The following is a 72,089-nucleotide window of genomic DNA, read 5'->3' on the forward strand; positions in this document are numbered from 1 at the left end:
TTCACAAAATTGGCACTATAGCAGAGAAGGTCCACCTCCTGGGATCCCAGCAATTGCAATTCCTAACACTTTCTGTCAAGTCTGATGGGACAGGCAGATGTAAGAAGGAGAGATGGTTCCTCAGATAACCCACCACCCCATGCCATGAAAGGCTTTGTAGGTCAAAACCAGCAGTGAGCAAAAATGTCATAATAGACTACGGAATATGAAGGCCTCTTTCTCTATGTGAAAAAATTAAATTGCTACCTAATGTTTCCTTTACATCCTGCTTGCTAAAGGTAATTGCAAAGATGATGGAAATCATGCTTTCCATGCTTGTGACTAAAACCATCTTTTAATTTTACTCTTCAGAATGTAAAGGGAAAAGAATGCATAGCATTTTCAATATGAAACCCCCCCCCCTTATTTTTAAGGGCAGATGGTATTGTGACACCTGGTGGCAACATTAATTTGCCAATTTTGCAAATTGGTTGAAGAGAAAATCTCATTTGAGTCATTAAGTTTAAAAGACTTCCTTACTTCTCTATTGATGAAAGTTCTTTATTTGAAATTATGCCTGGCTTTTCTGAGAAATTTAAAATAAAATACAATTTCATTTATTCAATAATGAAATGAAGAGAATCTAAAATGAGATTTAATGTTAATTAAATTTGTACTGCTAAAGGAGATATCAAAAACTGTGCCACTGAGTTTCAAAGGGAAATAGAATTGATCTGATTAACAAACTACTTAACATGGAAACATACAGCTTTTATCTGGGGAGGAGTAGGGAAACAGGTATATTCATTTATAAAAAAGGAAAATGCCTTCAAATTGATACTTTAGAAGAACTTTTCTATCTAGCCACTACCTACCCATCCACCCACCCACCTACCTGGCTAGCTAGAAATGAATACTGAAATGCTTCATTTGAGGACTACCGGATCTGATTAAAATATGTTGACTTTCTATTTTTTCCTTCCTTCACTAATAAAGAACAGCATCCAATTTGTATGTCACTCTGATGTAACAGTTTAAACCAGAGAAAACGAGGAGTTTGAAAAATAAAAGAACCTTCCAAAGAAAAATGAAGTGCTATCACTGAAATCTTTATTTATCTGGAAAGAAAGGACTAAAACATTACCTCAGAATTCAAGATTACAACTTCAGTGGGGCATAATGTTAAACCATTCTAGTGGTGAAACATCAGAAGACATAATCCTTTTTCAAAGACCTTTTGTTATTTTAATGTCTGACAAATTATACTTTTAAAAAAAGAGTGAGAGAAACAGAAAGCGGGAGAAGGAAAACACTTACATTTAAGAGGTTTCTTTCACTTCAGAAAAGATATTTCCCTGTTTAAGTTTTAATTCTACTCTACCAATGGTATCTACTAGGCTGGATATGTATTAACATAAAAGTGGAGTTATTTACTTTCAATAGGATTCAATACAAAGTTACCACCAAAGATTTTTTGCATCAAGTTGTTATGGCAACTCCACTTCTGAAAAGCACTTAAAATTTAGCAAAGGCTTTTGTTTTGTCCATGATAATTGATAGTTGGTCCTTAGACTTAAGTTGTTTCTTTAAAAACTGTATCCATAAACATTGTTGATATTTGTCTGTGAGAGAAAAAGACATTAAAGTGCACTAGAATTTTGCATTTTTTTTAATTAAAAATAATAAGATGGAATTAATGTACATGAGCCACTCTTACATAACATTGGAATATAAACTTCATTTGATTATTTTTGAAATTAAAAATACAATTTATAAAATAAAAGTTGAAGTAGTTTTATCTGAGTGAATCTTAAATGCAAGCAAAATGGGCTTGATTTGAAAAGTGGTTATTTATGTATAAATCACATGTGGAAGCCAACCATTCAAAGCAACCCTGGGCAGGATGAAGATTAAAAATGTAAAAAAAAAAAAGGATTGGAAGAAAAGTTAAAAAAAAAAAAAGATTGCCAATTAGGAGCAGCAAGAAAACATAACAAAACTAGCATCCATTAAGCTGACACTATCTATTAGCCTAATGTCTGCCTAAGATCGAATGTCATCAACCAATGTGATCAAACATAATTTCTGGACAAGCAGGAGTTCATCCAGATTTAGCAAAAGAGGGTGAAAAGTGAGATTAATCTATCATATATATCGAAATGTCTATTCCAGTGTTTCTCAAACTTGGGAAATTTCAGATATGTGGACCTCAGTTCCCAGAATTTCCCAGCTAGCATTGACTTCTAAACTAATAATTGAACTATATAGTAACATTACAGAACATTACAAATATTATAAGAATGGACCCACAAATGTCTTTTTTCAGACACTATTTCATTGAAGAGAGGAATTAAACAGTTAAACAGTAGTTTACTAGCTCCTTCTTATGTAACTTTTATATAACAATATTGTAGTGGCCATGAAGTCACTTTTCTCCCTATTTAGTGAGTAGAAAATTTCAATACTAATGTACGTATGCTAATGGCTTGGGTCTTATTTCCTGCCCTGAGTTTGTCCTTAGAAATTGTTGGCCAAAGTAGCTGCTGAGTGTGAAAGAGAAAAACAGAGGATAAAATATAATAAAACAAAGGTAGTTTGGGCAGAAGTAATATTAAAGAAAGATGGGCAATTAATGCCCAACAAATACAGCAATGACTTTCTTTTAAGCATCATCTTTTATAAGTTCCTTTTATGGAAAGTCCTTTTTAAGTAGTGTTTTAGCAACCACTGAAGATACAATCAGTATTATTCTGAAATTTCACCATTCCAACAATTGATAGCTCATGCAGTTAGAATACTTCAAGGCAACTTTATAACCCTTATGTTGTATGAGGATACAGGTAAGGTTACCTTCTATCACCATTAGAATACATCTGGTATTGTTGGGACACTATCTGTATACTACTAAAGCTATAATTAACGATGTAGCTTGAATTTGTACCCTTGCAGCCTCTCAAATTCCTATTAATTCTTGGACCAGAGAAAGCTACATTAGATATCAGAAAAAGAATATTATGAAGAGATCCTGTATACACTTTTAATTGCTCTTAATAATTTTTACAGCATTTTTCCTGTCTCATATAGATGGGCATTTAACACTAGTATTAAATCTCAGTACTGAAGAGGGGGCTAGTAATATCCTACAAACTTCCTCTCCGAAGTGTCTTGAAGGTAAATTTTTAATATTTACTACTGTAAATGTGTAAATTTTTGTGTGCACTGAACCAGCAGTAATGTCGGGAGCAACCCACCCCTGTATTCTTTCAAAGATCATTCTTCCAAAATGCCTACTAAAATTGCTGAATTCTATTCATTTGTTAGAAAATTCTGGGTTGGAAGTAAATTTAGGCTTGGTTAGCTAAATTAAGCACTGAAGGTTAGTTAAATTAGATGCAGATGGTTGGTTCTTTTTGAACATTTGCAGGATTCTCCCTAATGAGTTCATTTTCATTCATATATATATGTATGTATGTGTATGTATATATCCCATTGGCAATAATAAACCTCAATGGAGTAGCATCATGTTGATAGCATAACAAATATTTCATTGAAGGGCTCAACCAAATCAAGTTAAGGAAACTGTACCACCGTCATTTTCATCAAGGTTTTAGATATGAGTTAGAGCAGGAATGCACAACTTCTGCCAGCTTGAACGTAATATCAGGTTTTGCACAGGTTAAAGGTCACATTCCAAAACATTTCCAGCAAAATAATCAAGAATAGCTAACGGGCATTGCATACTTTTTTGAAAGTAATTTTTATGACAATAAATAATACACTATCAATTATGTTTATTTTCAGTCTGAGATCAGAAAACAAAATAGATAAATGTACATTGAAGGTAATGACAGTTTTTGGACATGGAATGTTAATGGTGTATTGATGCAGAATGATATGATTCATCTTGAAAAGGTGGAGTTTTAGGCAAGTCTCCTTGTAAACTCTGTTGCATGGTTTCTGAAGTCACTTTTATATCATCAGATAGTTAGGACTGCAGAAAAAACAACAACAACCAATTGCAAATAGCCTGTCTTCCACTGAGGACCTGTATACTACAAGAGCCAGAAAAGAGGGCTGAGAAAGTATCTAGAAAGTATCTATGTCACATACTGGACATAAATTGTTTCAATTCCTTGCCCTCCGGATGCTGCTATAGAGAATTGCATGCCAAAACAACTAGACAGAGTTTTCCCCCCTCAAGCCATCACTAAGTGCTAAACACTTAATTCCCACAGCACTGTCTTATGCCTAAGGATGTAGTAAGGATGAAGCCCATGTAGTAGGGAGTGGTGGGTTCCAGATCCCGTTGCAACTGGTACATGCATGCATACTGTGCATGCATACTTACCTCTTGCGACCCCTCCGCGACGCTCCAGCTGCTCGGTGGAGCGTCGCACAGGCGCCGTGCACCTGCGTGTAAGCACTGAAGAGCTCAAATACAGGTAAGGAGCTCGGGCGGATACGTGGGCCCTCCAGAGCACCATACCAGAATGGTACCCAGTACTCCGGGCAGGAACTGTACGCCGGTACTGAGGCATACTGCCTGCAACCCACCACTGTAGTAGGGCTGTATTGCTGTTAGTGTCAGCCTCTTCTTTGCTTGCTTGCTATCGGCTGCCAGAGCAACAGGGAGGGTGGGGGCTTGTGGTATTGGGGGGGGAATTACTAGGTACTGGAGGAGTTATCATGAAGGGAGTTTTGTTCTCACCATCTTGTGTGCATGCTGATGGCTCATGTTTAGAGCCGAGGTGGCGCAGTGGTTAAATGCAGCACTGCAGGCTACTTCAGCTGTTATCTGCAGTTCGGCTGTTCAAATCTCACCGGCTCAAGGTTGACTCAGCCTTCCATCCTTCCGAGGTGGGTAAAATGAGGACCCGGATTGTTGGGGGTGATATGCTGACTCTGTAAACCGCTTAGAGGGCTGAAAGCCCTACGAAGCGGTATATAAGTCTAACTGCTATTGCTATTGTTTGGGCTTGGTCAAGGTGAACCGTCTCTGCATACCAGCTGAATGAGGCCCACTTAAAGATGCACCCCACATGACACCTTTGGGAGTTGCAGAATGGACATTGGGTTGGGGTAACTGGGAAGAGGGTCTTGGGCAAACGTTTGATATGTACACGTTTGTACTTTTTGCTTCAGATCTTGCTTCACTTTAGCTGTTTTCATTTCATGTCCAGTAAAAATACCTTTATCTCTACTCAAATTTAGTTGGGGCTTTTCTTTCTTGGATACTGAATGAAGCACGCCTGACAGTTAGCCTTATCTTTTTTTTTTAACCTCTCCTATTGGTATCTTATGACTTATCACTTTGTTGTTTGTATCTTATGACTTATTATTGCATTTTATGATCTATTCTAAAGAATATTCTGTTCTATATTCTAGTCCACTTCTTCAAAGTGCTGGAAGAAGCTTGAGCAGAGTGAAGTAGATCAACAAATTATCTGCCTTTGAAGACGTCTTGAAACAAGATTGAAATGAAACATCTCTTCATGCCTTGTTACCAGGGACGTGCAGTCAGGGGAGGCAGGGCCTCACCACTGTCATCATGAAAAGAAAATGTAAAAGGAAAAAGGCTGAGGTAGTTGCTGCCAGAGTCACAGTGGATGACTCTGCTTAGTGCTTAACTGTTTAAAAAAGCCTCTAAAAAAGTGCCCTTTACAGGAGGAGGCGGGAGAACCACGTGCCTCATTTAGTCTATCTTTAGGATCACTCGAGCAGAGTTAAGCAAGGGTTAAAAGCCAAAAAATTCCTTATGTAGATGAGGCACGTGGTTCTCTCGCCTCCTCCTCTAGAGGGCACTTTTTAAAGAGGCTTTTTTAAAGAGTTAAGCAGAGTCATCCATTGGAGACTCTGGCAGCTAACCCAGCCTGACCTCAGCAGCTCTTGCCTTTTTCCTTTTACATTTTCATCATGGCAGACAAGAGCAGAGTTGAAATCCTCTGTGAAACAGCTGGAAAAGGTATGTGGGTCAGAAGGAGGGGGAGGAATTCAAAATTAATGTAATTTGTAAGTAATTGTATTATTGTAAGTAATTTGTGTGTGTGTGTGTGTTTTACCTGCCTCTGCTGGCGCGCGGACTGGCACTTTTTTTTAATGTTTCAGAACCATTCCCATAAATAAACGCATTTATTGGGCAGTAGGAAATCCCTCAGCTGGGAAGTGTCTGAGTTGAATTTGCAACCCAAAACTGTTAAAGCGAGGAGGCTGACTATTCAGCAGGCATGTTTATAATCATTTTCCGTTTCCTGTCTAAGGGGAACCACTTTAAGTGTGGGGTGTCTTCATTAATATAATCTGCCCCTTTCTCCTTCTGATGCTGTTTTGTAAGTAATTGTATTATTGTAAGTAATTTGTGTATGGGTTCTTCCTTGGTGTGGTAGAGCCCTTCCGAAAGCCCTGCCGCTGTGTCCGACATAGATGCAGGACGCCTCTATGTCAGACACAGCAGCGGGGCATCCAAATGCCCTGCTGCTGTGTTCAACATAAGGCGGCTTTTGCCCGCTTGCCTCACCAGCCATAAACCTCACCGCACGTCACTGCTTGTTACAGTCCTTGTACTTTTTTCATTTGGACCAACACATTTGTTCAAGCAATAAGACATTATTTAAAATAATTTTCCAGTAGTTCATATTTTATCTGTATAATTCTACCTTCTGTAGTTCTAGTACCCATCCACTTTTTCATAGTGGGGCCCTGTTCTTTTAAATACTTCATTAGATCTAAGGCATGTCAAACTGGTGGCCTGCAGGCCAGATGCATCACACGCAGGCCACACCCACCTCAGTTCTGCAAAGGCAAAAAATGCCATGATACATCACATGACACGATCAAGTTTGACACCTGTGATCTAAAGCCTGAAAACATGATCACATAATGTGCACAGCAGACTTCATTTTGACTTGTCAGTGTCAGTGGTCAAAGGAGATAATTTCCCCTGGACTCAACTAAACCATGCCAATGTGGTAAAATAAATAGGAACATTCTGTGAAAGTACCTGTATTTTAATATAGGTACTTTTAATACTGAGCAATCAAAGATTAAGAAGAAACTTCAGAATTGTCTACCTGTTTTCCCTTGTGGCAGATAATAACTGTTAATTGATTTGCTTATAAAGTTTATTTAAAGAGATATTAAACTGTATCATTTTTCATGGAGGTGTGAACATTGCTAAGCTTCTTAAATCTTCATCAGATAGGTTCTTTAGGATGCTAATATGTGTTAATATGAAATTTAAAAATAGGTTTGTAGTGGTATTACCTATACAATACTAATACGGCAAGAGTTGGAGGTGTGTGCGTGTGTGCATGTGTGTGTGTATGTTTGTGCATGTATCTAAATACATCGATGGACAGATTCCTTCAAGCATATTTATAAGCCTTAGTATATTCTATTGTGTAATCCTCACAACAGTGCATAGTTAATATTTACCATCTTTGTAGGTGAATTTTACTAAATCTATCTTTTGCTAGCAAAATCTTGAGATTTTTGGATGTAGAATATTTTTTAATCATTATTTTTAAGACAAATTTATTTTTGTGGCTGTACTGTGTATGTTATTTAACTCCTAATACAATTCTCTTGCTTTCTGCTGCTTCTTTCAAAATTCCCTTTGATCTTACTGTTATATATTGCCTATAAAATGCACCTTGCATAATAGGGCTATTCAATCAGAGATCAATAGATCAAATAAAATATGCTTTTTGTAATCTAAAAAGACGTAATTTTTTTAAATGTATGATCTGTACCTTACAAATGCTATCTTTAAACAAAGGATGGACAGTTTTTTTTTAAAAAAAAATACATACATCTTCAATGAAACAAGTACAATTGAAGAAATATTTAAACATTCATAACTTATTTTGTTATGTTTTAAGTGACTGTACTTCACATGGAGGTGAATAATAAAATACTCCAATATGAGCCAAACTTAACATACTGTAACTGCATGTGAACCAAATATCTATATATTAAGGATTCTTAAAATCATATATTGCTAAATTTATTGAGCAAAATAATACACAACCTAACTAGTTTAGCAGCTGAACACATTTTTCTACAAATACAAACAAAAAACACTGTAGATAAGAAAAAATCAGATTTATTTTAGATCAATACAAGGGATCATTTCATTCTGTATCCAGCATGGCAAAATGCTTAATTAGATGCTCTGCAAACTCCACCAGAGTATGAAAGCAATTGTCTTCTTATTATATGAGATTGCCTAACAAATAGGCATGAATTATGATGAACAGTGTTGTATGTCTGAGTTGCTGCAAACTGTGAGACACCAGTACTAAGAATCTAAAGCTCTTTCTCCCTTCCCAACCGTTAGCAGATTTGTTCTTAGCGCAAGTGTTTCTGCTGGAGAAAATATGCCGAGCTCAGATACATATATATTTCCCCACTACACTGTAATTTAACTAATTCAAATGAAGAAGATAATACACTACCACTGAGATGGAAGGACAGAAACATTATTTTATTCAATGTTTAGAGATGAGCAAAAAATAATATGTCATGCCCTTAACAACTTGTCCATAAATAGGTATGACATTATGGTAGTACTTGGATTTAGATTTCATGCAATCATATATTAGTGCCATTTATTCATGAATTATGTTCCTAAATGACAAATTGCAAGGGAAGTATGTACATCCCTCAAATACTACTGACGATCTCAAGGATATTTTTAAGATTTATCTCCAAATGAAGAACACTTTCATATATACGTATGACTTTTGCTTATTAGGTTTTATGTAGTTATATGGAGTCTTTGGTACTGGATAGGACGCCAATGACTACTTGAAAGTGCACCCATCTTTTCTTATAGCAAGAACGTCATGATATAGGGCAAACTGTGATCCATTAACCAGGAAATGAAGGTGTACTCTTTGAATTAGTTATTTTGCCAGTTTTTCATTTCTCTGACTTTTTTTAGTACCTTTTGTACTATATTTGGCAGAATATGAATGTCTAGACAAGGACCGCCATTTTAATTTTTGTGCAGAACTAAAGAAGTATTGCTTTTGTGCATGTGTGTGTATAATTTCCTGATGTGCTGATGTTCTAGTGTTCTAAAAAATCTTATTAGCATGGGGTTTAAAAGCAGTTTTAATACCTGTCACACATTTCATCAAGTTTTCTTATGGTAGCCTTAACATTTGATTGCAGTTGACATCCCAACTGCTGTCATTCATTGACTGAAACATGATAAAGAATGTTACTGTTGTATACATTCTGCATGCAACTTCCCTATTGATCAAATGCAGGATTTTTAAACCCAAATTTTAAATTGCAATAAAAGACTTGGTATCCAATAGAATCAAAGATCTAATATCCACTTACGTTGATTTCTAGTTGTAGGAAAACTACATCACAGCGTTACACAACTAGTCAGGATTAATCATGTAGGTCATCTTTCCCATTTGATTGTTTCCCTGCTCAAAATCAGTAATTGTGAAAAGATGCATACAACTACATCCACATGATTTTGGCATCCAAATTCAGAGCACAGTTTAGGAGGACCATATTGTAAAATGTTATCTGCTCAGCAACTTAACCGATATCTTCCCATGATAAAGATATAGACAAGGCACTGGCAGACAAAATAATTATTTTAAGATATTGAAGAAAATAAATGGGTTTGTCTTATGTACAGGAAATTATTATCACTTCTGTCTACAATTTTAATGAACTGTTTGACAAAACCAGCGGAAAGTAAAGAAATAGAAATTTTTATTTTGACATGGATTGCAATAAATGTTAGTGATGTGCAGAAATATATTTGACTACTCAAATGTAAAGTATTGGCTAAAATGCCCCTTTTATTGTTGACATTCTGGTTACAGCTGAATTAAGGCTTCAGAAATTACTTCCTATCATCACTGAAAAATGTTGGAAAGTGTCACAGAGAAGAAAAAAACCTGAAACTTTGAATGCTGTTTTGCCAGTTCAACCACACCAGTAAAAAAAATTGTTTGGAATGCTGGAAGCCTAGGATTCACACCAGCAATTTATGATTTATCAATGAAAGGTTCCCATTACTTGTTAAGGAAACTAACATCAAGTCAAATCATGCCAATTTTTATAATTAATGGTATTAAAATATTAGGTATTAAGTATTCAGATAGGCATCCAATGGACTCTAAAAACTGCCATTGTCCTTCACACATATATCAAATATATACATATAGAGTTGTATGTGTGTATAATTGTATTGATATCAATCAAATTTATATGGAAAATTACTCTGGGTAATGTACAGCAAGCCAATAAAACAGTAAACAATTACCTAAAAGCATTAGAAAATAATTATTAAAAGGGCATTAAAAACTATAAAAGCAGAAGTAAAATAAGATAACAACAAAGCCACCACACAAGTTCTCCTGTCCTCTGAAGTCCTCAGGCCTGCTAGCATTACCAGGTCTTGAGGAAGCTTTGAAAGTTCAGGAATGTTGAGGCCAACCTCAACTGTTGGGAGAGAAGATTCCACAATGTGGGTACCACAAAAGAAAAAGATTGCCACCTAGGTCCCAGCAAATGTAGCTCTTTAGATGATTACATTTATAATGTATCTATTCTGTTGGGCCTGGTGAGATAGACAGATGAAATTGGGAAGAGGCAATCCCTCAAATAAACTAATTTCATACCATGTAGGGCTTTAAAGGTGATAATCTGTAATGGAATGTATGAATGACTTTGGGGAAATAAATGCTATTTAGAAAACAACCAGATTAGAGACATGACCAATCTTTTAATGTTCGGAAAAAGAAACTTAAGAAATACCTACCCTAAAGGATCAAGCAATTAAAACTGGAAGCATTGTGCATTTAGACTTGCAAGATGGATGTAAGCCTTTCAGGGCAAATTAGACAGAAATACGAATGAACTAATTCTACTTTATTATAAGGCTATATTAATAGAATATTAAGGGGGTGCAATGGTTCAGCAGTTAAAGACGCTGATCTTGTCAGCTGGAAACCTAGCTTCCTGGATTCGAGATCCGAGCGCTGTGGGATGGAGTGAGCTCCCATTACTTGCTCCAGCTCTTAACCAGCTAGCAGTTCAAAAACATGAAAATGAAAGTAGATACTTTGGTGGGAAGGTAACAGTGTTCCGTGTGCCTTGACGTACAGTCGTACTGGTCACAGAGAAGGAGATACTTTTTCAGGTTTACTGATGAGGACTATTTTTTTAATATGTGGGAGATGACTATCTCCCTAATTGTCCCTAGGTGATGATGCAACTCTCTCATGAGTTGCATTTAGTCCTAACGTTCTCATCATTAATGGATTCAGTTTTCATGCAAGACTTTTGTTAATTAATATTAATACTAATTTTGTTTTCAACTCTTCAGCTTATACCTTTAGTTTTTATTAAAAATATATATCTTGAATATTTGCTAGAAAAGCAGGATGAGGTATAAACTGACTAAATAAATTCCATCATTAAATTGAATAAGATTTATCTACAATTTCTCTGTCATATTTTTCTTTTCAAAGAAGAAAATAAGGCAACTCATTTGGGAAGCAAGGAAAAATAATCATTATTTCCTCTAGACATACATTTTCCTTAGGCTATATTGTATTGTCAGCTATGAACTAATGAAAATATTCGTTAATGTTTCAAGAAAACTGAAATTGCCCCACTGCATGCATGCTTTGTTAGTTAGTTTGTTGATTTGTTTATTCTGCCATCCATTTCATTGTCCGACTAGGAATGCCAAATCAACACAAAGCTGTTATTTCTTTATTCAAAGTTTGAAAGAGAACAAAAAGCATTGTCCTCATTTTGATTTAGCTTCTAACATTATTCGTCATCATCCTGTAAACAATTCAGAATTACAGGAATGCTTTCTGCACTTACTCTGATGCTCAGCTGAATAAAACAAATTAGGACAAAAAAACTTAGTTCTAAAGTAGAAACAGCATTTATGTATAGCCATCTTGTTCTTCAGCAATGTTGATGTTTCTGAATTGTCATTACTCAAAGGAAAGGTATATTAAGTACTGCTTTAGGTTAAGTATTTTTCCATTGGCATTCATCATAGAACTTCACTGACAGAGTCTACTGAAATAAAGAAAGGGACGAGACAAGACTGCCCATTATCACCAAAGACTGCCCATTATCACCATTACTTTTTGTCTTAACGTTAGAAGTTTTAAATAGAAAGGTCAGAGAAGGAAAAGAAATAAAAGGAATGAAAATCAAAAAGGAAGAATATAAACTACAAGCATTTGCAGATGACTTGGTCTTCATTCTAGAGGATCCATTAGAAACGGCACCTAAATTGATACAAAGAATAGAAAAATATGGAAAAGTAGCAGGATTAAAAATAAATAAATACAAAATGAAGATCTTGACAACAAGACAAAAAGAAGAGTTGGCGGAAACCTTCGAGATGAAAGTTACGAACAAGGTTAAATATTTGGGGATATATTTAACAGCAAGATGCAGCACTCTTAAAGACAATAATGACTATAAACTTAAATAACAGATCGCGATGGAACTGAAAAAATGGGAAAATCTACAACTTTCGATGATAGGGAGAATATCTACAATTAAAATGAATATTCTACCTAGAATTTTATATCTGTTCCAGACGATTCCAATTAGACTAGGGAAGGAATATTTTGATGACTTAAATAAAATAGTGTTGAAGTAGATATGACAGGGAGGGAAAGCAAGAATAAAACTAAAATTGTTACAAGATGCAAGAACAAGAGGAGGATTTTGGCCTTCATTTTCGAATGTTTTTTGCCCGAAAAATGTTTTTCCTAGTGAAAAACAACCCAACATGCAAATCGGATGTTCGGGAACAAACTTCCGGGTTGCCCGTCGGGCCATTTTTCGCTCTCCAGAGACTTCCAGACACTTTCAGGGAAACCTCCTGAGGGTAAAAAAAATGGCCCGATGGACAACCCAGAAGTCAGAAAACGGGCCTGCAAGGGGGGCCATTTTCACCCTCCTCAGGCTCCTAGAAAGCCTCAGGAGCCTGGGGAGGGCAAAAAACGGGTCCACTGTGCCATCGCGTGCTGAAAGCGGGGAGGGGGCAGGGGCGGGTCGCACACGCATGCACAGGGGGCATCACATGACCTGCGTGAGGGGAGGATACATGCTCATCCGATCCCCCCGCACTCCCCCCACTTTTGGCACACGATTGCAAAAAAGTTAGCATCACTGCCATAAACCTTGAAATTACTATTTATTCATAAAATATTTTAACCCAAGTTCTCAAAAACAATCAGTTATTGTTAGATTAAAAGTTCTTATTTTTGAATATATCATTTTACTTAATAAGAACCAAGAGCCTTGCTTTCTCAGTGGCAGCCCCTGACTTTTCAAGCAATTTTCCACCCAAAAAACAGTTGGCCCTGCAGGGCTTTAGAAGGCAATTAAGACCTGGGTGTTTGTCCAAGCACTTGGTTCAGAATAAACCAAGCTCCCCTGCTTTGTAGGGGGAGTCCTAGATTCTGGTAGCCATTTAAGGGTTTTATTTTATTTTAGTAGCTTGTACTGTTTTTCTTCTGAATTTTTGTTTATTTAATTAAGAGTCACAAGTTTTAAGATGGGTGGCTACATAAATGTTCTAAGTAAGTAAATAATAAGAGAAATGTAAATGAAATATATTTCAGAAATTAATGGAGAATTTACTTTATGTTTCCAGGAAACAGGAATTTTAACACATTGTAATTTTGATTAAGACAATTTATTCGTATTTAAAATAATTGTATAAAGCTGGTATATTTTTAATCTTAATAATTTTTGATAAAACACTTCATAGCGTGAATGTTTGTGTAATGAAAAGGACAGAAATGTTTAAAAGGTTGAAGGTATAATGCCTGAAATATAGTAACATATGGAAGGGAAAGCAATTGTTCTATGACTCATTCAGCAGCAGAAACATTACAAAATAAAACAAATAAATTTATAATTTATGCATCATATATATTAACAAACCTTTTCCCCTGCTTTACATTTTTTCAGCTTTCCTAGACAGAATTAATTACATATATCCCATGTTGCTTTTTGTTTCCCATCTTTTCTTTGCTTCAAAACTGTAAAGAAATAAAAGTATATGTCAGTTTTCACTGAAGAACACTTCAGAAATTTTCAATGAAATTTCATTTAGCAGCAATGTCCAAATTATAACTAAGTTTTTAATACACCATCAAAGAAATAGGAAATATATAAATATTTGAATAATGTGTCAGTTGCACTAAAAACCCTACACAAAATAGATAAACTATTCAAAGAAAAAGCCATGCTTAAAATTAAACAAATATGATTCAATCTGAAGAAGAAAAACATTTAAGTCAAATTATCAACTAGTGCAAAAAGAGATGCCCACTTACTTACCCCCATGCAAGTTTTTTCTTTTTTCGGGCCTCTTGAGTAATCTCTACATCTTGCTTGGCTTTCACAAAATTTCGGCAAGCAACAGCTTTTGCAATTTTCACACCAAGCTAAGAAAAAAAGAATATATGGGTAAGTCAGTCCACAGAAGTTAGATAAACTAAATTAGACAAAGCAAAAACAATTTTTTAAAAAGATACTTGAGCAATGTTTGCATGGATCGAATTTGTTCTTTATCTACCATGGAAACTGACTATTTATATTCAGTGGATGGTGTGGTCATTTCTGATTTTGTAAAGTAAATGTGTATTATTTATCTAAAAGATAACATAAAAGCATACAATTGAAGCGAGCAATAGTCATGGTGGGCTAATGTTAGCTGACTGAAATTATACATATTAAGCCAGTGTTTTTCAACCTTTTTGTGCAAAGGCACACTTTTTTCATGAAAAAAATCACGAGGCACACCACCATTAGAAAATGTTAAAAAAAATTAACTCTGTGCCTATATTGACTATATATAAAGTAATTTTCCCACGGCACACCTTATACTATGTCACGGCACACTAGTGTGCCGCGGCACAGTGGTTGAAAAACACTGTATTAAGCTACTTTTAGTTCTTCCAGCTGAAAATAAGGCGAAGGGGACCTTATAATGCAAATTTATCTGTTAAAATCAAAATGGCCCTTGAGTTTTGTTGATACATATAATGCTTGGGAACTGGGAATGGATAGCTCTGACTGGAATTTTCTGACTTTCTTAAGTTGGATATACTAAAGAGGAGTTCTGGAAGACACAAAAAGGTTGGAATATGAACAATGTATGAAGGGTATAAAGAAAAAACCAAAAGTGACCATCAAATTATGTTTTTAATAAGTGTAGATGTAAACAGTAAATTTGTTATTCTTGGTTCATATTTTTCATAGAAACAAACTGTTCAATGAAGAACTTGAGGAAGGATATGCAAAGCCATTAGAGAAGAGCTACATACATGACGGAACATATATGATGGGTTAGGAGAAAAGAGGGAAAAATTTAGTGCATGCTAGCATAAATACACATATGTATTTTATATAAATATTCACTTATTTGCATATATATATGCAAATGCAGAAAAGCAATCTTATATTCCTCAGGTATAACCCCCATCTATAATTTATTTTACAATTAGAAGACAGGTCTGTCTGTCTGTCTATTTCCTGGAAAAATGTGTTATCAAATCAAAGTAATCCCATCCTCCCAAAGATCTTGTGCAACCGCCCTGAGGGATTTCCTCACCTATCCAATGTATCTTTCACTGAAGAGCAAATCCTGGTGGAGTTTTATTTCATTAGCGCTCTACACAGAGAACCCCAGAAGCAAATATGCCAACATTTGGGAGGAAATGACCATATGATCACTTTGCTTATGTTGCCAATCTCCCTATGAAAACAACACACTGTTTTCCTATATATTTCTTAATACTACATAAAAATAGTTATTTCATCCTGGAACTTCACTAACTGTTTCACTAAATCTCATTATCTCAAATTTTCATAATTAATATTGAAGATTCTACAGCTCCTATACTATAGACTTGCAGTTTAATGAATACAGATGGTGCTTGACTTATGACTACAATTGAGCCTAAAATTTCTGCGGCTAAATGAAATGTTTGTTAAGTGAATTTTGCCCCATTTTACGACCTTTCTTGCTACAGTTGTTAAGTGAATCACTACAGTTGTTAAGTTGGTAACATGGTTAAGTGAATATGGCTTCCCCATTGACTTTGCTTGTCAGAAGGTTGCAAAAGGTGAAATATGAGTCAGTTGCCAAGTGTCTGAATTCTGATCAGGGGACCATGGGGATGCTGCAGTGGTCGTAAGTATGAAAAATGGTCAGAAGTCACTTTTTTCAGTGACACTGTAATTTTGAATGGACACTAAATGAACTGTTGTAAGTTGAGGATTACCTATACCCTCAAAGATAAAACTTATTATGAAAGGAATGAATGATTAACTTTAACGGAGTGGATTGAGAGTCTTTTACCAACACTAGAGGGCTACATCAGCTGAGCAATTTTGGTTCAGAGGGAAATGTTTAATATACAGTATCATTAACCTGGATCATTAAACTCATTTTAGACCAGGGAACTCATGTTTGTTATTTCCAACAAATCTAGCATAAGTACCATGAAGTCTAAGGACACAAATGTCAGGTATGCTTTTTCCTGAAGTCTTCAAAACAATAAATGGCTTTCCTTAAATATTATTGCAATAGTTTTTTTTTAATACTCCATGTTGAAGTTTGATGCAGGGGTGGGTTTCAGATTTTTTTTACTACCGGTTCTGTGGGCATGGCTAGATGGGAGACATGTGACTGAGTGGGTGTGGTTAACTTGACATCACTCACGCACTCAGTCACATGACCACAACAGTGGCAAAACATTTTGGGACTCCGACGGAAGGAAGAGGGGGAGGAAAAGAGGGGAAAAACTCCCAAAAATAGACAGCCGGAGGATTTAGGCTGTGGAAAATCCAGAAGTTTCCTAGAAGGAATTGAAGCATTCAACTTTGCAGCCTGGAAGCCATGCCTGTGTTTATAAATCCGGCGGGTGAGGGGGGGGAGAGAACAACAGGAAAGAAAGAGTGGGAGATAGGAAAAATGCAGGCAGAGGCGCTGGACTGAGCGGGCGGGCGGACGGGAGGAAAGTTCACCTAATCCTGGCTCGGGACAAGGGGGGGGAGAAGGAACTGACTACAACACTCAAAAACACCCTCAGGTGCAGCGGGAGCCATGGAAATCGCAGAGTCCGGAAGTCAAAGTTCCCCATCCCACCAGTAGAGAAGCACTTCTCGATTGAGAAGCATTGTTGGTGTCTGCAGGCTCTCACTTTGCTTGCTGGCATGACCCTGACGATCGACTGCCTCCAGGCCATGTTCCACACTCCACAGCTAATGAGCGGCCGCTCCCGAGCATGCCGCTGATTGTGCCACCGCCTGTAAAAAGCTGATGATCAGCTGGTGTGGGCAGCGGGGAGCCATCCACCAGCAAGACAGACCCCTTCATGCTTATTCCTTCACCACCTCCACCTCTGGCGAGCCCTGCAATGGGACTTAACACCACATTCCACACATGTTTGTGCCCTGCAGTCGCTCGTGGCGCCCCCTCCCTACCCTGGGTTCCTCCTTTTGTGCTCCATTTTTGTGCCTTTGTGTGGAGGGAAGCAGGCCCCGCACAACATCCTGGCTGTGCGCTCTGGTCTACCCGAAGGCACAAAAATGAAATGCAAAAGGAGGAAACCGGGCACTTGTGCCCTGCAGTTGTGTGTGGTGCGCCCCCCACTCCAGGTTCCTCCTTTTATGTTCAGATTTCGTGCCTTCTGGTGGAGCAGAGTGCAGATCCACCCAAAGACACAAGTGGAGCACAAGGGCGCCTCTTCAAGTTTCTTGCTCCGGAACTTGGGATGCTGTCCTCTCCTGCTGCCACTGACTTCTCCAACATGCTGTCCCCATCCCCACCATGACTGCAATGGCAGCGGCTTCAGGACATGCTGGCCGGTGGGCAGGGGGGCTAGGCTAGCGCAAATGCTTACCTGCGTAGGCAGGAGGCGGCAATTCTGTGGATGTACGTGGCAAAGGCAAGGCGAGCATCGGCGTGGGCCGGTTCAGGGGCCAGCCGTAACTACCAGTTCAGCAGCCTATGCCAAATTGCCACTGCCAAACCGGAAGCAACCCACCTCTGGGTTTCTGGTTTTCAGCAAGACCAATGTAAAATGTGGTTATGTGATTTTGGGATGCTGCCAACTTTGCTGCCAAGCACCTTGAGTGCAGTGAGTATGTCTGTGAGGAGGAGGGGTGGCCATTGGAGTTTTGAATCTGGACTTTAACAAGAATCATGTCCACTGAGTTTTATGGCCCTTATTCTTAGATAAAAGTTCAATATACTAACATAAATTACACATATAGTAATGGTATCAACTATTAACCCAAATATTCAGAACTTAATATACCTGGCACATGTTATATTTAAAATGTCATATCCATATTCCCATATTTCTGCCATTAGACTGTCTGAAAAGATTTAATAATATTTAATAGCCTAATTGTGATATAGACCCAAGCATTTACATGAGGCCCTACAGGTGCAGCTCTTCTGTCTTTCAATATTACCAATAGGGCTTATATAAATTCTTTGCGTTGCTATCGTTTGTTTTGATTTCTTAGGAATACAATAATTCAGTGTAATTACCAAAGCATAGATTCAAAAGGGCTTACATAGTTAAGAGAAGGAAAAAAGGTCCTTATAATTTAATAACTAAAAGTGATATTCCTGTTTCAGTAAAACATTACAGAATATCAAAAGTAACTTTTAAAAGACAAATGCAAATTAACTGCAGAGAAAGTGCATAAAATAAATCACTATGACTATACTTTAGTGAAATGAACATTTTATGCTTCCATATACACTCATGCATGTTTCACTTCCCATTTTAACAGGGCCCGCCAAATCTTGGTCAATAGGTTTTATATTTTTTTAAAAGGTCATCAGATAATGTAGCAAGCTGCAATGGTATAAGAAGCAATAAAACATGAATAAAAATACATACAACACTTTCTTATGTAGTCAAAGTATCAGCATTTTCCATATAGAACATCCAATATTTTGCTGCATTTTAATTAAGGTGTCTAAACATTATCACAAAGAACTGCAAATTGGTCAGAGCATGCAGTAAAGAAAATTAAGCTCTAAAGGCTTTTTATCACCACATTTCAGGAACCAAGGGTGTAAAATGTTCTAATTTGGGATATATTAAAAGCCATAAAAGGTCTTTCAAAAAGATTAATGGTACTTTGCTTGGATTTAAGATAAGGGCTTTAGCTGGTTGGAAAAGCAGGGCCCTGGCTAGACCCTTGAGGCATTCATCTTTACAGCCACTTGGAAGATTTGTAAAAGCGTCTGCATAACCTCAAGCAAATGCATTGCGACATTTTTTTAAAAAAAAATCCTGTCAATTTTATAGGTTTAATATGTGGAAGTTGTATTGGGAGTAATGTTGATATAGTGATTCATCTTCATTACCATTTTTAAGAGGCAAACTTTTTTAATCAAGTAAGTTTTCTATGAGGCAAAAAGCATTCATTCATATTGAAGTTCAAAGATAATCATTTCAGAAATCTTGCTCCAGCAGCTTAAAGAGCAGAGCACATATTTCCCATCCATTATTTTTCACAAAGAAAAGCTAAATAGCTATCAAGAATACCTGGTGACAATTTTTAAAATCTTCATTTTCTGCCAAACAGTTTGAAGGTATTTTTTTTTTTAAAAAAGAGCCAATTATCATACTAAAGTTGTTTTGTGTCTATGTGTGGAATAACAGGTTTCTATATAAAATATTCATACTATTCACTTTTGTTCTTTAATTAAATGAAAACAGATGTTTTCTAAAGTAAAGCGGAACCATTACTGAAGTACTTAAAGTGCTAAAGTCTTTAATTTTTATATCAGTTTGGTCTACAATTCCTGATTGTCTTTACTCAAGCTCAACATTAATGTCAAGCAAGTTACCTAGGAGACGAAAGAGATCAAAGAGACAAAACCCCCTCAAATGTCTGATTAATCAAGCCTGCAAACAGCTTATTTCTTTTAGCCTGCATGCAAGTATGAAAATGAGATTCAGGGAGCCGTACATTGTGCAGATTTGTTCATTCTTATCAGAACAAAGCCAGCGGCAGCTTATTTCATGGATCATTGGCACTGTCATCAGTGCTACACAGAACGGGTGACAGCTCCTCATTTTAAGGCTTGAACAAAATTAGCAAAAAGTCGGCACAAATTAGCCTCTCATCTTTTTAGTAATATGACATTATTCATTTACTTTTTATCCAATTTTTAATTTTTTCCTTGTCAGCTATCCCTCTCTAGTGTTCCTTGAACAGCATCATAAAGCCCCCTTCTTCTTTTTTTAAAAAAAGCTATGAAACAGATGAAGTTCAAATGTAAATAAAGTTAAGGCATAGAGAAAATACATTATCTCATTTAGCTGCAAAGATACTTAACTGAAACTTCCAGAAAACATAATAAAATTATTGATATGTTTGGTGAAAATGTTTAAAGATGAAACATTCATGAGCTGTATGGGCTTTGAGAGCCCCTAGAAATGCTCTTCTAGAATTACCATTGGTAATTACCAAGGTCATGCCAACCAAATTAGGACACTGGAAGTATGGAAGCTAACTATTACAATAAAGTAAAAGCCATGAAACTCATTCCTTTTGTAAATTTGTGTAACAGAGTTGCCTTATCGGAAAGATGGGTGGTATATAAATTTAATAAATAATTTATATTTATTATTTAATAAGTAATAGCAAATAAATAATAATCCTGGCTTATTTCTAGGGGTAACACAATGCTATTTTGCTTAGGTTGGTCTTTAGTTGACTCATAACTTTTTAAAATTGTGGCTGGCCTTATAAATATTTCCTTATAAATATTTGTATTTTACCTTTTGGTTACCTCCTTGGGCCCTAGTGGTATCAAATTCAAAAAAAGCAACAGACAAACAGTGAAACAGCCAGGCAGTTAGAGATAAAGATTTATTTCAAAGACCTATTGTAATATACACACTCTAGGATAAGAATAATTTGATGGAACATTCAAAGCTAAATTCAAAAATGTCATATAAGATCTGTTCTATAAAAGACTAAACCCAAAGGGGTTTTAGCAGAACATCTCTATTCTAACAGATCCCGAAGCATCCTGTGGTCTATCAGAGAAACCAAACAGCCTTTTAATACTGTATTACAGTTTCTCATCAAATATGAATCTAGTTAGTTCAGATTCAGCCTTTGGCAATGATTTTCCCCTTTTATGTTATGGAATGTTATCCACTACTGATGTATATTAAATATATAAAGCAAACAAGAATCTCAGTTGATTTCGAAGAGAAAATGATAATCTCCCACTTGTTTGTTCAACTTCAAAATACTCCAATCTCTTTGTTGTGTGCTACTGCTATTTATTGTATCAAAATACATTCTTCTGCTGGATATTTATATTAAAATATAACAACACAATACTGTTCGCATATTTTAACTTTTCTTTTTATTAAAATATTTTAATGCAAGTAAATTCTTCCATTCATAAAAAATAAAAAAAATTAACCATAAGCTGTTAGATGTTTTACAGTTCCCTTGTAAGAAAGGCTGCTTTTAAAAAAAGAACTGTAGTACTGTTTTCAGCAATTTCTTTATCTCTGTTCTTCTAAGTAAGAAAGCTTATTAACAAGCTTTGAACTTAAAATCACATTTACAATAATGTGCCATCAACAGTTTTATAAGCTAATTAGAAAAAAAGATTAATTAATGACTGGCTGCTAATAAAATGGCAATCATGAAGAAAGAAACCAAGGGTGCTAAGCTTCAACTACCACCAATTAAGAGCTAATTACAAACAAATTATATATGTGTTTTGCTGTGGGCTTTAATTTACTAAAATGGTTTTAATTAAAAGAGAAAACATGCTGATTAATTGAACTGCAGAAAAAATCTACAGTATAAACTGCTTTGTCTCTTTAATTAGACTTGTAACATTTGAATTTTTTAAAGGTTTGTTAAAAAAAGATATACATAATTAAGAGGGCACATACATACAATCATAGGTGATAACCCCTGTCATATAGTAAAGTTTAAGGCAAAACACCCTGATAAAGAGAAAACGATTTGATTAAGAAGACAGAATAATTAACAATACACTGCAGTATTTGTCCATAATTCTTTTCATAGTATAATAAATAATTTGAAAGCTATATATAGTTCTTCGTAATTCATTTTTAAAATATTTGAAGTTAAAATATTAATATACATTTTCATGCTTTTTAACAATGACTCTTTTCTTAAAAATAATAACTATATTTCTCTATATTATACAAACTATTTCTTTCATGGATTATTTTTGCTAAAATTGTATATAAATTTAAATAATTTTTCTATATTAAATTATGTGCCACGAAATGTGGCACAAAAAGTGTTTCTACATAAACACTTCAGATAGACAGTATAATGTATAGGAGTGGAACTCATTAGAATTACCACATTGTGCCACATTAAACACTGCAATAGAGTCTGATTGTTGATTCTTTTAAAGTGGGAGACAGTTTAAATTTTCATAGGATACTTAACATAAATGACTATCAAGTATACACTTATATCAACAAGGTATGTAAAAGTCAACAGAAAGAATGTAAAATTAGGAATTATGATAGAATACACAAATCAATTTCAATTATCTCAAAGAAAAATAAAGAACATATTCAAAAAATAATTGTAATTTTGAAATCATTCATACCAAATGTCAGAAAACACTGGGATGACATTTAGAACAGTTTTGATAGTATTATTTGTATTTGGAGAACAACAACTAAAGTAATTTGGGATTCAATTCTATACTCATTTGCTTAAGAGAAACCCCTGATATACTCAATATAATTTACTTCTGAGAAGACATGTAAAGAATTAACCTATCAAGTTTCTCGACAGGCAATCAAATATTTTTTCTTCTTTTCAAGATACAGTATTTATTTTTAATCAAAACACAAAAAGCAAAAATATAGCAAACCTTACTTATATTTATGTCATCACACAAGCAATTTTTTTCATCTAAGACATCTGCAAGACTGATTTCATTGTTTATATCCCTTGATTTTTTAAGGCATCCATATAGCAGCAACTATTAACTGGGGTGTATAAGGATTGAATGAGTTATCTGGTTTAAGGAAGCCTCAATCATACCATTCCATTGAAGGAGATGCAGAAACTAAAGTGGGTAGCTGCTTTAAAGCAACAAACTGAATTGACTGGCTGTAAAGCTTTTTAGAGATTCCACAGCTTTTTCTGTTGCTTTTAGAATTTTTGCAAACAACACAGAATATTACAACCTCAGTTCCATACCTTGGGGGATATTTGTGATAGGCTCTCTATCATTATTATGAGCAACCAGCAAATAAGATTTACCACTGCATTAAACTCTAAGGTTATTAGAGCTCTTTTGGAGTTAGCAAGGCTAACATACTTTGGGCTTCATTCACTTTTTCACCTCTCAGCTTCTTTAATGTGGCTAGGCATAAGCCCTAACTTTGCTCTCTCTTTTACTAATGGAATGTTACATTTCCATGCTGTTCCTGCAAATACAATTAGGACCTTAATTCAGTTTTCAGCATTCTAAATATTGGCTCAAGGCTGATCTTACTTTTAAATTCTACGTGATGGAGCAGATACAAGTCTTGATAATGAATGAATGGCCAGCAGATTAACATGGCTCAAATTTACTGCTTTAAAAGTAGAAATGAGATAGCAAGATTACAGATATACTTTCTCTGTTTGAGTCCCTTTCTTTGTTACATTGGGTCATTCTACTTCTGCTGCTTCTCCAAATAGAAATACTTGCAGCAAGCCACAACTCTGGCACAATCAATTACAGATGGCGATGAGGTCATTTCCATGAAAGCCAAACTTGCTAACAAGATACACAAACCCTTCCTGACTCCCCAAGAAATTCAATGATCACCTTCATGACCCCTATAAATCTTCCTTCCTGGAAGAGATCCAGCTTTGCCAATGTGCCCTGCCCAGCTTGGAACAAGGCCAAGGCCAGTGAAAGTGGATCATTCCCAGGAGGGACCATCTTTTCAACCAGCTAAGCCAGCACTTCTGGCAGAGCTTGCCATTCATCTATGCCACGTTTTCCACTTCAGAAAATCATGTGATCATGAATTCTATGTCGTGCAAAAAAAGCAAATAAAATATGTATCATTACTGAACTGAGATAAATAAGAGCAAGTAATCACCATCAATAGAAATGTTTAAAAACCATATTGACAAAAAGGTTCTTACAAAACAAAATGCCCACTAATTTAAGATCAAATTGTTCAATTGGACAAATGTGCCACCCTTATCAACAACAGGTGGGAAAATAGTGAACATTGAAGTAATCAAGATGCCCTATGGAAATAATATCAAGAGTTTGGATGAAGAAGATCGCTATAAATACCTTCAGGTTGAGAACATCAAGCACACTCAAGTCAAGAAGCTTAGTAATGAAAATGGATGTGGAATGTAGCAAATACACCAGATACTTGAAGAAGAAGAAAAGGACATTGGAAGAATATTTGAAGAAGATGCACTGAAGCTAGTACATCATGAAGGCTTACCAAATACCAAAGAGACAAAAATGGCCTAAAAGAAAGACCAGATGAAGAATAGAGAAGAGACATGGCAAAGGAAAATATTACATGGCCACTAAATAAAAAAAAAACCTGCACACAAATTAGATAACAAGAAGATCTGCCAATGGCTAAGAGCAGGAAAGTTGAAGCAAAAAACAGTGAGGATAATTCTGGCTGCACAAAAGCAAGCCTGAAGAACAAATGCATACAAAGCCAGAATGGAGAAGACATCAACAGTCAGTAAATACCATTTGTGCAAAGAAGCTGAAGAAAGACTTGGACTAGCTGATTAGCTGCTGCAATACAATTGCACAGACTGATTACAAGCAGCAGCATAACAAAGTAATACTAGTGGTGCATTGGAATATCACCAAGAAATACTACTTGTCCCCAAGCAAGAAATAAAAAACTTTATAATAATGAAGTTATTATTTATAACAATGTGACATTATAGCTGCAAGTTCTTTAACTAGTGTTGATTTTCAGATACATCAAGTTCTTCCCAACAACTTAGGATGTGTAATGTATTAGTGGATATATGTGCAGATCTCTGCAATGTAGCATTTTGCAATTGACAGATGGATATTTTGTCAATGTGCTGATCTTCTGAGTGCTGTCAATGATCTTTTAAGATGGTACCCAGTCTCTTGATAACCACTGGAATAACCACAGATTTATTTGATTTTTATCCTGCCTTTATTATTTTATTACTCTAGTTATTATAAGTAATTCAAGGTTGCAAATATTTGCAATGCTTCTTCCTACTTCTATTTTACCCACACCAACCCTTAAGGTGGATTGGGCTATAGAAGGTCCAGCTGGCTTTCATAGTTAATGCCTGACTAGCTTTCTAGGATACCACTTTAAAAACACACCAAAGGCCATAATCTTATTATTATGGTTAGCTGCATAGTCAACCAGGTATTTAGACTGAATATGGCATTTTATCTACCATGGAATCCTTCTCAAGCAGACATTGTTTGATGGTGTTAAAAATACTGTCACAAGATCTAGGTTGTTCCATGTAAATCTGCCTTTTGCCATGGCAACAGGCTGATGGTGATTTTGTCAATTCCAGTGATATTCAAGTGGTGCTCCAGAGCTTTTGGGATTGTACCCAAAGCATCTACTGCTATATCTTTATTTTCTTTTGCTTTAATTCTATTTTTTGTCTTCTATTCTGCTATAACTTGGTACTGCAATATCCACTTCATGGACGTTTTTATTTTTCTTATTGAAAATTATTGTTTGGGATGTTATGTGGCAAGTCTGTTTGAATTCTAAAGTCCCAGAATAATTGTGCTTCTTCATTTTCTACTTCTATTACTCCCACCAGGTCTGGCTTGTGGGCAGATGGTACTTCTTTAAAATATTAATAATAGATCACTATTTCTTTGTGTTCATTCTTTGTTTCATTGTGACGGCAACACAACTTTTCTTCCAGTAGTCCACCGTTACTGGTCCTTCGACAACCAACTGTCCTGAATCCTGTAGTTCATTTGTTCCTAGATATCCAGGAACAGCAGAGTCCTTATTGGCCCAACTAACCTGGTATAAATTACTTCTTACCATATTACTTATGGGAGAGACATTCTCTGTTTGGCTCCTCTAATGAGACCTGTCCAATAAAACTGAATCTCTAGCCCTCATTTTCCCCAGAATACAAATGCCCCACAACCACCTCAAGATACTGCCTACTGGGGGCTAATATTCACAATAATATGAAGTCATAGCTGCTTCTTTAATTGAAGTTGGCTTTAAGATATTTCAAGTTCTTTCCAAGAACCTAGGATGCCACAATGTATTGATGCAATATACAAGCAGATCGAAGCAATGTGGCATCTTGCAATTGATAGATGGAAATTTTGTCAATGGGTAGATTTTCTATGATTTATGGGTATGGCACTGATAACCACTGGGACTACCATGGCCAGTTTAACATCATAGTAATTTAATTTCAATTTTCAGATCTTGATATCTTGATACCAATTTTTAGATCTTTTCCTAAATCTGTGTCTTCTATTCTACTATCCCCTGGAATTGTCAACAATTTTGAACTATACCTACTATATCTGGTATGTTATGACATTACTTGAAGGAATTAAATATTAACATTGTTAAAAGGGAAAGAATATAATGTTTGTCTATTTGATCAAAGTTAAACCAGATATTATTACTTAATAGGCTTTTGTTGACCAGGCTGAATGACAAACTTTTAAAAATACGCCGATTGATAACAGATGGGATATGGAATAAAGTGATTGTTTCTTATATTTTAAGAGAAATGTTGTTTAAATTGTTTATAGATGTAGGAAGAAAGTTACTTCTTTATTTCTTTTTTGTTATAGTCCTTTTTTCTTTTCTTTACTCTTTCATTTTATTTTAGGAACTTTTTACTTTTTCTTTCTACTTTATTTTTTTTTAACTGAAAATTTTACAAGTACTTACCTCCCCCCCCCTCCCCACCCAAACCCCCCCCAAGCTCCCCCCCCCCGACTTCCCAGAAGAAATACAGGGTGTAAATCTTTAAAAACATATTCTAAAATAAACTTAAAGAAAGTTAGTATCATCTTTCATTTGAGCTTTAACTCCTCTTTAACTCCTCCGAGGTGGCGCAGTGGTTGAATGCAGCACTGCAGGCTACTTCAGCTGACTGCAGTTCTGCAGTTCGGCTGTTCAAATCTCACCGGCTCAGGGTTGACTCAGCCTTCCATCCTTCCGAGGTGGGTAAAATGAGGACCCGGATTGTTGTTGGGGGCGATATGCTGACTCTGTAAACCGCTTAGAGAGGCTGAAAGCCCTATGAAGCGGTATATAAGTCTAACTGCTATTGCTATTGCTATTGCTCTTTTGTTAGGCTAACTCTAAACAGATTATATCATTCCTCACTTTTTCAGTCATAAACTATCTGGAATTTCTTAGTCCCGTATTTATTTTGAATATAGTCAATCCATCTTATCCACTCCAGTTTATATTTATCATCTGAGTGGTCCTTAAAATATGCTGATATTTTAGCCATCTCTGCTAAGTTTGTTACTTTTAATGTCCATTCTTGAATAGTAGGCAAGTCTTCCTTCTTCCAGTATTGCGCCACCAACAGTCTTGCTGCCGTTATTAAGTACAAAATCAAATTAGTCTCTATAATAGTACAATCAGTAGTTATACCTAACAGGAATAACTTAGGGGTAAACTTTATCCTCTTTTTAAGAATATTTTGCATAATCCACCTTATTTTTATCCAAAATGCTTTAACCTTTTTACAAGTCCACCATATATGGTAATATGTAGCATCAACACAATCACATCTCCAGCATTTAGGTTGTAAATTTGGATACATGCAAGCCAGTTTTTTAGGATCTAAATGCCATCTATAAAACATCTTATAAAAGTTCTCTCTCAGATTTTGAGCTTGCATGAATTTTACATTTCTTACCCATATCTTTTCCCATGTATCCAGCATTATTGGTTCTTCAAAATTTTGTGCCCACTTTATCATGCAATCTTTGACTAGTTCTGTTTCCGAATCCATTTCTATTAATACATTATATAACCTTTTTATATGCACTTGATTTTGATCCCTAATTTGTTTTAGTAAATTATTCTCATTTTGCGTAATACCAATTTTGTATTTATTATTTGTAGTTTGTATTAGCAAGGTGGCACAGTGGTTAGAGTGCAGTACTGCAGCCACTTCAGTTGACTGCTAAGCTCTCACCGGCTCAAGGTTGACTCAGCCTTCCATCCTTCCGAGGTGGGTAAAATGAGGACCCAGACTGTGGGGGCGATATGCTGACTCTGTAAACCGCTTAGAGAGGGCTGAAAGCCCTATGAAGCGGTATATAAGTCTAACTGATATTGCTATTGCTATTTTTTCTGTATAATGTAGCACGTAATAAAAAATTTTGAAAAAATATATTAAAAGCACCATAGCACTATAAACAGGTAAACCGGCAAACATTGTTATACAATAGGTTCCCCAAAAGCTTTTGAAGAAGATAGTCACCAAACAGTTGACCATTACAATATCTCAAAATCTTACAAAGATACCCAGAAAATGAAAATATCAACAAATATGATATTTATCACATTATTTTGTAAGCATTATTTATTGACAATTCACAGAAATATAACAAAATGTACCACCCATATAATAGTAATTTAGTGAAAAACATGTTTTTTACATAGAATATCCTAAACTAGTCTATCAATATTCACCTTAGGAAGAAATTAAAATAAAATATTTATCATAACTCCTGATGCCTCAATGAAAAGTTCACACTTGTTAAAAAAAAAGCACCTCAAACTCTTCAGAATATTCTTTTTTATATTCTAACACTATTATATCAAATTAATAATAACAGTCCAACAGTGCAGCATAGTAAAATAAAGTTACTCATGTTTCAATCTGCTGTTTCTATTCGGATTATGTATATTATTTACAATTTCTTCAATTCCCAGGCAATCTGATTCCATAAAAATTGGTTCTCACTGTGACATAATGATAGTACAGTGACAGCTGTATTTTGGCATTGCTTAGCTCTTCAGGGCATGTTTCATAGCTTCTCTTAGCCATTTCTTTATTTTGGCCTCATTTTCCCTTTAAATACTCATGCTGCTCTATCTGTTTCACAGGCTTATAAATGTTATACATCAAAATTTGTTTCACTTATTACGGAAGGAAACATTTTAAAGCATTCTGGAATCCATGCCTCAAAGCAAAGGCTTTATCAGCAGGTTCCCGTTACTGCTTTTTTAAGAAAGGAAAATATCAGTGATCAAAACTCTACTTGATCTCTACAGAATACTTACCCACTAAACATTCATTCATCAAATTCAAAAGAAAACAACTATATCAAGAAATTTATATATTTATTTTAAGTTGAACGTACATAAAAGCATTAGTGATACTTAGTAACTTTATTTTTTAGGTTGGAATTTGGTCACCTAAAGAATATGAAATAAAAAAGAATAGAAATCTGCAAACAATCTTATCAAATATTCAGACTACTGATTATATTTCTGGGAATTCAGAATTTCAAAGATAGTAAAGGAACCATTCTTGTTAAATGACTGTATCTCAAATAGGGGATTGACAACCTTGTTTAGAGTTCTCAGTAGAGAACAATTAATAACTGTACTTGCTGTCTATTCATCCCATCCATAAAAGAAAATAATAAATGTGTCTCAAATGTTAATTATACAAAAAGTCATAAAAAAATAAGGGCTGTTATTCTTCAGTTAACAAAAGCAATTAGGGCTACAACTGCCATTAGTAAGTGAAACAATCATAAAGCATGATGTCATGTCACCCCTTCATTTAGTGATGGCAATGAGTCCCAGAAGCCATTATTATGCAAGGACCCCACACCACAAAACTCTTTTACTTTGTACCTTGGCACTATATTTTACTGGTTTATACAATATTTCAATTAAGATTGAAAAATTAGTTTACTTAATAAACTCATTTAAAATACAGTTAATGAAAAATATATATTTAATGAACTATACATAAAATACAATATAGTTTACCATTTAAATATAAGAACAAAATCTATTACAGTTATGGTAATTTATTTATAGGCTATGACATCAGATTGTAAAGAGGATTTCTTAATTTAGAATTAAAACAGGTTGGCCTCATTCTTTTGTATTATTATGGAACACGTACAATATTCCTAAAATGATATACTAAAAAACCTGTTGTCCAATTTATACTGCTCAATATATATTGCCATTTCCCAATTTTATACCAGTGATCCAGAGATGGGTTGCTCCCGGTTTTACTATCAGTTCGCTTTGCTTGTGCGTTTCCAAGACGCGTGCTATGCACACGTGCAGTTCAATGTAAATTGCTCTTCGTACATGCGCAGAACAATTTACAGTGAACTGCGCACACACGCGCACTACGGCAACAGCAGTAGGACTGAAAAACTTGTTCGGGAGTGTGGCCAGCTGGGTCGCTGCCAATTCTGCGACCCAAGCCAAAATACTACAATTTCAGCCGAACCAGGAGCAACCCACCTCTGCTGCGGTCCCCATAATACTGAAGCATATTCAAATCTAGCATGAAGTAGTGTCTAAAAGAGGATCAGTAGAGCAACTTGGCCATCTGGCCTTTAGAACTGTTGGATCCAAGTATTCCTTTAAAACTTGTCTATTGCATTCTGGCACAATTTAGTTATTCTAGGCTCGTGTATCACAAATTTCAATCAAAGCAATTAAGAAATAGAATGTATCCACAGGATTTCCCAAATAACTCCCGCAATTCCCAAAAATAGTAACTTAAAAACCGTTCCATAAAACAATTGCAAATTATGTCTAATAATATTTATTACCATATTGAAACTACAACAAAATTATAACTTACCTCTCGAGTAGCTAATCTATCACTTAATTCCTCAGCTTGGGCAATATTACCGTCAGCTACACATTTGTCTATACTGATTTCAAGGCCAGACTAGAAAACATACCAAAAAGAGAGAGAAAAATGAATGGTTCTCCTAGAATACTAACTGAACATTATAAAAATGTATTAAATAATCTATCAATTCCAAAATAATATGAACTTCACATCTGTAAATTTCATATATAGCAAATCAAATGCAAAAGATAAAGAAAGAAAGTAGATTAGGAAGCTATGAGTGAGTAGGGCCCAAACTCTGCTAACTTAGAAGACACATCCATATAGTTTTCTTGTCAAAAAAACCTGAAGTAGCTTGCAATTGGGATATTCTTTTTGGGATATTCTTGCCAACTTTACAGCTTACTGAGTAGTCTTGGAATGTCTTCCATCCAAGTTGGAAGCAGGTCTGACCATAAGTGGGTTTTAATTTCTAATGTGAATTGCCCGCCCTATTGATAGTTACAGAACTCTTGTATAACAACAAACTTTTGTATTATTTTCACTTTACTTTTTAAATAAATTCAGCATTTAAAAATGTCAACTAGTTTAGGCATATCATAATAATATTTCATTTCAATACCTGATATATACATTTCTTTCCTGAACAAAATATGGCATATCTGGATGAACTGCATGAAAAATCCAAATTACCACTGTATCTTTGCAATTCTTAGTTTTTATATTAATTAAGAAAGTGATTTCCAAAATGTCACCTCTCATTTATTTTACTATTGAACTCAAACCTATTACTTGTCAGATGTAGGAAAAGGACACACTTATAATTTCTAAAATCAAACATTAAGAATAAGCTTTAAAAAACAGCAGTAAATCCTAAATTATCTTAGCTTTTACACATGATCAGGTGGTCCTTGACTGATAACTGCAAGTGAGTTGTATTAAATTTTATGACCTTTTTTGCCATGGATGTTAAGCAATCACTGTAGTTATTAAAAGAATCACATCGTCAAGTGAATCTGGTTTCTTCCATTGACTTTGCTTGTTGGAAGCCAGCTGGGAAGGTTGCAAATGATGATCACATGACCCAGGAATACTGCAACTGTCATAAATACATGCCAGCTGCCAAGTCTCTGAATTGTGATCATGTGTTTGTGGGAATGCCACAATGGTTGTAAGTGCGAGGAACAATCATGTGTTTGTGGGAATGCCACAATGGTTGTAAGTGCAAGGAACAATTGTACACTACTTTTTTTCAGTAGAGTTGTAACTCTGAACGATTGCTAAACAAACATAAATGCAAATCAAGTAGTGCCTTAACAAAATGTCAGATTTTTATCCCTAAAACTCTAGTTTAGCTTTACTGAATTTGTAATATAGATGAATAACAGGCAAAAAAGAAATAGAACACTGAATATAAGTTTATTAGAATAATTATGTTTTCCAATTAAATTTAAGTAACCAATATAAGTCTTACCATATTAAGTGGTACCTGAGTAATCTTGTCTTTCTTTTTTGTTAACCATTCTTTTCTTTTACTTGGGTCTTTCTTAAACCATGAGTTTAAAAGTGGGGATTTTTCTTTTTTCTTACTGATCCATTAAATGAGTTTTGTTTCAATTGATGTGTGAAAATGAAAGCTTTAAATGAATATGTACATTTTATACTGACATCTATCACTGACCATGGAACACCAGAAGTTGTACTCTCATTCTTAGTCCAAAACAATAGCACAAGATCAACCTGGTCAAGGACCTTATTTCCCCCATTCTTGCTTTACTTTGGCCACACCAGCACATGAATACACAGCTAAAAGCTGTTTGATTATTTTCATCTAATTTCCATGTATTTTGGTGTGCTGAAAACAAATAAAATATTGAAAAAACTCCTAGACGTCATGATTTGCCACAACATGCAAAATTGTCTTCAAAGTTATCATTTAAAAAAAAATGGTGTTTTTTTATATTATGGGTTTTTAACCAAATTTAAAGTCGAAATTACTATTAATTAATTCACATAAGTGCATTTAAGATATAAAATGCCAAAAAAAAAAAAAAAAAACTTAAAGGGTTTGTCTGAGTTATGTAAAAAAAATATAGCACTGTAAATCTGATGGTCAGCAATATATACATAAGCTAAGCAAGTTTTAAGTCTGTGCTTCTAATGATAGAAGGGGTTAATCTTTCCTGAAAAATCCAGTGGGAGGGAGACACAGAGCAGATAGCAGCATCTCGGTCAGTGCAGGAGGCGTGGCCAGCACTGTGACGTCTTGTGTACAGACACAGAGCTGCTCTCTCCTGCATGCCACACTTGTGCACAAATCATCTTCAGGTTCTTGGTTCTGGGCTGTTCACACTTTTTCATCGCAATTCATGTTAGCTCGTCATTCTTCAACCGTTATGTTATGGCTCCGCGAAAGTGTATTAATTCGCCAGTTTCTGTTTCATCTGTGGTGAATATACAGTATTGAGCAACAGAATGTTACAGACTTTGTGAAAAAAGTATACTTTCCATACTTTGGACTAAAAATTGGAGATCAAGATAAAGTTTGGAACGCCTCATAAAGTGTGCAAACGGTGTATTGAGGACCTCCGAAACTGGTTCAAGGGTAAGAAAAAATCTTTCCGTTATGGGATTCCTATGGTATGGCAAAAACAAAAGAACCATAGTGATGACTGTTACTTTTGTTCATGTGATGTAAAAGGGTTTAATTCCAAATGGAAGCATTCCATTTCATACCCCAATCTTCACTCAACAATTTGTCCCATCCCCCCATGGCACAGATATACCAGTACCCAAGCCCCTTGCTACCTTGGAAAAGATACCTAGCTCCGATGAAGGTGAAGTCATACCTGAATCAGATGACGAATCAAGTTCTGACTTTGAAGATGATACAAGACCAAAATTGTTTTCTCAGGAGGAGATGAATGATTTGGTAAGACACTTGAAGCTTCCCAAAGATGCAGCTGAGTTACTCGGATCAAGGCTGAAAAGCAGGAATTTATTGTTGCCAGGAGTGTCATCTTCATGGTTCAGACATCGTGAAAAGGAGTTCGTCCCTTACTTCGCCCAGGAGGACAAGTTGGTTTATTGCATCGATGTCGAAGGTCTGATGGGTCAATTTAAAATCCAATATGATTCAGAACAATGGGGTCTTTTTATAGATTCATCAAAAAGAAGTCTCAAAGCAGTTTTACTCCACAACGGTTTTTACGCTTCCATACCTGTAGGTCATTCCGTACACTTGAAGGAAACCTACGAGAACTTGGAATTGGTTCTTTGTAAACTTAAATATGAAGACCATGGTTGGCAAGTGTGTGGGGACTTGAAGGTCTTGTGCATGCTGCTCGGGCAACAAGCTGAGTATACCAAATACCCTTGTTTTCTGTATCTCTGGGACAGTTGAGACTGACAAAATCACTGGACCAAGAAGAGTTGGCATCTGAGGGTGCTAACAGTCGGTGAAAAAAATGTCCTCCGAGAAACTTTGGTACCTTCTCATAAAGTTCTTCTACCACCTCTCCACATAAAATTGGGATTGATGAAGCAATTCATAAAATCACTTCCAAAAAATGGAGAATGCTTCAAATACTTGGTCACCAAGTTTCCATGCCTGTCGGAGGCAAAATTGAAGAAAGGTGTGTTTGTCGGACCAGACATTAGAAGGCTTATAGTTGTTCAAGAGTTTGTCAATACCATGACGGATCCTCAAAAAGAAGGGTGGATTGCATTTAAAGAAGTTGTACAGAAATTTGTAGGCAATAACAAAGATCCTCACTACAAAAAAAATCGTCGGAAGAATGCTGAAATCATTTCAAGCTTTAGGTTGCCTGATGAGTTTGAAAATGCATTTCCTCCAGTCCCACATTGACTACTTTCCTGAAAATTTGGGAGCTGTAAGTGAGGAACAAGGTGAACGATTCCATCAAGACATTAAAGAGATGGAAAGGAGATGCCAGGGAAAATGGAGCATTACAATGATGGCAGACTACTGCTGGATGCTTCAGAGAGACATTCCAGATGCTACTCATAAGCGTAAATGCACCAAGAGGAGCCTCACAAGGAAGAAGAATTGAGTTTAGTGTGTGTACGTGAGCTCATTTCAGTTCAAAAAAGGATTTTCATGAAAATATTGTAATAAAACTTTAATTTTATAAGTCTATTTCCATTTATTTTGAGGTATTGCCTTATTTAGCAGAGTTACCTAAATTGTTAGGAAACGTGATATCCTATGACAGAATGGAGGTCATTTTCGGATTCAGCACACCAAAAAACATAAAGATTATATGGAATAACCAAAACAACTCTCGAAAAATTTGTTTTTGCAGACCTGTGAATTGATGGCTGCTGGGTTACATGGATTGTGTGTGTCTCTGTGTAGGAATACATATGTATAACATTTGACCTTACCTCATTTATACATTGGTACTTTTTATATAGTTTGCTGTTAATTTTAATATTTTAATTCTTAATACCTATTGTTTTACTATATATTAAACCTTCTAATTTTTAATTCTGATATTGTAAGTTGCCCAGGATCTCTTGATAGTGAGATGGGCAACATATAAATTTAATAAATAATAAATATATTTCATTGCAGTGCAGTAAAATGAATTGCAAATGAAATGCAAGCTTAAAATCATTTTTTAAAAAAATCTAGCAATTACCTTTTGAGTAGTTTCTTTGCTTTCCAGTGGTTTAAACCTATCATTGATTCCAAAATATTGAGTGAGCTCTTTGAAGTGCTTTTCTTTTACAGACTCTTGGCTACAAAGAAAGGAAAAAAGAACAAAGGGATGGGCAAGATCCTATCACAAGAAAATAGTCACATATATAAATATATAATATATTAATACAAAACATTAAAATTAATAATTTTATGTTTGGCTTATGTATGTATTTTACAGAAACTGTATATTTTTTCTATTTTGTGACTGTAACATAATTCAATTTTATTTACATTTGTACATTTGATATAGAATATACCTATTTTATGAAAATAAAACTGTCCATATCTATTCTTTAGCAGACAGGCAGAATTACTACTTTTTCAAGTAAAATTTCTTGAAAGGATCACTTCTGAACAAAAATCCATTGCTGAATCACTCACAGAGAGTGAGAAGGAGCTGAACATTTCAAATATGTACAAATAAATTTTAAATAATCATGTCATAGTTTGAAATACCTTTCAGTTATTTCTTCACTGCTTTTCATTTTACCTAAAAAAAATAAAACTCTACAATTTAGTATGAAAAATTTCTCATAAACTAATACAAATGTTTTAGGACTTAATTCTGATGCACTAATAAACATGATGAAATTAGTGATGTTTGAGATATAATTAACAGTGAAAAACCAAATTTTAAAATTTAATCCCAGCTTAGACACAGTTTACTTCCACAGTACTAAACACAAATATGTACTGATACCTATGTTTAGAGGGAATTAAAGCTTATATGCTCTGAAGAATAGTATGTTATGCTGTATGTGGATATTAAGCTAGTGGTGGAAGGACCACCTTTAGCTATTATAGAAATCTGAGAAATTTCTCAGATGGCTGAAGATTTCAAGACAGTGAGTGATACAACCAGAAGTAGGTTTTGTTTCATTTTGAAGGTTGGGATTGGATGGCAGAATCAGTTTCATTATACATTGCCTTTGCACCTACTGCCAAATAATGTGTAGAAAAGTTATTTCTGGTGCTTTAGTTCAGTGGTCCCCAACCCCCGGTCCGCGGACCGGTGCCGGGCCGTGGAGTACCTGGCACCGGGCCGCGCAGCGGCCGGGGGCCATGCAACGGCCGACTCTTCACTCATGCAGTGCCGTCGCCAGAGGGGGGGAGCTGCGCGGAAGCACAGGAGCAAGTGAGGCAAGGAGGAAGAATCCCCCGCTACTACACCACCTCCGCCCCCTCCCCGAGTCAGCCGTCCCCTCAGTGAACGCCTCCGCCTCTTTCTCCTTTCTCGCCTCAGTCGGCTCGCCTGGAAGCGAGGCGAGGAGGGGGCAGACCATGCGCTGGAAGCGGAGCCCTTGGAGGCCCTGGCGGCTTCCCCGGCAGTCGTTGCTGGCCGCTCTCTTCTTTTTCTCGCTGTCCTCCTCGGCTCAGTCGTCTCCGAGTTGCCCAGGGAAGGGGCGACGCGCCCGGGACGGAGACGGCGCTTCCCCGCCCGGCCTTGGCTTGTGAGAAGGAACGGCGGGAGAGGTAGAAAGAGAGAGAGAGAACATCGGGCAGCCGAGGGCGGGGGGGGGTCTTTTGAGGGGAGATGGGGGGTGTGCGATTTTGGCGCGCGTGTGCCCTCCGCGCACGGTGGAAAAGCGGCGGTCTTGCCCACCCCTTCCCTGCCTCCCGCCCGCTCCAGTTGCCGCAGCCAGGGGTGGGGGCTCGGTGCCCGAAGTCTCTTGCCTCTCTTCCAAAATTTCGCCAACGGGCATCGGTGAAGCGCGCTCTTTCTCTTCCTCACAAAACACATTTCCTTTCCCCCCACGCGTAGTTATTGGCGATATGGACTCTTGGAGGCTGCGCTCCCGGGTCGCGTTTCCTTTTTGCAGCCCACGAGAATGCCTGGTTCTGAGCCTCAAAAAACGAGAGTTCTCTTAAGGCTGCAAAAAAGGAATATACTTTGGTCCTTGAAGCGCTTTTCCTGTTATTTGGACATTATATATATACGTATGAACATACGTACGGTATATATATACACACACTTAAAGTCACAACCCCTGGTATGCCCAAGTGTGGGAGGAAGGTCACACTTCCACTCTCTGTCATTAGGCTTGTCACAAGAGTCCATCCAGACAGAAACCCAATATTTTTTACTGTTGCCTTTTTTGTTACATTTGTTATATTTATGCTGATAAATAAATAAAGGGACGGCCCTTTATTTATTTATCAGCATAAATATAACATATATATATATATATATATATATATATATTGTCTTTAAGTATATATATATATATATTGAATTTATTGAAAGTATATATATATATATTTATTGACCACTGAACTAAAGCACCTTTATTTATTTGTCAGCACAAATAAAAACATACATATATATATATATATATATATATATATATATATATATATATATATATATATATATATATATATATATATATATATATATATATATATATATATGTCTGTAGTCCATAATATAGTGATGATTTAAAAAAAAATTAGTTGAGAACATGGAATCTTTTTTCTTTTAGTATATTTTGGAGGTGGGGGCCCACTTTGTTATTTAAGATAGTATCTCCTTTTATATATGGTAGTGAAGATACCTAATACTCCCACCCCCTATTTCCCCCACGACAATCAATGTGTCCTCGCGAACAACGCCCCCCCACCCCTGCGCGTGCTCAGCGGGCCACGGCAAAATTATCAAAGGCTGACTGGTCCGCGGCGATAAAAAGGTTGGGGACCACTGCTTTAGTTAATCGAGCCTCCTCATAAGATTTACTTGGCCAAATAAATTTAAATAAAAGATACAGTCAAAAAAATACTTCATAACTGGGGAAAGGTGTGTGTGAATGAGGTAAACCCTTTAAAGGCAAAGATACTATCAGGGAACTGGTCATTAACCGCTGAAGATATATATTTTCAGTCATAATCACTTATTACAACTTTCCTACGTAAGCACTGTATAGATATTACCAAAGATAGTATTATTACAAAACAGAATTACAGAGACAAATCAGCCTAATAAATTTCTAGTACAAAGTTTCAGACTAATTTGTATACAATATAAATATATGATTACCCAAACTGCATAGTCCACTGTAGCCCAGAACACTGAGCTCAAGTGATCTACCTCAGCCTCTAGAATAACTAGATTACTAGATTCACAGCACTGCATATAAATAAATCAAATGTTAAATCAAAAATAACTGAGAAAGTCATTTTTAAAATTCTATATGGTCTAACTATTAAAACACAGAAAAGAATGTCTAAGATGTAATTAACGTGAAATTTAGAAAATTGCAGTGTAGACACTGACATTTGTTCTTTCAGCATACTTCCACAATATAACATATTACAAGATATCCATCTGTAATACAACATGCAAAAATTATTACATAAATGAACAAAAATGTATAAATCTATTTCATGCATGTGAATATTTTCTGTGATAAATGACTTCTCTTGCCTTATCAAAAAGAGTTTAGAAAAAGTTCTCACAAATTCCATCATGCTTTGTTCTACTGCAAGTAGGCTGCAAGTAGAAAAAATGCCAAAGCATTTGAACCTGGAATTAGGTAAATATGTATATGAACAAAAATACAGGAAATATAAATGTACAGTAAATCTACTAGATAACAACCAAATAACATAAAATCAATAAGGTGATTATAACATTACCTAATCATAACACAAAATTATTTGGGAATTTTATTGTAGTGTTCTATATATTTTAACAACTAGAAACAAACCACCTTTTTGAGAACGTTTTCTCTTTTGTCTCCTATATCTTTGACATTTTTCTTGATTTTTCATGTCAAGGTTTTTCTTTTTCAGATTCTGAAATTTCTGTTGAAAGAGAAAATTGATTTTTTTACTTTTGTTTAATTATAGTAAATTGGGTAGCATAAAACAATAATTTTAATTGCTCCACAACACCAAAAAAGTATAACACATAGCACAACAGTCAATGAAGATGATAACAATATACACTGAACATGCGCAATTCAACTCTCATATATTCAAAGATTATCTTAATATTACTAAATGATATTTTTCACTTTCTTTTGTAGGATCATTCTTTACATTGACTTGAAACACTAAATAAAAGCTAAGATCTGAAAAGTTTAATATAAGCAAACAGGGCCAATGGGATTCAATTTTCTCCTTTAAAAAGCATAACATCACTGAGCATTATGATTGTGCAACAATTCAGAACACATGGGAATGTGAATGCAGTAGTTGTCTATAATAATTAGGATAGCCACATCTGTTTTTAGAGTTATGAACCCTACTGAACATACCATAAAACTTGCCACTTTTGAACTTTTTCTATGTGTAATTAGTGTCTTTCACACTATCCCAAGAAGCTGAGTTTCAGAAGTTAAGGTAGTTCTAAAATAGCTACATCTTTTTCAAATTCATGTGGAAGCCAAAATAAAAAGGAATATTTTAATGAATAGGAGAAATGTTACTCTGATGATATCTGAAGCATTTCTTTAAAATCATTCTTAAAATATGCAAGCCCTAACAAACCATTATGAAATATATTTAATAAAGATAGTAAGTAATCATTCATGAGCAAGTTAAGAATTCCATAACATAACTACAGAGATACACACACAAGGACAAAAGACAAAATCAATTTTGAAAACCCTAAAAAAGATTTCGAAAAAATATTCCAGTATATAAGCATGCCTACATGTTTGGTGAAAGCGTATTCATCACAACTTCTTCCTATCTTACTTTAAGACAGAAGTTTGTCAAACAATGTTATTAAACTATTTCTTCTCTATAATTGAAATGTTTTAAAAGATTGTATTTCACCCAAAACAGAATTAATTTACTCTTGCCAGAAGGATTACATCCCTAGATATCACAACAGGAACAACTAACCTAATATTTCAGATTCAATTAAATGCAGAGTTGTAAACAAACCTACATTCCACATATCTAAGGAAACTCCAGGAAGGCATGCCAGACATTCCTGTTCTGTAGAAGGAAGTTGGTTTTCAGCCATATTTTTTCCCTCATGATCACAAATCTGTTTGTCTAGGAATTTCTTTTCTTCTTGTTTTTCATTTAAGATACTCTCAGTAAGAGACACTGTTTCTTCGTCATCTGAACTTATGGCAACATCAGCTTCATTCACACCAGGAGGTAGCAGACCACTCCACATCTCTACAAATGAAAAGATCAAATACTTGCTACTATCATAAAGGCATCTTCAGCAAAATTATTAAAAATATCTTTAGGGCATCTTTACCAGTCTAAAATGAGAGCAAGAAAATTTGATCCATTATAGTTTTTTATTCATTATTGGAAAATAGTTTTTTGTTCGTTATTGGAAATTGAATATGAAAATAAATTAGCCGTATAAGGACTGAGAAAATACAGAATTACAAAAATAACAGTGCTTCATTTAAATAGCTGAAAAAGACATTAATGTCCACTAATGGTTCCTACAATTTATTTTTAGAATACACTATATTGCCAAAAGAATTCGCTCACCCATCCACATAATCAGAAGCAGTTGTGAGTGAATACTTTTGGCAATATAGTGTATGTATGTGCTCAAGTAATTTAAGTGATAATAGTACATAAGTTATTTGTTTGTACTGTTGTTTTAGCAAATATTTTGAATATTATACATTTTTTTAAAAAGAGGAGGTACAAGAAAGTGCACACTCAGATGCATTTGAAATCACTAAATAAATGTACAGTACATTCGCTATGATTATTTCACAAGATTACACACAGTGCAATACAAAATTTATCCAAGCTCAACCTTGTGAATAAACTGTTACTCTATAATAGAAAGAAAAAAGATAAAAAATACAATAAAAATATGAAATATAAATAAGAAAAAAGCAACATGGCTTATATATTTAAAATTAAAAGTAACTGAAAAGGTAAATTAATTGAATGCTAACTATTTACTGATATTTTCAAAAGTCTTTAGCAGTTCCTTGGAAGAAGGTAACTAATTTCCAATTCAATAGCACTACCTCTAAAAAAAGCCTATCTCCTACTTCCTAAAGGAGAAAATTTTCAAGTTATGAAGAACAAAATTTTATCTTCATCTTCATAACTTGAAAAATTTCTCCTTTAAGAACAAAATTTTATTTTGATCTTCAAATGTACTGTAAAGCATTTGGTATAGTACAGAAATGTTTTTATACATAAATAGGTTTTAAGGTGGGCTTTGGTCTTTACATTTATAAAAGTTGGCAATTGCATATTTTCCCTAGATGTATTTATAATTGACCAATTTTCAAACAAAACATATTCTGTAATTGTTATGGATGTCCTTCTTCAATTTATGTGTACATAAATGTATATATGTGGTACAAAAATATGGAAGATGACAAAAAATTCAGAAAGGAAAATATCATCATAATACCTTATATTGTTCTATGAACATAGAAAGCTATTTTAAGACTGAATCTCTTTCAGTTATAATTCTGAATGGTATGACACTCTTCCTGAAAAATATCTGGGGATATTCTTCTGCAAAGTTCTAATTCTTTGGGCAGACACAGAATATGGCCGGGTAGGCCTATATCGAGCTTCAGCAGATGTTCCAGTTGTAGCCATGTCTTGATTAAGAGACCACTGATAGTAGCCATGCCTTATCACCACCAAGCTAGACTATCTCAAAGGGCTCAATATAGCAAAACCTTTGAAAACTACTCAAAAACATTTGGTGCAAAATACTGGTAGATGATGGCCTACCAGTATCATGTTATACCAATACTGCAGAAATTGCATTGGTTGCTGGTAGTTTATGAGGTTAATGTGTTGGTTCAGACCATTAAAGCTCAATTTGGGTTCCATCAGGACCATCTTCTCCAGGAAAAACCATGCTATCCATTGTATTCATCTCAGTTATCTGATGAAATTGAAGGGAATATTTTTCAGTTATGGAAGTCACTTTGTAAAATGGCTTTTTTTTCAGACTACACTGGTAGAGATTTTAATCCAAATTGTAAAATAACAATTCATTCTACATGGCGTTGAATATTTAAGGTTACTTATGCTGATGGTGCTTACAGATGAGGTATTATATTGTTTTTACAATTTTTTTTTGATTTTATGAATTATCAGTTTTATTTTATTGCCCTATTTTTTATTGTGGACCATTATGAACTGTTAAAATTGGTGCTATGTAAATACAACAAATAAACAAATACCATGCCCCACTCTCTAAAATTTTGTGTATTTTCTTTTGAATTACTTATCCATTCCTTATTTTTTCGGCAATGTTTTTCTGTTTGCTTATTTCTACATTTTGGTTTTCTTATTAGTCTTTCAAAAACAGATGTGTTTTATTTTAAAAAACTCAAATTCTGGTAATTTTTAATAAAATAAGATTAGGGTGCAGTCTAGATAGATAGAGATCTCCAGGTAAGAGGCTTGATAGTCACCTGTCAGAGATGTTTTAGTGGATCCTGCACTGAAGAGGTAGTACTAGATGAGTTCTAAAACCCTTTCCTATTCTGTTCCATAATATGAAACACATTTTACTCTTGATGTCTACTACTTCTGAATGGAATTTTTAATTGTTAGCATTGCTCACATGTGTAGCATTACTAAGAATAAACTTAAACCCAACTGGTTTCTACTAAACATGATAAACGTATATCAAATTATTGCTGAACCTTGATAGCCCCTAACTTCGAGTATACAACAGTGAAACAATACAAAACTATCACCTTTGTCATTTTATGTTTTCTTATTCACCACTTATTTGTATTATTGTCAAGAGTTTCTGATAGGTACACAACTTGAATATACACTTATTGATGCTTCATTGAAAAAAAAATCAACTTTACCAGTTTAGAATTTCAAGATGTTTTTAAATCCTATAAAGGATAACTACAGATTACAAAACCACATTATCCTATGAAGATTTCAGCAGCAAAGCAACGCCTGAATATAAAGATGCCTATCCTGCTTCACACAAGAACATTATCTTTTTTGCCTCAAATCTCATTATAAGGGCAAACCGAGATATAAATCCAGCATTATTACACCTAGGTATCAAGCAGGTGCAGGATCCTGTTTTTGGAGCGAACATGCTCGTATGGAATAAGTACAGCTAAAAACTCCTTTTCCTCCATCAACCAATCACTCTGCAATATTAATTTCATGGGATTACACCTTAATGTTTTTTCAAAGCAGAAAAGTAACGTGTTTACCACCATTCCTTTTTTATTCCCAAACCACTCTGTCATTCATTGCAACAGGTGTTGGTCCAAAATTATAAAATAGTCATGGTCAAGTGTACATTCTTCCATTACGCACTTTGTTTATAAGTTACTTCTACTACTGACCAATCTTACACTATGATTGATACACAGAGAGAGAGTTTCGTATATTGCAGCAAACCTTATGGTGTTAAATGGTTTAGCACCTGGATTGCACCTCCTTCCAGATTTAACCTATGCAGTTTATGGTTGTCCCACTATTTTAAATCCCTCACTAACCTATCTACGCAAAATGTTCTGCAATCAGTATGAAATGCTAAGGAGACCCAAGGCTGTGGGAAATGATGTCTATCTGGTTCTATCAAGTTTCCTTTTACACAACAGCAGCACAACCATCGCCTCAGCTAAACGCAATTACCCCCCTCTCCCCAAACTACCGTTGGCGGCTTTTGCTCGAACCCCCCACCGGTGGCCTTTGAATGGCCCCCAACACATTCACCAATCAATAAAAGCAAAGGAAAACCAGGGGGGAAAGAAAAAGGGAGGACAAAGCTCGAGGATTCTCGTCACAAAGCACGCTTCAGACTTGGAAAAGGAACGCCATCCGCCTCTTAAGGTGCTGCCTTCAGAACAAGTCGCCGTCGGCCGGGGGTCATCTTTTCCGTATTGCGCACCCGCGCCTGCCACCACACGGCTTGGATCCAAAACCTGTGCAAAGCCGCCGCTTGCCTTAACCAAACCGCCCAGGCAACTTACTCTCCTGGTTCCCTAAAACCATAGAGTTGTCGTGCGCCCCCCCCCCGCAAAATAATAAAAAAAATCACTGAAATTCCCAGTCTGACTTACCGCCGGTTCTTGTTTACATTGCCGCCATCTTGGAAGGTCTCCCACAGGCGGCCTTGACGGCACGAGCTCCGCCTCTCCCCCGACTCGCATTGGCCAGCCTTTAGGCGCGGGCGTCTCCATAGCAACCGGGCGTTCTTCGTTTTTTTCTCGGCCCGAAAAGGCTCCTGTGGAAGATTTCCGAGTTTTTTCTCGCAGGCGTTTCGCGCAAGCAAAAAGTAGAAGGGGAAATTTAGAGAAGCTTAAGAAGGTTGAAACCTTTTCTTGGCTGAACTGTTTTGAAAATGGTCTCGGTATCACTTCTGACACACTCACTCACTCACCGTACATTACCTTAAATAGCAATAGCAGTAGACTTATATACCGCTTCATAGGCCTTTCAGGCCTCTCTAAGCGGTTTACAGAGAGTCAGCATATTGCCCCCAACAATCTGGGTCCTCATTTTACCCACCTCGGAAGGATGGAAGGCTGAGTCAACCCTGAGCCGGTGAGATTTGAACCGCTGACCTGCTGATCTAGCAGTAGCCTTCAGTGCTGCATTTAACCACTGCGCCACCTTGGCTCATTAAAATAGCATTCAGAGAGTACCCACGAATTTAGGCTTTGCCCTAGCTAAAGAAATTCTGAATTTCTTTTAATTATGTGCCATCAAATCGTTTTGGCCTGCTGGAGGTAACTTAGATTTTCTTCATGACCAATGATTGTCCATAAACTGGTCTTTCAGGTCTTCCAACGTGGCACCCATTGCCATTCTATCTTCTTCTGTTTCCTTACACCAGTGTTTCTCAACCTTGGCAACTTGAAGATGTCCGGACTTCAACTCCCAGAATTCTTCTGTTTCCTTATATCAGTGTTTCTCAACCTTGGCAACTTGAAGATGTCCGGACTTCAACTCCCAGAATTCCCCAGCCAGCATTCGCTGGCTGGGGAATTCTGGGAGTTGAAGTCCGGACATCTTCCAAGTTGCTAAGGTTGAGAAACACTGCCTTATACGCTTCCAAGTATTAGAGCCTTTCCAAAGAGCTGCGTCTTTGCATAATGTGTCCAAAGTGGAATAATTTCAGCTTGGTCCGACCTGGAAACGGCCAAAAGGAGGTGTTCGTCTAACCGCTCTGCGTCACTTCAAACGGAAAGCGGAAGATATAGTCATGCGCCCATTCAATCTTAGCCAAAAATCATATAATAGCGACTGGCTGCACCACCTGACAACCCTAGCCCAGGACCGAAAACAGTGGCGTCAAATTTCCATGGAAGTCGCCTATACCCACGATGGGTGAAGAGGCGTCAAGTACAAGTATAAGTACAATTTCAGCTTGGTCGTTTGTGTCTTGAGTGAGAATTCTGCGTTGATTTGTTTGATGAGCCGTTGGTTTGTTTTCTTGGATGTCCAAGGCATTTTCAGAAGACGTCTTCAACACCAAAGTTGAAAGATGTCAATACTGTTCCTAGCCTGCTTCTTCAAACCTTCAACTTTCACTTTTGTGGAGTATCACATGGAATACCAAAGCTTGCATGATTCTGATCTTTATAGAGAGAAACATCACGGCATTTAAAAAAAAAAGAAATTATGCCATGGCAGCCCTACCTAGCAATCACTAAATAAGGCATCTATGGAATTTATTCCCCTGTATTGAACATAACCTTGAAAATGTTTAAGTTTGTGTAACTAAGAGAGCTGTGTCAGGCACTTAAAAGATAATACTTTCACAAATGTAAGGGGAAATAGATAGGCATGTAGTAGAAAAACTTTCTGAGAGAAAAATGGCTATTTATTGATTTCTTTTGATTTAATGATCATTAGCTAATACAAAAACAAGCAGACAGCAAGTTATTTCTGCCAAGAGCTAACTCCCAAGGGAGAAACTTTGTACTTAGCCGAGGTGGCGCAGTGGTTAGAGTGCAGTACTGCAGGCCACTTCAGCTGACTGCTAACTGCAGTGCAAATCTCACTGGCTCAAAGGTTGACTCGGCCTTCCATCCTTCCGAGGTGGGTAAAATGAGGACCCGGATTGTTGTTGGGGGCAATATGCTGACTCTGTAAACCGCTTAGAGAGGGCTGAAAGCCCTATGAAGCGGTAGATAAGTCGAACTGCTATTGCTACTTACAGGCTGATTTCTAAAAATAATAATACTATAAGAATTAAATCTATATTGGTCTGGGTTTTTTCTTTGTAAATCAGCTTGGACTAGTGGTTAAGGCACCAGGCTAGAAAGCAGGAGAGGGTGAGTTCTAGTGCTGCCTTAGGCATGAAAGCTCGCTGGGTCAGAGGTGGATTGCTCCTGATTCAGCCCACATCGGGCGACCCGGCAGTGGCAGCAGTAGGAGGCTCCACCCACCCGTCAGAAGCTTCTGTGCATGCATGAATTGGTAGTTAAAAAAAATGGAAACCCATCGCTGTGCTGGGTGACTTTGGACCAGTCAATCTCAGTTCATAACATCAGACAACAAGTTAGTCAGTAAAATCTTAATGCAACCAACGAATCAACAATTAGTTGATCAAAAAAAAATAGTAGACCCTAATCTTACAGAAAAAAATGTTAGGAAGAAAGAAAAGTTTGGGGCTTTCTCTACTCCTAACCTAGTAGAATAGTTTTCATTTCCTTGTTTTCCAATTAGAAAGTTCCCTTAGCTGTCAGAATAAAGCAATAGCAAGAGTGTATCTATATAAATTATTTAAAATATATAAAAACAAGATAAAGGCATCTAGTTGCCAGAAAATGGATAGTTGTTTGTTTATCTTTCTGTTTGGGTACCAATATAATACAATTGACTTAAGGGGAAAGAAGCTTCAAGATCCTGGACTTTAAGATTTTTAGATCTAATTTGGATGGCACTACCTCAGATAGACCTAGTCCACAACTTGGGTTTCTCTTCGACTTACGACTCAAAGATCAGGTGGCAATAGTGGCTAGGAGACAACTTCTGCATCAGGAGTCCCTGCATTCAGTCATCAAGCCCTGGTCATTCCATATTTGGACTACTGCAATGCACTCTTCATGAGACTACCCTTGAGAATTTGGAAGCTTCAGCTGGTGCAGAGTGCAGCAGCATCAGCAGTCTTTGAGGCCCCGATAGTGGTCCATTTTACACCTCTGTTCCGAGAACTGCACTGGTTTGCTTCTGGTGCAATACAAGGTGTTAATATTTCCTTTAAAAGCCCTGTGTGTGTCCAGGTTAACTGACGAATCATCCTATGGGGCAGGTCCACCCCATTTGTGCCAACAAAGGAAGCATGATGCAGATGCTGTCAGTCAAGGAATTTTGGCAGCAGGATCCAGAAGAAGAGACTTCTCTTGGCCTTTTGGAACCTATTTCCCTCTGAAGTGAGGTTGGCTCACACCTTCCTAACTTTCTGTAGACGCACGAAGTTGGTTTGAGCCCAATGGGGAAATTTTACACTGAAGGTGGTTAATCGACTAAAAGCAGTTCCCACATTCCCCACCCCATATATTCTCCTTCCTTTGCCCATCTTTAGTTGTAACTTTTATTTTATTGAAATTTTAATGTGATTTTGTATATTTATTCATACATTTATGTTTTCATTTTAATATTTCAATCTGCCCAGACTTGCCTTGTAGTGAAATGGGCATCAAACAAATTTAATAATAATAATAATAATAATAATAATAATAATAATAATAATAATAATGAACTTGAGGAAATTCAGGCAAATTGCAAAACCAAAAAAAACAATATCACAAGCGGAAAAAACTGATATTCAAGACACAACTAAAGACATTATAGTAGAACTCCCAGAAGAAGCTCTCGGGGAGGAAACAACACCACCACCACTAGAACCAGTTATCACTGAACCAACTGATGAACTAACTCAAAAACAAAAAGAATTGAAGGATAAGATCATGGAGCATTTTCTGCTTAATGAGGAAAGGCAAAGTTTACCATCACTAAAAACTGTGCCTAAGAAAATTTTGGCCCCTATCATGAAAATGGTTAATGCAGTGTTTTCAACAATTGAATCAGGATCCATCTTGGAAACGAACCAGTTAATGTACAGCGCAGCTGTAATAGTCACTAATGAACTAGGCATTAAAATCAAAGTACCTAGTCACAAAAAAGAAAAAGCATCAAAGCCAAAGTGGAAAATCCGATTAGAACAAAAAGTCAAAAAATTAAGGGCAGATGCTAGTAACTTAAAGAACATGCATGAGCAACGGCTTAAAAACAACAAAACCATAGATCGGCTAATCAGAAGATATAGATTGGATACAAGAAACATCAATGAAGCTGTAGAGATTGTAAAACAGCAGATAACAGCAACAGCTAGAAAAATTGAAAGATATGAGGCACTAATCATCCAAAATAAACAAAATCAGCAATTTCAATCAGACCAACGGCGTTTTTATCAAAGTCTTAATGTGAATGGTGGCACCAAAAGTGAAAAACCAGAAAAGCAGGCCACAGTTGAATTCTGGAAAGAATTGTGGGAAAATGCAAAGGACTACAATAAGGAAGCAAAGTGGATACATGACTTTGAGAAAAGCATTGGCAACAAACAAATGCAAGTATTAGAAATAACAACTGAGATGGTCAAAAATCGAGTAAAAAAGATAAATAATTGGACATCACCTGGAAAGGACCAATTACATGGTTTCTGGCTAAAATATCTGACCAGTTTACATGCAATATTGGCCAGGCAACTGAATGAAATTTTACAAAAGGGCCAAATTGATGAATGGTTGACAACTGGAAAAACATACTTGATTCAGAAAGATGCAACTAAAGGAACAACACCTGAAAACTACAGACCAATAACATGCTTGCCAACAACCTTCAAATTACTCACAGGCATTATTGCAGATAACATGACGGATTATTTGGAAACAAACAATATCTTGCCAGTAGAGCAAAAAGGCAACAAAAGAAGGAGCAGGGGCACAAAAGATCAGCTCCTAATTGATAAAATGATATTAGAAAATTGTAAGAAAAGAAAAACAAACTTGAATATGGTCTGGATTGATTACAAAAAGGCATTTGACTCACTGCCACATAGTTGGATCATAAAATGCTTAGAAACAACTGGCATTAGCAAAAATATTACATCCTTTACTGGAAAGGCGATGAAACAATGGAGAACTGAGTTGGCAGTAGGAAATGAGATCTATGGAATGGTTAATATCAAGCAAGGAATTTTCCAGGGTGATTCACTTTCACCTCTTGTCTTCATCATCGCAATGATCCCACTATCAGTAATCTTAAAAAAAATGAAATTAGGCTACCAGCACCGATTCAGCACCGATATTTCAATGCAGTTTGGCATGGAAAAATGCGCCACTGTATCCATAAAAAGGGGCAAAATCACTTCATGTGAGGGAATTGAAATGCCCAATCGCCAACTAATTAAATGCAATGAAAATGAAGCCTACAAATACTTAGGCATTCTGCAGTTAGATAACATCAAGCATGGAGAAGTAAAAACTATTGTCAGGCGAGAGTACACCAACAGAGTTAGGAAAATTTTGAAATCTAAATGGAATGGTGGAAATACAATCAAGGCCATAAATACCTGGGCAATACCAGTTATAAGATACACAGCTGGTATAGTTAACTGGACACAAGCTGATTTGGACATTTTGGACCGAAAAACCAGGAAACTAATGACAATGCATTACAGTTTACATCCACATGGTGATACTGATAGACTCTACCTGCCCCGAAAATCAGGTGGCAGAGGATTATTACAAGTGAAGCAAACAATTGAAGAAGAAAAACATGCACTGGCTGATTATTTAAAAGAAAGTCAAGAAGATCTATTAATTGAAGTAAAGAACAAAAAACTACTGAAGGCCCAACAGACGAAACAAGAATACAGAAAACGTGATAAAATCAAGAATGGAGAGTTGGCAAAACAAAGCACTGCATGGCCAATTTCTGGAAAAAATAAAAGATAAAGTGGACAGTGAAAACTTGGTTATGGTTAACAACAGGTACATTAGAGAAAGAAACAGAGTCACTAATCCTGGCTGCGCAAGAACAAGCTATCCGCACAAATGCTATTAAGGCCAAAATCGAAAAATCCTCTGATGATGCCAAATGCAGACTTTGCAAAGAAGCTGATGAAACTGTTGATCACGTACTCAGCTGCTGTAAAAAAATCACGCAGACTGATTATAAATTTGCAGCCTGAAAAAATCACCGAAAATCAGATGGTCAAGATCTTGTGGGATTTCCCTGTACAAACGAACAAAATACTGGCGCGTAATACACCAGACATCACACTGGTTGAGAAAAATAAGGTCACAATCATAGACATCGCAATACCAGGTGATAGCAGGGTCGCCGAAAAGGAACATGAAAAAATCACAAAATACCAGGTCTTAAAAATCGAAATTCAACGACTATGGCACAAACCAGCAGTGGTAATTCCAGTGGTAATGGCACACTGGGTGTTATTCCAAAAGCACTGGAATTACATTTAAAACAGTTAAAAATTGACAAAATCACCATCAGTCAAATGCAAAAAGCCGCACTGCTTGGATCTGCACGCATATTACGAAAATACGTTACGACGTCCTAGGCTGCTGAGTGGGGCCCAACTACCAATGCCAAATCCAGCGAAACAACTGGCCGCTTTGATACAATTGTATAATAATAATAATAAGCCACTTCCTGCCCCCCCCTTCCTGATCCTGCCTTCCTACCACCAAACAGGAAGGTAGGTTGTTTCCCCCCAACATTCCTGACCCTGCCTTCCTACCACCAAACAGGAAGGTAGACCACTTTCCTGCCGTGGCTTGGCCTGGATAGCTATCCGGTGCAGTTCCTATGGTTATTGGATTATTGTCTTTGGATCAATAGTGGCTTAGCCACCAAGAACCAACCCAGGCACCTACCATTTCTAATGATGAGAAGAACTCAATAAAATTCCACATCAGGACGGTCATCACCTGGGTCAACAAGGACTGCATCAAATGCTATGGCTCCTGGAAATTGGACATAACCAATTTTGTTGTATTTAAGTACAATGACAATAAAGATGATATTTATACTTATCTGACAAAAAAGGGGCTACAGGGCTCAGTTGTTACTACCAGGGAACTAGGACATGCAACTGCAAAGCGACTGGAACCAAAGCTCACAACTTGGACAACTGAAGAAAATCGGGAAATCATCAAATATTACTACCAGGCAGAACCAACAGCCAGGGGATTTCAAAAAAGCCTGATGCAACTGTGGAAGGAAAAACACCTGTAAAGTAACATAACAGAACAAAGATTAATCTGAACTACTTGAAAGAAGAAAAACTAAAGAACAAAAAGCTGAAAAATAGTTTACACAAAAAATACAACCTGGAGCAAAAAACAATAACGGAAATCATGGAAGAACGAAAACAATGTGTAATAGCAACAGCAAAGAAAATTGAAAGATATGAAGAACGAATAAAACAATATCGTGAAAATGTCCAGTTCAGAAGAAACCAACACCTCTTCTACCAATCCCTTGATGAAAATTGAGTCCAAACTAATGTTCACCCATGTAAAGAAAAAAAAAACTTTGAACTTTTGGAAAAATACTGTGGGAAAACCCAGTGGAACACAACAAAACTGTCTCCTGGATCAAAGATATTCAACAACAAACAACATGAAACAAAATGGAAAATATTATAATAAAAACTGACATGGTTGCAAAGCAAGCAAAAAAAGGTCAAAAACTGCAGTGCATCTGGCTTGGACGAACTGCATGGATATTGGCTAAAACCATTGCATAGCCACTCAATTTGATCAAATGCTTCAAAATGCAACAAGCGAAGAATGGTTAACAGCTGGTCAAACATACTTGATAATGAAAGATCCAAAAAAGAACCAAGCAGCTATCGCCCAATTACTGATCTTCCAACCACATTCAAACTTTCTACAAGAATACTGGCAAATTCAGTATTCAGTCATCTGATGGAAAACAGTTAGAACAAACAGACCGATCGTCATTTGGAACACAAAGAAAAAGAAGTAGAAAAAAATCACAAAATATCGCAACCTGGCCATCAAAACTACATTGCTATGGATGAAACATGTAACAGTGATACTCATTGTCATCGGGGCACTTGGTACCATGTCCAAGAATTTTATAAGATACATCAACAAATTGCAGCTTCCTGCAATAACATCAGTAGAACTGCAAAAAAACCTGTGCTGCTTGGAACATCGTATATTTTAAGAAGGTACTTGGTTGATACCTGGGACGCTGGCAGCAACCTGTATCAACCATTAGTTCCAGTCAATGGCATTTGTGATGCAATTTTGAATGTTCAGTTGGTTGAGTTTCATGTTTAATGAAAAAAGATGGCCATATTTATTAATACATATTGGGAAATGACTTGCATCTCAATAGGTAATATTTTTTCTCTCCTTTATTTCAAAACATGTTAAATCATGAACTATGATTTACAAGTTACAGTCTTTGGAATAATATATCATGCAAAACCCAAACCAAACTAACTATATTGTGGCTTAACATAATGAGTCAAATTACAGAATTGTTTTTCAAAGGAATAATCAAATAAGGAATTATTGATAAAACTATGAAAACCTTGTGTCCCTTGTTATAGAAAGGTACAGGTATATTAACTTTTTGTGGATAATGTCATTATATTGAGGAGTAAGATGAACACGACAGTTGCTAAGCTGCTTCTATTTATTATAAACAATATATGCTGATTTTTGTATATTAATCAGAGGATTTGTATACAAGTTGAATATAAATGTCTTCCTGACTATGAACTCAACACTTTAATCAATCAATCCATAAGAATATGTCAAACTGATATTAGTAATCAGCATGGTTCAATCTGAATTGTCCTTCTGTCTTAAAACCCAAATACTCCCTGTGGATTTGATTGGTTATGAGCATCTCTGTTAAGACTATGGGATTGGGCTGCACATATCCAACAGACTACTAGAGAAAAGTAATATTTTAAAAATACCCTTTACCACAATGCAGATTTTGTAGCCGGAAATGTAAATTTAGTCAGTTAGCTTTTATTCTGACAAGGAGCCAGGAGTCCATGGAAATGGTTCTTTTCATTGTTCAGAATAATTATCCGTTGAGTCTTCTTATCCTTACCTTGAAATCTATACCTTCCATTGGTTAAACACTTAAATGTGTATTTTGATATTCTGTTATTAGTCCAGTAATCCCAGAATTATTAATATCCAGATAAAGTCATTTGAGTTGAATATGTCTCTTATGCAACAAGTAATGTCTCATTGATGGAAGACGACTTTTATGCCAGTAAAGATTGTTTTCAAGGAGTGCAGTGCTTTGAATTGCTGGCATCAGATAAGTAGGAATAACTCTGTTCCTATCTAGGAGCATAATTCAAGGGTTGAATTATATGACAAATGGATTAATTGACATAACTGGAATAATTGGTAGTTCTGGATAAAATGTGTAAATTTATATTTCCAATTTATGATTTTCCTTTATTGGGAAACAAATAATTTTTATCATGTCATTGATTTTAGAAGCAATTCCTACCTTATTGACTGCCCACAAGTACCATAGGAACTAAAGTGAATGTTTGCTCACTTCCTTGTGCCTAAGATAATGTAGTTTGTAACAAATGTCCAGTTTTATATCCTGATTAATTTCTGTCTCACTTTCTGTGTGTGTATGTGTTTATCACATCAGAAATCTAGTTTTTGTATGTCAAACATTTGATTTATTTTTTCAAGTTAGTGGAAGCAACTTCCTTTTTTTACTCAAATTCCTATCTTGGAATTCTTCCAAATAGTTATTCATATAAATGAGATGTGTCAGAATGTAAAATAACTAAAAGGATCCGCAATTACACTGTAGGCTATGGAACCATTGTTGCTATTGCTTGAAAAATTAAGGTAATAAATAATAAGATAAAGGTGTTCTGTACATCACGCATCTGTGTCAGCATTAGTTTCAGTCAAACTTCTCTAAATATGGCAGGATCTGCTACTGCAAACACGAAAAAGTCTATGCCACATTGTACACAACAAAATCAATAAGTGGATATATATCTTATTTCAGGCTAGAGGTGGCTTGTGAGCTGCACTTCTAATAAACCTGTCCCACCCAAATAACCTGTAGAAATATCATAAGACAACAAGCAGAAATTAAATAAAGGATTTCAGGGTTGTGTAACCTGAAAGGCCATAAGGAAAAATAAATATTTCTCCTGTTAACTCTAGGGAGGCGGTGCTCACCTCTATTTCTTAGGAAGGGAGCCAGCATTGTCCAAAGACACTGCTTGGTCATGTGGCCAGCATGACTATATTCCAAGGAGTACAGAACACTGTTACTTTCCCACTAAAATGGGACCTATTTATCTACTTGCATTTATATGCTTTTGAACAACTAGGTTGGCAGGAACTGGGACAAGAATGGGGCTCAAACCTTCGCACAGTGCTTGGGTCTTGAACGCAGGCTTTCCAACTAACAAACCCAGCATCTTCAACTGCTGAGCCATCACACACCGCTATGCCACATTGTATACAACACAAAACAATAAGTGCATATATTATTTCAGGGTTGTGTAATCTGAAACACCATATCAGCATACAAAGAGCCACAGCAGGTATTAAGTAGTGTTCCATGGTCTAAAGAGTTAAAATACTGAATGAGGGCATTTTTAGTTTTCTCTCTTATCCAAATGAAAATAAACTAATTTTTGCCTAGCTCCTTGTGGAGGAGAGAGAATGGGCTAGAGGTGGCTTGTGAGCTGCACTTTTAATAAACCTGTCCCACTCAAATACCCTGCAGAAAAATCATAAGACAACAAGCAGAAATTAAATAAAGGATTTTAGATGTCAGATATTGTTTCAAGATCACAAACTTTCCCCCCCTGAAAACATCTATTGATAAAAAGACATGTAATATATTGAACGGTGATTCATCGGTTTTGTGCTTCATAACATAGCCATAGCATAGTCCTGTAGCAGATGAATTGCTTGCAAAATATCACAGATTCAACTCTTAATTTCCCCAGGCAAAACTAAGAAGGGCAGGGCTAACATACTGACTAAGCCATGATTTAGTTTTGTTTAATTTGGGTTTAGGAGATTAGTTCATATTTTAACATTTGAAGCAATGTTATTTAATAATAAAATTATTTAGTGGTGGCTGGCAAATATGTAGCCCAGGATTATTATTTTATGTTTATACTTATATTTCATAATTCAGATACATATCAGAACTAAGATCCATTACATTTCTTGAGGTTTACTCTCAAGTTAACTGATTATACCATTGCATCATGACTTTGACGTGCACAAATTCTGATTTTCATATACAAAGTCTATATTGTCCAGTGTAGTGGCTGAACAATCAGTATGTCTTCGGAACATCAGTATGTAACCATATCTTTCTATTGCATATAGAATAGAGTATATTCTATATAGCAATAGCAATAGCAGTTAGACTTAGATACTTCATAGGGCTTTCAGCCCTCTCTAAGCGGTTTACAGAGTCAGCATATTGGCCCCAACAACAATCCGGGTCCTCATTTTACCCACCTCGGAAGGATGGAAGGCTGAGTCAACCCTGAGCCGGTGAGATTTGAATGGCCGAACTGCAGAACTGCAGTCAGCTGAAGTAGCCTGCAGTGCTGCATTTAACCACTGCGCCACCTCGGCTCTTTGAATTTTGACCAACCTTCTTTTTTTTTAAATTACAACATATCCCCACTGTTGTATTTCTAGATCACTACTGTCAGTTATACTGTCATAGCAAATGTTAATATGATAAATTTATTAAAGCCATGATATGAAAAACATAAGATATTTGGCAATTGTTCTTGATTTAGATAAACAGAATATCAAGCAACATCTAAGGTAAATTTCTTTAGTCTACAGGATTTTTTAAAATTTCAGTGTAAAAGATTCTAGAAATTCATAAAATGAAGGAACTGAATTTTAGACATTCTAGATTTTTAAAACTTTGGTTCACACTGAAAAACTTAACTCTTGTTTAAACATTTGGTTGGATATTGCTTGGAAACATTACTATTAGAAATAAAGGTTCTTTAAAATTTACATTGCATTTGTTTGCACAAAAGAAAGCAAATTATATAATCCTAATGTTAAATGTATATTTAAGATAAACTAAACAATCACATATCACTGTATGTTCTTGACAGTGTCTGACAAGAAATGAATCTGAAGTTATTTTCTTTCACAAATATAAGGAAAATATTAATTTTCTTCATTTTAGATAGTGTTTTGGAAATAATCAAGAATGGAAGTTCTTGTTTAAACATACTTTGAAGAATATTGTATTAGTAGATTACAGTCATTGTATTAGGATAGTATCTATGCCATATTCATTTTTGTGAACATAATGGGAAATTCTACAGAGTGATTGTGTTTTAATAAAACACCCCCTGCTGAAAAGGAATACTAATGATTTTAGAAAGAGATGTACAAAGACAAAAATAGCATCTAAATTTTCAGGTTTTATTTTGTATTAATCTTTTGAAATAATAATGTTCAAGATAGCTTTAAAAGGGCTTAATGCTGTTTGGGGCTCTGTATTTTCTGTCAGTTTGAGATACATTTATAATAGGATTCTAATATCTCTTAATCATGTAGTGGGAATCTTAAAGCAAATTGCAGTCAAAATAGTAGAATTTTGTAGAACTAACTCATATTGAGGTAAGAAGACTAGGATTCATTCAAGGTTTATAATGACCTTGAGATCAACTATTGTGTTGGAGAGTACATAAACTGCCTGGAAATATTTAAGAAAAATTGATATATAAATGTACTAAATAAATCACTGCTCTTGTACATCAATGCTGTCATTAGGGAAAGGATCAGAGTGTTGCATCAGCTATTATATCAAACTACTGGAAGGGTTTCCTTTTCACTCAAGCCCAATTTTGCAAAAAAAAAATTTTTTACCTCCATTTATTTAATATCCCAAATTCAGTCCATAATTTGGTATTTGAAGCAGATCAAAGCCCAAGTGCCAGAATATAAGACATGTCTAGCACTAGGCCTTTAGCAGAGTCCTGAAGCTTATATTTTAGAGGAGAAAATCACTCTACCATAAATACAGTGTTTCCCCAAAATAAAAATTCTAGTTTTTTTTAAAGCAATGAAATATTCCCAATTGTTCTTTCTGGGGCTATTGTTCATCACCTCCAATTATTTTATCAAAAATACATTCTCACCACATTTTCTTTTCGATTTATCATTTCATTTACAATGAACATACATCTATTTTGCATCCTTATTTGTAAACTTCAGATTAAAAGTTTTGTATTCATCTTAATCTTTCAACTTAATTTGGATGGGCCTGGAAAAACGATGACTTCATTTGCTCTGAATTTTAACTGGATTTATATCCCAGTGAAAAATATTCCTAACCATTATAAATACATGCAAAGTTACATGGAGCATGCCACTCGTGTATCAGAAATCAGTGACATTTTGGCTACAGTCTGGAAAGCAAATTAAGACTCTGCTAAGGAAAAAAAATTTTTTTTTCAACCCAATTCTAATTTATTTTGCAAAGCATCAGTTAAGCAATTGAGCTACATTATAAGATGTTTTGCTTTACAGACTTAGTACTGAATATAGCCAAAATACTTTAAAAAAATAAATACACTAATTCTGAGTTATCAGATAGTGACTGAATGACCTAGAAATAAAACCACTCACAAGAGTTGCCCAACTCAGAATGTGGAAGGGGGGCAAATCTGTAATATCTTATTAAATCTACTTTTCTATTTTCAAGCATGACTATTTCAGTGTTATCAAACTTAATACAAATATTAAAATAGATGATCCTTTGTTATGAGTCACGTATTAAGAGCAGGGAGAGGAAGTATAAGGTTAGACAGAAGAGAAAATGTCTTTGGGGATTTTCATAAGTTGGCAGTATTTTTACCAAGCTCACTTTCCCTATGTACTAAAACTGGAGGTCACATGATTTTTGGAATGTGTATCCAAAGATAATACTACCTTTAGAAGACTCTACTTACAGGTAAGTAACTCTTCTTTAAAGGAGGTATCTTTGTGAGGCAGGCTGTTTATGGGAGCAATTTGAATTGAACTTTAAATGAAAAAGGCATATCTCTGTAAGTGGTAATAATTTTAGTCATCTCACTGTAGCTAGGGGTTGTGGAATTCATTAGCACAGATTAACATATAAAGTGGGTGAGATATCGAATAGCAAACGTAAGGTTTAGGGACCTTAATTCATCACTGAATGAACAGCGTGTACAGTATTAGGGACTATGAAATTTTTAATTTACACAAAGTGTCCAAGAATATAGGGAATAAATTTAAACCCCAAACAGATAATGGAGCTGTGCCCTGCCTCACTGGCAAGTTGAATTGTTTTTACACTGAGTGAAGAAAGCTAATTATCCCAAGCACAAGGAGACTGCTAAAAATAATAAGATTATAAAGAATAATTTGCTGATATAATTACAACAAAATTGGGTACACACAATCGTCAGATACATGTATTGCTTGACCTGGGCGAGAAAGTGAAATAAATCCTTCCTCTATAGCCTTCATAAATTTGTTTTTATCATCTCAAAGTGGTGTTTGCATAGGCAACACAATTTGCATGTGTAATGTGGCTGTACAAATTGACAACAAGTAAATTATTCAAGGAAATAGGCTGGTTGTGGGTCTGAACTATCTCCACAAAGCCTATTCATTTTGAAGAATCACTGAGACGTGAAGCCCATGCATCAACCATTTTCTGACAATCCTCAGACTTATTGTCTCCTAAAATGTCATTATGACTATTATTTATGAAGCTAATTCATTTATTAATATATATTTAACTCTGACTTGTCATGCACCTTAGTAGGCTTTCTGCGCTCTGCATATTTTTTGAATAGATGAAAGAGTTTTGCATGCTGTAATGATTACTCTAAGCTGCTATAGATTTATAGAATGCAGCTTTATTATCTACTTGCATTAATACCTTTTTATAACTTTTCCCCCCCTTAGGGCCATGAAATATAAATGGCAAATGACATATCCAAAAGATTGTGTGAGAAGAGATTTTCTTGGAGTTTGCTGAATATTAGAACAAAATGGGTTAGCTAACTGTTTAAAGCTTATCTCATTTTAAGAGGGTATAATAATTATATTAGATTGACTACTCCACAAGTTACATGCATTGTCCATCCATTTCAGGAAAATGGAGAATATTTCCAAAATAGAAACATTTTGTTTATTATTTCCTGTAATCCCCCCAAAAAAGAGAGGAGAGATTAGTTTGATAAGCATGCAGGAACTGAATAGGGAGTGACACTGAACGTCAACTTGCCTTATCATAGTTAAATTGCTTGTAGCATGAAACAGTGTACTTAGAATATTAGTAATTTAACATATTTTTTCCTTCTGAGTAACTTAGGTTATTTTAAGATGTTTGATATTGAAAATATATATTATTAAAATAATTAAAAAACCAAACATTAGACCTTTCTGAAAACAAACCAATTGTCTAGAGATGTAGATAGTTGCAGAAGCAGGGATGCCTCTGAGGAGTTTCTTGGGAGGGTCTGTTTACCTTCAAAATTTTCAGACATTTCATTTCAAAGCTTCTTCTGTTATCTTTGTTTCTCTAGTTTCTCCTGACCCGATTTCTATCCAGGTTTGTTCTTCCTTTTGCCCTCAATTATTTCCTTTTGTTCCCATTGTAGCTATGCTTGCTCTTACTTCGCCACTGGTTGCTGGCAGTTGTTATTTTCCTTCTTTATCTTGACTGGAAGGAGAGTGGGGAATGTGAGAGAGAATAATTTGTAAGTGAAGGGGGAGAGGACCAGTAGTGTATGCAAATGGGCAATGAATTAATTTTACCAGGAATTATTTTTACAAATAATTTAATTTTAATAATAAGTTATTTAATTACTTTTCCCCTTTCCTTCTTTTTCAGGCCTGTTGCTCCTGGCATGAATAGTTGTATGTGAATGTAAGTGAATGTGTGTATCTCTATATATTTCTTCTTTATCACTCTTTTTTTGTTTGTCAGGAAAAGGCAACTTGTTTGCTTGATTGTTTGCTTATTTATTTACTTACTTACTTACTTACTTACTTATTTATTTACATTTTATATTTCTACCACCCCCCCATCTACTTCAAAGCAAAGCTTAAAGTCAAGTCATTCTTCTTTTTAGTGAGGAAATAACTACCAAATTGAATCTCTGGCTATTATCTTTAAAATGTACATTTCTTTCAGGATGATGTCATCCATTGTAAATACTTTTCTATCGCATGATGTTAGAGGTCTTTTGTACCCATGCCAATCAATTTCTGGTTCATCCAGAAGACCAAAACTAATGCTGTGTAGATGATGTTGAGTTTTATTGCTGAAATTGTTTTCCACTGGCAAGAATACTTGCCTCACTCACAATTTTTTTTTTCATTTTTTCCCCCTTCCCTTCCCACTTTGTAGTCAAGATACCATGATGTACTGCTCCAGTTAAACTGCATGGATTTTTGTATTTCATTACTAGAACAAGAACTGATTGTGGAATATTAAGCGTTGAGAGAAGGGCAACCACATGGACATCCATCAGGTTTCTGAGATTTGGTGGGCTGAGCAGACATACTTTAAAAATCAACATGATAATACTTCTAAAATATGGCCAAAGATTAAAACAGGAGAGAAGAACTCCTGAAGTTATTGAGCTACAGCTTTCAGTATTTGGTATTGATGGCTTTTGGCTGCTGAGAGCTGTTTTTCGTCAACTTCTGAAAAACTATCAGGCCGCCAATCTTAGAGAAAAATATTATTAAGGAAAAAAATTGAGGAAAATTAATTCACTTATTTTGGCTAAAATTATGCTTCACTGATTAAAGTTTAAATATTGCCTGTTTGTCATAGTAGTTCTACAGGGACCTATAGAATATGCAGACTGAATATACTGTAGGCATCAAAGAAGCATGTTTTTGACATATATATTTAAATTTTCCAGGGCTTTCTCAGTCTATAGTTTCCTTTCTTTTCAGAAGAATATATTGAGATTATTTCATTTTATTTTTACTCTTTAAAAAAACCAAACCAGAACATGTATTTTCCAAAAAGAGATAGTGATTATCAAGAATATATGCATGTAATTAAACTTTGGTCTATATCATTTAAACGAAAAGGAAATGATGTTACTCTTTGATCCTCAAAAAGAAGCTATGCATTAGTAATTGCAGAGTAAAAGTGAAAGTATTGCACATTTCCTATGAATGCTTTCTGACATGTGTCAAATGAGCTCATTATCAATGAGACTCCTCAGGTAATCACACATTCGGTCGTAGATGTTCAAAGGCCAACTTCTTGAATTGTTCCTACACGGTTGAAATGCTCTGGAAAAGTGGGAACAAGAATTGTAGCTTACAGTACTTTAGCTTTTTTTGAGTTTTTAACATTGATTTAAATTATGGTTCAAATAAAAAAAAAAAAGATATTACTCCAGAACACAGGTTTATTGGTTATAAAAAATTTATGTTCCTTTTCTAAAATCAAAACACTTTCCCAATTGAAATTTATCTCTAGCTCCATTATTACAATCTTTTATTCAACTTTCTAAGTCCTTACTTTTATGAAAGTGAATACATTTTTCATTTTGAAGCTTTTAGATAATTAGGATTGCAACACCCTCAAATGTAAATATATAAAAAACAATAAGAAACTTACATGTTTCAGAGGATTAAGTTTGTTCATTTGTATTTCAGACTTAAAATAAACTTGCTTAACATGTTGTGTATCTAAACAGATTGTGTATCTAAAATGAACTACTACTACTGCTCTTTAATCTAACCACTGAACCAGGATCCATCACTGTAAGTTCTCCATTATATTATGCTCCATATTACGATTATATAATTTCCCCCCCCCCTTTTTTACTTGTCTTTGTCTAGATTCACTTGACAAAGAAACCAGCTTCAGCTAAATGAGACCAGCTAAAACATTCTTTAGGAAACTCAGCTTTTTTATTTAAAATTGAAGACTTACATGGGGTAATTTTTTAGATTCCTTACATATTATTCAATATTGGAAATATTTTGCTGCTCTTGTTGTGTCTGCTGGATGTTACCCAATGGCACTTTTTAGTTTCATTCCTTAAAACTAAAAACATCTGAATGACTACTGTGAAGAATTCTTGCAACATTTGGCAGATGAAATAACTCAGATTCAAATGGTGTAATTTATTTGGGGGAGGGGAGGGGATATAACTTCATGATATTTCTGATTGTTAGCCACCAGAACTTTCTGAAATGGGAAGTAGACAAATAAAGAAAATAAATAAAAACAAGATATAGACTGCAAAAAAAACCCCAAATAACCAGCAATTTGTTAAAGTTTTCTCCCAAAGGTGCTTTTTCAAGAGGCAACTGGACTTCCTTGTTTTTCCTTGAAGACATTTTGCTTCTCATCCAAGAAACTTCCTCAGAGCAGAGCATCTTTGGAGAAAATCATGTATAGAGCTGATACCACTAAAAGCCATCTTGTAAATCATCTAGAAATGAAGATGAAGGAAATCCTTGTAGGAATTTCCCCTCCCCCCCCAAGACCATCTTTTATATTTTGTCCATTTACACTGGATGGTGGTTTGCTATATTTATGATGGTGACTTTGTGTGGTGAAAAGGCCTGATCATATGCCAATCCCTAGTTTTGCCCCTTAATTGGCTTTTTAAGTACAGTATAAGGTTGGCCCAAAGTATTGATATAGATTACATCTTCAATTAATCAAGAGATACTCTTTTTTCCATAAAAAATATAAGATCAAAAATAATTTCCCTAAGAATTGTAAGATATACCTGCCACATCTCAGTAATTTTCCATCTTAATTGGTGTTTTGTATAATTTTTAAATTTTGTTTAGAAGCAAACTGACTTACAGCATAAAAAAAAGATTTGTATTCTCAGAGTCTGGAGATTTCACAGTGGTACCCAACAGAGAGTGGCTTTAGTGTAGTGGTTAAGGCACTAGACTAGAACCATGAACGGTTCCTGGACTTCATACAACAAAGATGAATCCAGAAGAACAGAGAGATGTTCTAGGGGAGAGAGTGCATTCCGGTTTCTGAACCTGAGAACTGTCAATTCTTGTGTGGTGAGAATTAGCATCATTTTACTGAACTCTGACATATTTATCCTGATTTGTTACCTTTCGTTTCTTGCCATTATTTAAAGAGTCTAAATTGAGCTGATTGCTAGTTTTATATGAGATGACATTTATTTCTCAGAGGCCTTACTCAGCTATTCCCAGATGAATGATAGTAAATTAAAATGGCTTTAACCAGCTATAGGGGAAATCTCTGTTTCTGCAGCCAGCAACTTTCTTCTCCTTAAAAAAGCTGCATCTTTTCTGGTATTTCCACAGTAGCTCTGCAATTCAAGAAAATTCACACTATTAACTTTAAGAAAAGATGCAGGCCTTTTAAGAAGTAGCCAATCAGTAGGGGTGGATGCTGATGTTAGAACTAAATCACCCATGTCTATTTGTATCTGAATATTGTACCAAAAATGCAATTAAAAGTAAACATGATGTAGGGCTATAAAGGGACGAAGAAAAAGGGTCTTGTTTGTGGTGGCTCCCTCCTTGGAAAATTAAAATTTGCCTCCACTTACACTTTTCTGAAAGACCCTGAAGACACAGTTCTGCCAACAGGTTTGGGGAACCAGGGTAATGTGGAGCCCATCAATTGGTTGATTCTATTGTTGTTGCCAGGGGTATGAAGGTTATTGCTTTTTTAAATTGGAGTTTTATTGCTGTAACCTGCCAAGAGTCACCATGAGTGAGTTGAGTGGCCATATATAATTTCTAATAAATAAATAACAAATAAAATAAAACATCAACTTTAATGTTTTTGAACAACTGACAGCCCATAAACAGCAGTAGTAGTGTTCAAATGAGATATAGCTAGATATTGTACTAAAGAATTAAAGAGAAGATTATTCCTAGTGAGGAAAGCAATGTCAACATAAAACACGATCAGGAAGGATATGCGTATTTAAATGACAAGAAAGATTTCAATTAATGAATACTAATAACTCATATTCCCATAGCAGTTTCAGGTATCTTATCCAGATTACTCAACCAACATATTAAGCCTAATATAGATTATTTCTCAGTTTAAAGTGTGTACCATGGTTATGCTTACAATAAAACAAGAAACTCTATTCTCAAATGCTTCAGTAAAACTTTTCATACTGAACAAAATCTACTAGTTATAGTAATCTCAAAAGAAATACACTCCTAAGAGTATATGGTATGGCATGTAAAATTATGTAAGCCTGATATCATTTTGTAAAATTGAACATTCAAGTATCATGACAAACCCCACAATGTTATACTTTCACTTGGAAAAGGAAAGAAATCAGTGCTCAGAAAAACCATTCAAAATCCAGCCATGTAAAGTAAATTTTGTTAATATGGAGGATAGACTCACATACCATTTTCACACAAGTAAGAATAATTGACCAAAATATAAACTGCAACAAGTATCTGTCTTCTGCCCTCCTGCATAAAAAGAATAAATCTCTCATTAGGACACCGGGCGCTTTGTATGTGCCCTATTTTTGGAGAATAGATAGAATGTACATTTATTTCTCTTTGTCCTTAGCATGGCTTATCTCCTCTTCCATTGATCTTGACTGAAACCTCTGTGCAAAATGTTCTCTGAATGTAAGCAAATATTTATGTTTAAAAAAGAAAGTCGCACATATTGCATATTCTCAATGCAATCAGTATTTAATCCTTGATATATGCCGACTGGCGACAACGCGGAGGAGAGCCTTTTCTGTTGCAGCTCCGACCCTGTGGAACGAGCTCCCCGTTGAGATTCGTACCCTCACCACCATCCAGACCTTCCGCACAGCCCTCAAGACCTGGCTCTCCCAGCAGGCCTGGGGATAGGTTTCCAATTTACCCGCCCGAGTGCTGACTGTTGAATGCATGTTGTGGTTTACCATTTTATTTTGTTCACTATTGTTTGTCTCTTGGTTGCACCCCTTCCCCTTGTGATTGTAAGCCGCCCTGAGTCCCCTCAGGGAGAAGGGCGGCCTATAAATCTCAATAAAATGTAAAAAATGTAAATATATCGGTAACATTTTTTATTTTACAGACAAGCTGTATCTTAAATTGTTGTAAGTGGGATAAAAATACATTCATAATACAAAATAAATGGTAGAACTGCTTTTCCTAGCATATTCATATAATGCACACAAACTTCTTTTTAATGGAATTAATTTTGTAATGGATGGTCTACTGTTTAAAATAACCACTATACTGTATGTAATCCTGATGATCAAATACTTGAGCAGACATGCATTTGCAAGCTATTATTGGAAGGGAAGCGAAAATGTTCCATAGAGAAAAAAAACTCAAATAATGCCTTTTTTTGTCTTTTTTCATTAAACTATGGAGCATTTTATAGAAAATAAAACAAGCATTTGATAAATCTTATCTGATTCTTGATAACTTCATGACTTCAGACTGAGTAAATAAGATTTTTTCCTCAGAAATCAACCATGTAACATAAAGTGAACTATTAGGAGAGTGTACCATGGTCCCAGGGGTGGGTTCCTGCCAATTCTAACCTCTTCTATAGAAGAGGTTCCACAAATCTATAGTGCCATTTAGAACCGGTTCCAGCTCCGCCCCCTACCCGTCTCCACATCATCAAGATGAAGAGCGAGAGGAGGAATTCTGGGAGTTGAAGTCCACAAGTCTTAAAGCTGCCAGGTTTGAACACTTCTGGGGTTTTTTTCTTAAAGGGTTAGGGGTGCAAGGGTCTTGTAACTTGACAGCTTTAAGACTTGCACACTTCAATGCCAGAGTTTCTGAGCCAACATGACTGGAGGAGGAATTCTGGGAGTTGAAGTCCACAAGTTTTAAATCTGTCAAGTTTCAATAACCCTGGGGGTTTCTTTTCTAAAGGGTTAGGGGTGCAAGGATCTTGTAACTTGACAGCTTTAAGACTTGCGTGCTTCAAATGCCAGAGTTTCTGAGCCAACATTTTGATTGCTAAGCAAGAGCATTGTTATGTGAGTTTCATCACATTTTACAAGTTGGCCATGCCCACCCAGTCACATGACTGCCAAGCCACTCCCACCCAGTCACATGGCTGTCAAGCCACTCCCATCTAGTCAGATGGTTGGCAAGCCACTCCCACAAAGCAGGCCACACCTACAGAAGAGGTTCTAAAAAAATTGAAACCTACCACTGCATGGTCCTCTTATTACTTAGGGCCATATATTTCTTCTTGTCTTCCTATTCATCTTCTCTGGCATTTAGTTTTCTTCCTTTCCTTCCTAAATTTTACTAGGCTCAGATTAAGGTCAACTGACAGCCCCTTGGCCCTTCCATTGCTTAACTGACAAATAATTAAGACTGTTGAAAATTAAACTTGAGTGTAGCAATGAAAGATCTATGATAGGGAACAAAAATAGAACCCCAGGGGTGTTCAAACTTGACAGCTTTAAGACTTGTGGACTTCAATTCCCAGAATTCCTCCTCTCGCTCTTCATCTTGATGATGTGTGGATAGGCGGGGGAAGGAAGCTGGAACTGGTTCTAAATGGCACTGTAGATTTGTGGAACCTCTTCTATACAAGAGGTTAGAACTGGCAGGAACCCATCCCTGGTCCTCCTACACGTATAGTATACTGTTATGCTCTTTTTATAGCTGGTGTTCAGACTTAATTGCTTATATAGTCAGGTGAGGAGTAAGTACTGTTTCCTTTTATGGAAATGTAGGCAATAACCTCTGGAAAGTAATTAGAAAGTAAATAGAATGTGTAAAGCATCTGCGATACTTGAGACATAATGCCTGAGTTTCCAAAGTGCATTACATCTTCCTGACAGCAATTTAGATTGCTTGCTGCCATCTATATGCCCTTATGTGTCAGGCATAAGCAACCAGCAAAAGCAGATACTGTATTGGTGATCACCTATATTACAAGAATCTTGTTAGACTGTCTGTTTCCCTTGGGAAATGGCAGATATAGACTTAAGGATTTGATTGCAGACATTTCTTATCCCAAATGGACTGTATCAGATACAGCTGGAAAGGACCATGAAGGCCTTCTAGTTCAACCTTCTGCTCAAGCAGGAAACCTTATACTATTTCAGACAGGTGGCTGTCCAGTCTTTTCTTTAAAACCTCCAGTGATGGAATATCTACAACTTCTGAAAGCAAGCTGTTTCATTGGTTAATTGTCCTTATTCTTAAGAAGTTTCTCCTTAATTCCATGTTGCTTGTCTCCTTGATTAGTTTCCACCCATTGTTTCTTGTCTTGCCTTCTGGTGATTTGGAAAATAAGTTGACCTCCTCTTCTTTATGGCAGTCCCTCAAATACTGGAACACTGCTATCACGTGTCACCCCTAGTCTTTCTTTTCTGTCAACTGGCAATACCTAATTCCTGCAACCGTTCTTCATATGTTTTTGTCTCCAGGCCCTTAATCATCTTAGTTGCTCTTCTTTGCACTCCCCCCCCTCCCCCAAGTCTCAACATCTTTTTATAACGTGGTAACCAAAACCGAATGCAGTATTCCAAGTATGGTCTTACTTAAGGATTTATAAAGTGGCACTAATGCTTCATGTGATTTTGATTCTATGCCTCCATTCATACCACGAAGGATTGTATTAGCTTTTTTGGCTGCTGCAGCCCACTGCTGGCTCATGTTTTAGTGATCATCTACTAGGACTCCAAGGTCCCTCTCACAGTTACCGTTGTTGAGCCAAGTTTCACATAATCTGTACTTTTTTCCCCCTGCCTAGATGTTTTTCCTGCCCAGGTGTAAAACTTTGTTTTCTTCACATTAAATTTCGTGTTGTTGGATAACGCCCATTGTTCAAATCTGTCAATATTTTTTTGGATCTGAGCCAGAATGTCTAACTCTAAGCCAGAATGTTTCTTGACCAGAGGTAGGTTGCAAATCCCATTGCTACCGGTTCATTTGTGTTCTCACGACACATGTGTAGAAGTATCTGAGTGGGTGGGGGGAGCCTCCTGCCGCCGTCACTACGGTTCGCCCGATCTGGGCTGAACCGGGAGCAACCCACCTCTGCTCTTTACTCCCCAGGTTGGGGTACCCTCCCTGTCAGCAGGTGGTTTCTGCACAGTATTTTTTTAAGGCCACTGAATGAACTTCTGAAGAGATACATCCTAACCAAAAGTCTATCTGTCCAGGGAAGGAATACCTATTTTGCATGTAAAAGTTTTCAGATTTAATTCCTGCAGTTCTCGTTGTAGCAAAGGCAGAATCTGGTTCATGGACCGGAGACGCAATCTGATTGCCTGAAGACCTTTTGGATATTAAACCATGAACCACAGACAGATTAGTCAATGGAAAGGGATTGTGGGAAATCTGGAGGACCACAAGGTTGCTTGTTCCCTTCTGTGTATAGATATGATGCTAGATCAGGGGTGTCAAATTTGATTTCATTGATAGCCGCATCACAATTGTGACCTGGGGTGTGTGTGGTGGGCATGGTGGGTGTGACCAGCTTGCATCACTCATGTCAGGGGGCACCTGTGGTGGTCAAATGCTAAGGCAGGACTTCCTTCAGACCCTCCTTCACCCTCATTATAATCTCCTTCTTTTCTTTTTTCCTTCCCTTTTTTTCCTTCCCTTTTCCTTCTCCTTTCTTCTTCCTGCCCCTCTTTCCTTATTTTTCCTTCTTTGCTCTCTTCCCATCTTCCCTTCTTTTCCTTTGTCCTTCCCTTTCTCCTTTCCTGTCCCTTTCTGCATGCTCAAATGCAAAAGGGGAAACATTTTTTCCTTTTATTTTGTTTTTTGTTCGGTTTGCTAGCCCTCTGCCAGTGAAAATGGAGCTTAGGAGAGGCCATGCATGGCCCAATTTTTGGTCATGACAGCCTCCTAAAACTTTATGCCAGTGAAAACGGCCTGGGGGGGAGAGCTGTGTGCGGTCCTCCCGCGCTCCATTTTCGCTAGCAGATGAACCAAAGGCTGGTCCTTTGCTGTTTCAAGGGAGGCCCCTTGGGCCAGATCTAAACACCCTGTGGGCCGGATCCGGCCTGCGGGCCCTGAGTTTGACACCCCTGTGCTAGATGGACTAATGGCCAATGAGATCTAATGCAGCTTAGAAGACCCTGCTGCAAACATGCTAAGATAAATATTGTTGAAATAAAAATAAAAATACTTGTCAGCAAGCCCATTCCTGTGAGAGTTTTTCTGAGTGTTGGATGCTTTTCTCCTTTATTAGCATCGCTTAAATTATGTATTAGAGTAACCCCACTATACCTCAAATGGTAGAAGCTTTACACATTCTATTAAACTTCTAGCTATCATAAAAATAAATTAGGCAGCCTACATTTCCAGGTTAATCTTCAATTTCATAATTGCATTGGTAATTACTATGTTAATATAATTAGGTGCTAACATTTAATTGAGAATTATTTATTCAGGATTCTCAAGGATTGTGGGCCTTTTTCCCCCACAGCACCAAACCATTTCATGCATCCAGCATGCATAAACTCGTTATTGAAAGGACAGCATTAATGGCTCTGTTGCTAAATTTCATTTTCTTTGCTAATCTTAATTTAACATTCCAAGAACAGGGACAAGAATTTGGCACTTTTAAAAAAATATTTCTGTCTGACCCAATATCATTACATTAGAATATTGATTAAAGGATGCAGAATCATACCACATCATTTCAATGACCGATCCAATAATACTTTTCATAATCATACACTGGAAAAATATACTTCACTCTGATTACAACCTTTTCAAAGTGTATAATTCATTTCCACTAAAACATAGGGATGAGAAAATGGCTCTGTTTGCAACGTTGCTTGATAATATATTATCTCATGCATACTCTTCATCTTTACATTTTCTCATATGACATGCAACAACATACCCTTCCTTATATTTCAACAGAATTTTTTTAATGTTGTTAATTTGTATATAGAGAGTATATGCTAACCTTATATACAATCCAAGTCATTTTTGTTTTACAAAATTTGTATCCAGTCTGTAGTCTCTAGAATTTTGGAATTGAATAATTGCTTAACTGCATTATTCTGAATTACTGGTTTTCCCCCAGCTATGTGTATGTCATGCTCTTGAAGAAAGGCCCTCATTCTTATTCCAGTTGCACATTTGTGAACAGAGAACATGTGAATTTTAAAAATACAGGCTTGAACATAAACAATTAAGAACAATAAAAATTGTAGTAGATATATACAATAGAATATATAATTGTATTGAAATAACATATTACACCAAAATGGAGAAGATGAAGCAATCTATAGCTATATTTAATAATATTTTAAAGGTTGAACTAGTTCTAAATTATCATTTTATGGATATATATTTAATTTCTACAAATGTCACTCATTTATTCTATGTGTATGTATATATGTTACGTATGTTGTGTATATTCATTTTTATTTTATTAGCACTGTTATATTTTTGGTTGTACTTTATCATATCCCCAATGTAATTCCTTACACACACACACACACACACACACACACAGACACACACACCAGTAGGCCTGATACATTTACATGCAGAAATAAGTCGTTCCCTGTTTCCTCTCCAACAACTCATATTCCAATCATGGTACCTCTGATAGTTTTATCTAACAAATACAGCCAAAATCTTGAGGGGTCTATTTTCTAGTTTTAATTGCCTTCTAAACCAGACAGTTGTAATTATTGCTTCCATAAATGTCTTAGATATTGCACAAAGAAATGCTATTTTGAGTTCTTTCTGACTTTATTGGCTATCTCTTTGTTAAGTTAATTCTATTTCTAGCAATATGAAAGAGGATAAAACTTCCTCTAGTTTCTATAGTACGTGCAACAAAGCAAATAAGCAAGCATCTGTTCCCTATTGATCGTTATTAATACCTGATTAGATAACTAAGATCATAAGAAGAGGTCCTGCTTTGTGCATTGAGTTTGATAGAGTCATTTCCACATACCACCACTTTTATCCCACTCTGTATTTACTTTACTCCATATTTTTCTCTTTCTCCAAATGATCTAATGATTATTTGCAAATCTCCCAACTTCAAAACCTTAAAATCACTGTTCTGCATATTCTGCTTAGCAAAAATCCTCTCATCTAAGTGCCATACAAAAGGATAATAAAGAAAATAATCAGTTCTTACTTCCTGTTGCATGTACTTGTTTATTGATGTGGTAGTTCATGTAAATAAACCAACTACCAAGAAGCTCTTGGAAGCAATATTTCCAACATCTCCCCCAAACATCTCCCCCAAACAAATCAACAATTAGCTTTACTGTGATTTGTAGAGCAACTACAGGTGAGCCAGAAATGAATCATCTGAATTCTCAAACACAACTGAGATCAAGAGCTCCTGTGAAGCCTATTGTGTTCTTGTGTGTGGAAGCACCTATACCAGGACTGTCAAACTTGCGGCCTGTGGGCTGGATACATCCCGTGCTGGTCACATCCACACCCAGTTTAGCGAAGGGGGGGGGGAGTTGTGATACATCACA

The 72,089-nt window shown here is 36.0% G+C and overlaps 1 protein-coding gene across 5 annotated transcripts; it reads right to left on the bottom strand.

Annotated features, from left to right (window-relative positions):
• Positions 1-8,060: 8,060 nt before the first annotated feature.
• Positions 8,061-44,700, bottom strand: FAM204A (family with sequence similarity 204 member A). 5 transcript variants are annotated; one of them, XM_014061163.2, is made up of 9 exons: positions 44,635-44,700; positions 40,521-40,759; positions 39,334-39,427; positions 36,083-36,116; positions 35,565-35,664; positions 30,907-30,996; positions 14,341-14,447; positions 13,942-14,039; positions 8,061-12,266 (listed from the first exon to the last, which is right to left on the bottom strand). In XM_014061163.2, the coding sequence occupies exons 2-8, from the start codon at positions 40,755-40,757 to the stop codon at positions 13,988-13,990; spliced, it is 714 nt and encodes a 237-aa protein (XP_013916638.2). In that variant the 5' UTR covers positions 40,758-40,759; positions 44,635-44,700; the 3' UTR covers positions 8,061-12,266; positions 13,942-13,987. The 5 variants fall into 5 exon arrangements, with proteins under 5 accessions (XP_013916638.2, XP_087582007.1, XP_087582006.1 ...); XM_087725881.1 differs by lacking the exon at positions 8,061-12,266 and adding an exon at positions 42,406-42,470 and having other exon boundaries at positions 13,170-14,039; positions 40,521-40,760; positions 44,635-44,686; XM_087725880.1 differs by lacking the exon at positions 8,061-12,266 and having other exon boundaries at positions 13,170-14,039.
• Positions 44,701-72,089: the final 27,389 nt, after the last annotated feature.

Source organism: Thamnophis sirtalis, unplaced genomic scaffold (assembly GCF_051295495.1).
Source record: "Thamnophis sirtalis isolate CommonGarterSnake01/CBP01778 unplaced genomic scaffold, rThaSir2_p1.2 scaffold_11, whole genome shotgun sequence".
NCBI classification, from domain to species: Eukaryota; Metazoa; Chordata; class Lepidosauria; order Squamata; family Natricidae; genus Thamnophis; species Thamnophis sirtalis.

Excerpts from the sequence above, each read along its gene's own strand:
- FAM204A (XM_014061163.2), bottom strand. The coding sequence starts at position 40,757 with ATGTGGAGTGGTCTGCTACCTCCTGGTGTGAATGAAGCTGATGTTGCC. Across the intron at positions 35,665-36,082 it reads AGTGAAGAAATAACTGAAAG|CCAAGAGTCTGTAAAAGAAA; the intron begins GTATTTCAAACT and ends CTTTCTTTGTAG. Across the intron at positions 14,040-14,340 it reads AAGAAAAAACTTGCATGGGG|TTTTGAAGCAAAGAAAAGAT; the intron begins GTAAGTAAGTGG and ends ATTTCTTTACAG.